Genomic DNA, 72,089 nt, shown 5'->3' on the forward strand with positions numbered 1-72,089 from the left:
CAAGAGCCCCCCTATATCATGTGCCAGTAGCCAGAGCCCCCCCCCCCCCCCTATATCATGTGCCAGTAGCCAGAACCCCCCCTATATCATGTGCCAGTAGCCAAAGCCCCCCTTATAATGTGCCAGTAGCCATAGGCCTCCCCTATATCATGTCCCAGTAGCCATAGGCCCCCCCGGTCATGTGCCAGCCCAGTAGCCACCAGTATTGACAACAACAACAACAAAAAACACTTATACTTACCTCCATGGCAGCGATGTGATGCAGCCTCTTCCGGCCTGTGTCCCGCGCTGTGTGGCTCAGGGCTCAGGTGGCGCGAGAACGTCATTGCGCCGCCTGCGCCGGCCTCTGATAGGCTGCCGGCCTAGTGCTGCAGCCTATCAGAGAAAGGGACACGCCTCTCCCTCCCCTGCCCTGCTGCACAGACATCTGTATCACTGTCCTGAGGACGGCGATACAGATGACTGGAGATGAGCGCTTTCACAATGGAAGCGCTCATCTCCGGGTGACACGTGTCTCCTGCCTATAGTTAGTTGCGGGCCGACGCGGGGGGGCCCCTAACGACTCTACGGAAGCGCCGGCCCTGCTTACTAGAGCGGCTGGTGCAGCATTAGGGGCGCCGCCGGCCACTTAACCAACGTTGTTTTTTTTTAAAACCGCACGGTTTCTTACAGGTGGCGCCGTCCCTGCAACCGGCATAAACTGGGCGTAAAGCACCATTCACACTGAGCTTTCGGTGGAAAAGAAAAATGTCAATCAGAACAAATGTGAACCCAACAAACCTATTCCTCTCTGACCACATAATTCATAAAAATAAAAAAAATACAAATGTTATAAGAAGGGAGGGGCAATGCTTGAGATCTGCTTGTATTTAGAATTTACAGTGCGGAGAATATATATATATTAGAAAAAAAGGATTAACTGGTGCAATCATTATCAATGATCAGATAATTTAGATAGATTCTAATTGAGTGCGCTAATACATACAGAAAAAAGGCAATTTTTAATTGTACAGGTTTCTCCAGTATTTCTGTAACATGCAAAAAATATAATAATAATAATAATAATAATAATAATAATAATACCACTAGATGGCAGTACTAATCTTGTTTCGGGGGGCAGCCATTTGGAATTTGCCATGTAATTAAATAAAGCTACCACTAGAGGGCTCGTGTATAATTTAGAATGGCTCGCAGTTGGACAAAACTACCACTAGATGGCAGCCGTTTCTCATTCACGAAGCACTTATAGATGAGAACCGTTCATTGATGTTACATGCAATTCAGTAAAGCTGCCGCTAGAGGTCTCTAGCTAATCATTTGCGGCGCGCACTTTCCTATGTCATTTTACAAAGCTACCACTAGATGGCCCCCCCCCCCCCCCCCAAAAAAAAAACTCATCACGTTATTGGACAAAGCTACCACTAGATGGCGGCTGTCAATCACTTATAAAGCATGTAACTGCTAGAACTTAGATGGCAACCCGTGTTCAAATATGTGGTAACATGTAGTTGGATAAAGCTACCACTAGATGTCGCCCGCGCATAAGGAATTGGGCACGCCTGTCCGTGACATGTAGTTGTTTAAAGTCACCAGGAGGTGGCGAATTCATAAACCGTTTAGGAACCATGTCTTCCTTTTATGGTATGTGACGTCACATAACTCCACCCCCAGCCTGTGATGAGCTCGCCTTTCTCTCCTCCTCCCCGGGTGACGTCACCTTAAGGTTGTCCGTGCGGTCGGTCGGGGTCATGGCGTCGCCGGGCTCGGTGCTCCGGGCGCTTCTCACCCGCTGGAGGTCGTACAAGTATCGCTTTGTCCCCTGGGTGGCGCTCAACCTGGCTCGTAACCGCAGGTCTGATATACCGTACTGCCCTGTGTATCCGTCACGTGTTGCTGTGGCTGCCCCTTTAAATGACGGGACTGCCCCCCCCCCCCTTCTCCAGGTGGAAAGTGGGGGTGTAAATATATATGTAAATTACGTGACCCCCCCCCCCCCCATCCCTGTTTGCATATTGAGCTTCCATGTCTTGTAGTGCACTAGGACCTGCAACTACTACTCCCACTATGTGCTGAAGGTCCTGTGGATCCTTCTTGGGATATGTATAAAAATCCAGTGCAACATTGTAAGTGCCACAACCGTGTCCGTTTTGCAGTCTGGAAACCGCAGGATCTGCAAAATATGCATGTATTTTTGCGGACCCATTGACTTCGGTGGGTCCGTGGTCCCAGGGGCGGACTGGGAACTTAAAGTGGCCCTGGAAAAAATACTAAAAGTGGCCCTGTTTTGTGGTTGGGTCCAAATTGATGGAAGGCAGGGCCAGCAATACCACAACAGAGCCAAATACCACAGTCCATCACAAAATACATCCCCAAAAACTTCCAGTAGCCGGCTGTGAGGAGGGCATCGGCCCACTGGTCTATGGCCAGTCCACATTGGATCCGTGTGCTTTCTGCAAAAAGACAGAACGTGTCCTGTACTTGGCCGCAAAATGCCGACCACAGACCCATTAAAGCCAATAGGTCCGCAAGAAATGCTGATGCAACAAGGACGGTATCTATTCTGCGGAACCGCAATCTGCGCACCCATACGGTGATGTGCATGAGGCCTTACAATGAGGCGGCGAAATAATAAAAAATCGTAAGAATTGTGGTTGAATTACCTTATTTTTTTTCCAATTAAAAATTAATTGAAATTTAACCAAATACCAACTGAATACAACAATAATAATGTTACGGATGCTGCGGTACAAAGCGGCAATATGGAAACCCTGCCGGTGTCCTCGAGGGGTTAATGAGGTGACGTTATATCATTGGCTCTCTTCTCCCGGCAGGACGCTGCGCCATGTGACCTCCGGCGGCCGGGATAAGGTGGCGGCTGACGCCGAGGTCTGCTCCTCGATGGTCGCCTTCTTCCAGGCGCTGTTCACATCTGATATCGGCCACCAGAGGGAGCTGCTGGACCTGCTACCCGCCAGCACCCGCGCCATGTACCCTGCAGCGCCCGACGCCAGCGAGCAGGCGGTTGACGTCATGTACAAGTGTCTGGGGTTCTCCATCGATCGGCGCCTGAGTTCTCTGGACGCTGCAGGGACCGGGGTGTTTGTCTCCAAAGGGTTGGTGCCTAAAGGAGCCTTAGTGTCAATGTATCCCGGTACTTGTCCTACTTACGCTGCCCTCCAAAATATACCACCCGGACCACTAATGATACGCCTGCCCAGATATCCATTATCACGAGGGCCAGTATAACCAGGGCGGTGGGAGACTGTCTGTATATCATTCACTGTATAAGTGGGCGTGCCAGTATGACCCGAGCCCTGCTGGGTGTGCAAACAGGGCGTCAGTAATGTCCAGTGCTGCCCATCTCGCTGTGACGTCCCCTGCAGCAAATCTTCCAGTATATCTGAGAGAACGTTTTGAGTCATGAGATGGGTGTCTATGATATCAAGGGGTTAATTTAATGCAGGACTATAATCCGGTGTCACATTGATCCGCTCTCTCCGTCTTTTCCCAGGAGCCGTCTACCAGTGTCACGAGCCCATCTTTTTTCAGTCGATTGGGAATCCGTTTATCTTCCGGTGCCTCGATGGAATTCTCATTGATGGCAACGACAGAGGAATCTCCAAATCTGTGTACAGGTCAGTAGAGAGGGCACCAGGACCGAGGTACTGAGCGTGACCCCAGGAGCTGCTCACCTGACACTGCCTAATATACCCACATCCTGTATTATACTCCAGAGCTGCACTCACTGTGTACATACATTACTTATCCTGTACTGATCCTGAGCTACATCCTGTATTATACTCCAGAGCTGCACTCACTATTCTGCTGGTGCAGTCACTGTGTACATACATTACTTATCCTGTACTGATCCTGAGTTACATCCTGTATTATACTCCAGAGCTGCACTCACTATTCTGCTGGTGCAGTCACTGTGTACATACATTACATTACTTATCCTGTACTGATCCTGAGTTACATCTTGTATTATACTCCAGAGCTGAACTCACTATTCTGCTGGTGGAGTCACTGTGTACATACATTACTTATCCTGTACTGATCCTGAGTTACATCTTGTATTATACTCCAGAGCTGAACTCACTATTCTGCTGGTTGTTGGAGATAGAAGCTGGGGGATTTCAGCTCAGAAGCCTGCAGAATTGTGAATGCTGTGTCTGATTTTCGTCTTCCAGTTCTATTAGTATTACGATACATTCTTTCATGGTATCTGGTACTGTGCCTCTGGATTTGTGCTCCGGCTGCAGAAGTGAAGCCATTCTAATGTGTGGAGCAGATTTTCAGTTGCCAAAATGTCTACTTCAAATCACAGCCTTAAAGAGAACCTGTCACATTGGGCATGGTGACTGGTCTGCAGGTGGTGGAGCAAGAGGAGCTGAGCAGACTGATATCTGGTTGTTTTATTCCTAAGCTCTTTCTGTAGTTGGGAGTCCAGTGGGCAGCCCTGTCGTTGGCGGGCGGCCCTATCAATCAGTGGCGGGCGGCCCTTACTGTCTTCAGTTTTATGACTTGAAGCGGTTTGTGTTTCAGGTCGTGCAGCGGAAGAGACCGGCTTGGACCCCTGGAGATGTGTGACTGCACCTGGCTGGACAGCGCACCCCGAAATCCGCTCGCTGTGGGGCAGTACGTTAATAACTGCTCTAACGGTAAGTCACCCTCGTGGCGCCCACTTCGTCCATGTCACGTGCTTCTCAGTATTGTGCACATCAAGAGCACGAGAGCCACCGGTCAGATCTCAGGGCGAGGATCCCCACCCCAGGTGGCCATTACCGTGGATCCTTTGCCTGATAGATATAGTTACAATGTATCCACCGCCCCTGGGGGAGGCCCCACTGATTACACCACACCGTTACAATCATCACTGGCCTAAGGGTGCCTCTTCTTCCCCACAGAGCGTGCAGCCAATGTCTGCTATCAGGAGTTTGACGTCCCGCCGTCTTTCCCCTGTCGAGCTGCGGCAGTACATCCCCAATATCCGCTACTCCTATGATGTGGACGGGTCAGTATGGAAAGAATACATTCTCTTCTCTTGGGGAGAGGAAAGGTAGATGCTGGGGCTTTTATCGTCAACGCTATGAGGGTGCGGCCACCTACCTATTGGAGCGGTGGCAGGAGGAAAGTTGACAGCCGCAGTCACTGACGCTTGCGAGGAGGGGGAAGGGCTCGTCCGGGGCCATTGATTGGAGAGGCTGTATTTCTCCGGTCTCTTCCTGGACCAGTGACGTCACTTCGACCTAGGCGCAGCTCGGTTCCATTCAAGTGATGAATGGGCCTGGACTGCAGTACCAAGTACAGCCACTATACAGTGTGCGGCGCTGTGCTTGGTGAGTTGTGAGGAGGCCTCTGCTGAGGCGTCGGACCCCCACTGATCTCATACTGATGATAGACCATCAATATTGTACGCCATTTAAAATTTGTTCCTGGATGTTTTCCGCAGCATGTGGACGATATCTGATAAAACCAGACTTGGCCCCGTGTGGACGTACCCATCAAAAGTATATAACCTGGTCCTGACCTCACAGGATGTGTCCCAGGCAATGGCTCTAGCGCCTCCAGCATGATTGGGCCGAGCGGGGCTCGGGCAGAAAATGGAGGAGGGAGGGCTGCTTTAGATGCTGCTTTCTCCTGAATGGTAGAAGAAACATGCAACTGATATTGTTTGAAAGCTGACATTCCTGGCCAAAGATACAAGACCAAAATGACGGCTCTAGTCCAAGCAACAGAGGAGAAATCACTGTTAGAAATAATCGAGTCGGGGATAAAACCTACTTTTACCTTCAGCTCTATTCACTGCATCCCGATTTCTATCAGTGATATCTTCCCCTGTAGTGAAGATAATGCTGTCATTCTGGTATTGTCTGAAAGCTTGGAATACCAGCTTTGAAAACAATACAAAGCCCATATGGTACCAGAGATATGAGCAGATAAAGCCGCCCCCCCCCCTCTTCAGTCTGGAGGAGTAGGGGGAGCAGCTGCAGAGCTGACAGGCTGCAGGAGGAGAGAAAACATTGTAAAAATATAGTGTAAAAATTGCATTTTTAAATTTTTATTTTTATTTTCCCTAAAAAATGGATCTAAACAGCTTCGTCCATTTGTGCAGAGCACGTATCTGGTTAACGCAGCGCTGCTCCCATTGAAATGAGTGGTTGTCAGCATCGTCCGCTACACGGAGTCCCGGAGCTGGAATAGTGCTCAGTACTTACGTGTCTTTGGTTTTCCTCCAGGCCGCTGCGCTGTGTGGTTCTCGTCGCGCTTAGAGACATTCGCTGCGGTGAAGAGCTTTTCTCCAACTACTTTACGCTTGTCGAGTAAGAGCGCGTCACAGGGCGGACTGCCGTGGAAAAGCTTCAAAACTGTACAAAAATTCAGTGGTTCCCGGACCCAAAAGGGAAGATTGGAGTTGACTGAAGAGCGCTGGGAACAATTTTTACATGCTAAGAACACGCTGGATAAAATACTATATTATTTTTTTTTTTTTAAGCATTTAAAAAGAACTAAATGCATATATTTATTTTGCAAATCTTGCAATTAAAGGAGTCGGACCGCCAGCCTACAGTATGCAACGGGGAAAGTGGAGGAATTGCTCAGGGCAACCAATAAGACTAATGCCAGCGAGTCACCACGTTTTAAGAAATGTCCGTGGTTAGCGGTGTTATTTTGTCACTCGTGTTACATTTATAATACAACAGCTTTATTTCTCATTCAAGGTTTTTATTGAATTTTCAGAGAAAACAATGGCAGAAATGCGTAGTGAAATATACAATACTAAGCAATGAGTTTAGGACAATCAGAATACAATATCAGCAGTTCAAACCACCAGGGGTGCAACCCCTAAAACAATTGGAACAGTAAAGTAATCAGGAAGTATTACTTTACTGAGAGAGTAGTGGATGCATGGAATAGCCTTCCTGCAGAAGTGGTAGCTGCAAATACAGTGAAGGAGTTTAAGCATGCATGGGATAGGCATAAGGCCATCCTTCATATAAGATAGGGCCAGGGGCTATCCATAGTATTTAGTATATTAGGCAGACTAGATGGGCCAAATGGTTCTTATCTGCCGACACATTCTATGTATAGAAAATGAAGCAAAAAAAAAAAAAGTCAGGAAACATTAGAAACAACAGAAAAGAAACAAGAGGGGAGGCAGGGTACAGACGAATGCGCTTGCTACAGATAGGCATCCCGGAACTCATCAGAAGTGCGGAACGTCTGCCAAGCGCTCCACGCCTTTGTGTAACGGGCAACGTCCAGCGGGGTGATACAGATTAGGTCCTCCATCCTCTGGTGGAGAGCAATTTCCTCGAACCACTCTTTCAGTAAGGGGGGGGGGGAGGTGATTTCCAATGACGGGGGATAACCGTTTTTGCAGCTTGAAGCATATATTTCAGAAGGGAGGCCTTATAAGCTGGGATAGTCAGGTCAAAGATGAACAACAAGAGGGATTCAGGAGTGTTGGGTATAGGAATCCCTGTCACTGTCCGTGTGATTTTGTGTACCGAGTCCCAGAAAGGACGCAGGATGAGGCATTGTCACCAGACGTGGATCATGGTGCCTTCCTCTGACAGACATCTCCAGCATCTATCGGACACAGACGGGAACCATTTATGTAAAAGAGTGGGCACCCTGTACCACCCGGAGAGGACCTTGTAGTTTGTTTCTTGCGCCTTTGTTGAAATCAGCGCCTTGTGGGTCAGGAAAAAGGCTCTCTTCCACTGAGAAGCGGTGAGTTGGACGCCTAAGTCGCATTCCCAGGCGTGGCAAAAGGTGGGAAGAGTGTTGCAGTATGAGCAGGTTATATATAGTGGAGATGTCCCTAAATACCGCCGATGGGGCTAAGCACATTTGTTCATACGCAGTAAGGGCTCTAGACAGAACATGGGTTTTGCGCATGGATGAGTAGAAGTGTTGAAGTTGGAGGTACTCAAAAGTGTTTCTAGGGCGAGTAGCAGAAGGTTCTATTAGCTGATTAAGGGATTTTAAAGATGACCCGCTAAGGACGTGACAAAATCGGAGAGGGCGCGTGCCTGTCAGAAAGGGACGAGAGGAGCTTCCAGGCGGGAAGTCAGGGTGATCTGTGATTGGGGTTAGAGGACCCGTAGCATCAATGGGGGAAAGGCGGCTATGTATGGAGGCGAGTATTGCAAGGGTATGGTTGACCGTGAAAGAGGGGCTTGGGGCAGAGACACTAGACCCGATCAACCAAGGAAGCACCGAGAGCGAGGTAGGGGAGGAATCCCGTGCCATGTGGACCCATTTCTTAGTGGAGTCCACTCTCAGCAAATCTAGAAGTCTAGCATACGCCGTGGAATAATAATAATAATACAATCTACAGTCGTCGTCCCCCCCCCCCCCCCCCGACTCCTTGGACCTAGTCAGTATTTCATATTTCGTCCGTGGCCTGCCTGGGGCCCACACAAACCTCGTAAAGCATAGTTTCAACTGCAACCAATAGGTTGACGGCAATCGGACAGGGATGGTCTGCAGGAGGTAGAGCAGCTTTGGCAGTAAGAAACAGTACAAAACACGTCAGTCCTGTGTCCCAGTGAGGACAAGTACTTGCGCTGCTGCAGGCTCCGTGGTAGTGTGGTAGGTATTCACACTCAATGCGATTAATAGAAGGGGGTTGGAGCCGCGCTGCTCTAGATTAGATTCCCGGTCAGTGATGAATAGTGTCGGGCTCCACACGCCTTTACTCTGACACTCTAACAGGGTCCGGTCTTCCAAGCACAGTAGCCTCTGTGAGGTTCAAAGGACAGGCAAAATAGTGAAGTACCCTTTACTAGATGGTATAAAAAAGGTTTTAATCTACTCACAACAGAGTTGTTCAACAAAGGCATATAATGATTCCACGTTACAACGTCTCGTTCCTGCCCGACCCGGGTTTCGCTGCTTCGCTTCCTCAGGGGCGAACTGCGCATATGCGCAATCAGGCTCCTTAAGTAGCCCAGCTGTATCATTACCTTCAAAATTTCACCGGATCAAATCCGGGAATTACAAATCAAGCTTTTATGCTATACATTTAAAAAGCAACATTCCTTTCATTTTCATTACTTTCATCAGTCTTATCATAAATTATGACCATACTTCTCTTACATTATATTATCATTATAATCAGCTTAGACATAATCTGTTATCATAATCATCTAGAACATCAATTCCCGCTAATCAGCCTAGACATAATCTGTTATTATAATCATCTAAAACATCAATTCCCGCTAATTGCCGCACTTTAAACACATTTTCTCAAGTTCGTTACACACTTTCATTCTCGTAATTTTGTCCGCCGTCTCTCTTCATCTGCCAGTCATTATGACATCGTCACTTCGCCCCACCCTCCCCCAGAGCGTCATTCGGATCTGCCCAATCACGCCCCTCCCGGTTACCTCCGGCCACGTCACTCCATGACGCTACCCTATCAGGACAGTCCAACCTCCTGACGTCACCCGAAGGTCCTCAAGGAGCGAAATAGGGAAGAACCGAATATCGCACCAGGTAAGATGTTTCACAAAAGGCACGGTTTTAGGTCAAATTCGATATTCAACCCCCCTGGCTGCAGGGTCCCCAACTGATAGATCCACTCGACCTCTTTCCTATTTATTTGTGTCAGTGAGTCCCCTCCTCGCCAATGTGGTCTAACTGTCTCAACCCCAGAAAATTTCAAACCCGAAGGATTTTTTCCATGTACAAGTTTGAAATGGGCTGATACACTATGAGTGATGAGACCTTTTTTAATGTTTCGTATGTGCTCTTGTATCCGGACCTTAAGCTTCCTTATCGTCCTACCCACGTACTGGAGCCCACATGGGCACTCCAGTACGTATATGACATTTTCGTTCTCACATGAGCAGTTCCCTCTTATGCGGAATTCCATTCCATTCTTATTAGATATTATGCTGTTACTATTTCTCCTACGTTCCTTCACGTTCCGGTTTCTGCAACCTGTGCAGAAACTGCACCAGGTGAATTTTCCTCCCTCTCTACTCATTTTAATATTCGCAGGTGGAATGGCGCTATGTACAAGCTTGGTTTTAATATTGGCCGCTCTCTTAAAAATGAAGGAAGGGTTTTCGGGTATGATTTTACCTAAACGGGATCATTCTTTAATGTCCCCCAGTTCTTTTTTACCATTTTTTTAATACTATCCGACATAGAACAGTACTTTGTCACAAATGAAAGTTTGTAATCCTTACTCTCTTTTTTCTTCACTATTCTATTTGTATTATCACTTTCTTCTTTTTTCTCCTTTTCCACCATATCTATGCATACGTCCAGATCCGCCTCAGTGTAACCCCTTTCGACAAATCTATTTTTTAGTATATTACTCTGTGCTCTATACTCTTCCGTTTTCGTGCAATTACGGGCCATCCTCTTGAACTGTCCTTTAGGGATGTTCTTGAGCCAAGGTCCGTAATGGCAACTGGTCACATCAATATAGGAGTTAACATCTGTTTCCTTAAAGTATGAACTTGTCAGGAATTGGCCGTCTTCTATTCGTATGCATAGATCGAGGAAATTTATTGAGCTATTACTAATTTCCCCCACAAATTTCAAGTTCCAATGGTTGCTGTTCAATTGATCAATAAAGGACTCAAGGCCTTCTTTCTCTCCTTCCCACACTAGGAGACAATCATCGATATACCTCCTCCAGAAGGTCAATCTTCCTCCTGGGGTATCTGCTCCTAGTGTGGGAAGGATGGTGGCCTCCTCCCATGCTCCCATAAAGATGTTAGCAAAACTTGGGGCGAATTTCGCCCCCATCGCCGTACCAATACACTGTACGTAGTGTGAGTCAATACACCAAAAATAGTTGTGATCAAGGCAGTAGCTAAGGCATTCCATAATAAACGCTCCCTGTAGTTCCCCTATTTTCTCATCTTTGTTAATCCTCTTTTTCACAGCTTCCATCCCTAAATCCTTTGGGATGACAGTGTATAAGGATGCCACATCTATTGTGGCCATCCAGGTATTAGTAGTGGGGGGATTTAGTTCTTTAATCAGTTGCAGTACTGCACCAGTATCTTTCAGGTGCGAAGGATTCTGTACCACATATCCCTGCAGATGGAAATCTATATATTCAGTAACCCTGCATGTCAAAGAATTAAGTCCCGAAATTATGGGTCTTCCCGGGGGGTCGATGAGGCTTTTATGTACTTTTGGCAAGTGATATATCACTGGTACCACCGGGAAAGGAACAGAAAGATATTCATATTCTTTCTTATCTAATATCCCCTTTTTATAGCCCTCGTGTAGAATTTTATCAAGAATCATCTTATAATTTTGAGTGGGGTTATTTTTCAATTTCCTATATGTTGTTACATCCGATACCAGCCTTGCCATTTCTATCTCATATTTTTCTTTATTCATCACGACCACCCCCCCCCTTTATCTGCCGGTTTAATTATTAGGTTGGGATTTTTTTCCAGATCTTTAAGTGCTTTCCTTTCTATATAGCTAAGGTTCTGTTTCACCTTATTTGTATCCATCTCCTCTAATTCTTTTAGTATGTCTAGGCTGATTAGCGGGAATTGATGTTCTAGATGATTATGATAACAGATTATGTCTAAGCTGATTATAATGATAATATAATGTAAGAGAAGTATGGTCATAATTTATGATAAGACTGATGAAAGTAATGAAAATGAAAGGAATGTTGCTTTTTAAATGTATAGCATAAAAGCTTGATTTGTAATTCCCGGATTTGATCCGGTGAAATTTTGAAGGTAATGATACAGCTGGGCTACTTAAGGAGCCTGATTGCGCATATGCGCAGTTCGCCCCTGAGGAAGCGAAGCAGCGAAACCCGGGTCGGGCAGGAACGAGACGTTGTAACGTGGAATCATTATATGCCTTTGTTGAACAACTCTGTTGTGAGTAGATTAAAACCTTTTTTATACCATCTAGTAAAGGGTACTTCACTATTTTGCCTGTCCTTTGAACCTCACAGAGGCTACTGTGCTTGGAAGACCGGACCCTGTTAGAGTGTCAGAGTAAAGGCGTGTGGAGCCCGACACTATTCATCACTGACCGGGAATCTAATCTAGAGCAGCGCGGCTCCAACCCCCTTCTATTAATAGCTTTGGCAGTAAGTTCATCTTCAGGATACTAACCCTGCCGAACCATGAGAAGTCTCGGCGATGCCAGGAGTCCAGATCCGCCTGGAACCGCCAGAGAAGCGGAGAGAAGTCCATCTGAAAGAGTTGGGAGAGGTCCGCCAAGACTTTTATGCCCAGATACTTTATTCCCGCAGGCGGCCAGGTGAAAGGGAACGAGGATTTAAGGGAGGAAACTAATTCCTGAGACAAGGAGACATTCAGGGCCTCGGACTTGGACATATTTATTTTAAAGTTCGTCCATTCGCCGAAACCAGTGAGTTTGCGGAGTAAGGGCAGGAGCGCAATACGTGGGTTGGTTATGTACAATAAAAGGTCATCCGCAAAGGCTGCGCATTTAGGCTCCACGCTACCTATCTTGACTCCAGCAATATCCGGATCTTCACGGATAGAAGCAAGGAGGTGCTCCATCACTAATACATATAGGAGGGGGGATAGCGGGCAGCCTTGACGCGTGCCATTGTGGATGAGAAAGGGAGGGGAATATGTGCCATTGATCTTAACGCGAGCAGAAGGTTGCTGGTATAGACTTTCCCCATGAAGTCCGGGCCTATCCCCAATCCCGAAAGGGCAGTTCGAATCGCTTACCAGGAAACTCGATCGAAGGCTTTTTCCGCGTCAAGGGATAAGATTATAAGGGGGGTGTTGGTAGATTTCGTGTGGAGGACGATGTCTAGTGTTCTGAGGGTGTTATCACGGGCTTCCCTCCGGGGGGTAAAGCCTACCTGTACAGGGTGTATCAAAAAGGGCAGGAACGTATTTAGTCTATTGGCAAGCAGTTTGGCGAATAACTTAAGGTCCACATTCAGCAAAGAGGTGTGGGTCCTTGTCGGGCTTGGGGATGACTGCAATGTGGGCCATGGTAGATTGCGCCGGAAAAGGGCATCCAGCATTGAAGACCTTCAACAGAAAGGGAGTGAGAGGAGCTGAAAAAACTTATATAAACTGGCGGTACCACCGGGTAAGGACTTGATCACGCCCTGTAACTCCGTTTCTGTGAATGGGGCCTCTAAGCTGACGCTTTGTTCAGTAGACAATTTAGGGCCACGAGATAGTGAATTGGGGGTCAGGTCAACCTCCACCTCATGGGGGCAAGGAAGGTTAAACAATCGGGAGTAAAAAGAGTGGAAGGAGGAGGCGATTTCCTCATTAGTGTGCACCATGTGGCCCGTTGGATTTTTGACAGCAGGGACATGGGAAGCAGCAATATGGCCTCTGAGAGCCCTTGAAAGCAGACGTCCGCACTTATTGCCATACTCGTAAAATGTACTGCGACAGGTTTGGATCATCCGTTTGTAGGACGCTTCCAGAAGGCATCGTGCGTCCATGCGTACGTTCTGAAGGTCACAAAGGACAGACTGAGAAAGGGCTCGCTTATGAAGGAGCTCTAAAGATGCAGTCTTCAGAGTACTGGCCTTTTCCTTTTTTAAGACGGGTGCCATGCTTGACGAGAATCCCACAGAGGACACATTTTAGGGCCTCCCATTGCATGGGAAGGGAGGTTGGGTCTGAGGCATGATCAGAGAGAAAGTTGGCTACAGTGGTGTGGAGGTCCGCAGCACATACTGCGTCTAGGAGGAGGGACTCCTTTAACCGCCAGGTCCATTAGTTTCTAGCTGAGGAAGGGAGCATCAGGGAACAGAAAACCGGGGCATGGTCAGACCAAAGGATATTGCCGATGGCCAGGCATCTTAGGGGAAGCCCCGGACGGTAGCTGGTGGGGCCCTTCCCAGGAGGAGCCAGTGGACCAGTGTGGTGAGGCAGCCAGAGAGGGCCCAGGAGAATGGAAGGGAGGACGGAAGGAGTCCAGCACAGCAGGAGCGCCTCCATTGTGGGGGCCTTCCCCAGGAGGGTGATGAGCGCCTGCAGGAGCGACCAAAGGGCCCCTCTGGAGGGTGAAGTCGTCCATGCTGCCAGGTAAGGGCTGACTAGGCCAGAAAGGGCGGGCTAGGGGCTTCAGGGCGCAGCTTTGTGGAGTGATTGGGTCCCCAGCCCCTAGTCCCCCGTTGCTAGAGTCCTGTGGTGAGCCCCCATGACCAGGTCCAGGTCAGGTGCGCACGCCAGGAGGGAGGAAGGCGGCGATGAGCGCGGCTCCAGGAAAGCCGGGGAGGTCCGATCCTGGGCCCGCAGCTCTGCAACTGCAGGTGAGGTAAAGATCAGTGGGGCAAAGAGAGGGATCGGTGCCGGTGGCGCTGTGTAGTGGGGCTCCCCAGTGTGTCCGAGTGAGTCGGAGGCGGGCGCATGGTCCGAGCGCGGGCGCCATCTTGTGAGGCTGCATGGAGGCCTGTCGGTCCGGAACCCGGAGAGGAGACTTGCCGGGCAAAGAGAAGGGGTAAATCACCCTGTGAGGCTGCTAGGGGAGCCGATGGTCGGGCTCTACCCTTTTTGACCGTTTTCCCCATCTGGAGAGGCTGGGTGCAGATGGATTTCGCCAGGGATGCAGAGGAGCTCAGGGAGAGCATGTCTTCACTCTCTCATGGCTGGCTACGCCCCCACAACAGCTTTATTTAAGGGCACCTTTCCCCTTGGTCATGACTTTCAGAGAAGCCCATAGAAGCTTTTTCATGTGTGTATGGTGCTCCTCTACCTGCTGCACGCCAAGGTCAAGGTTTCCCCGTCCACTCCTCGCATCTTGATGGATGTTCTTTTGAGCAGGGAATGTCCTAATAATATTTATATAGCGCCAACATATTCCGCAGCGCTGTACAATCAGCAAACCGGTGAACAATTAAAACAAGAGGAATGAGGGGTGACACCGAAGGTAACAAGTGTATGTTTTGTACAATGGTCCGGCCATCTTACCACAATAGGGGAGTAGATAGAAGGCTGCATGAGCCGCCACCAGCCGATATGTGTAGTGCTTCTGAGTGTATTTGTGGTGAGAATAAGCAGTTTAAATCGATTCCTGTACTGTATGGGCAACCAGTGCAGTGACTGGCACAGGGCGGAGGCATCGGAGTAGGGACTGGCAGAGGGCGGAGGCATCGGAGTAGGGACTGGCAGAGGGCGGAGGCATCGGAGTAGGGACTGGCAGAGGGCGGAGGCATCGGAGTAGGGACTGGCAGAGGGCGGAGGCATCGGAGTAGGGACTGGCAGAGGGCGGAGGCATCGGAGTAGGGACTGGCAGAGGACGGAGGCATCGGAGTAGGGACTGGCAGAGGACGGAGGCATCGGAGTAGTAGGGACTGGCAGAGGGCGGAGGCATCGGAGTAGGGACTGGCAGAGGGCGGAGGCATCGGAGTAGGGACTGGCAGAGGGCGGAGGCATCGGAGTAGGGACTGGCAGAGGGCGGAGGCATCGGAGTAGGGACTGGCAGAGGGCGGAGGCATCGGAGTAGGGACTGGCAGAGGGCGGAGGCATCGGAGTAGGGACTGGCAGAGGACGGAGGCATCGGAGTAGGGACTGGCAGAGGACGGAGGCATCGGAGTAGGGACTGGCAGAGGGCGGAGGCATCGGAGTAGGGACTGGCAGAGGGCGGAGGCATCGGAGTAGGGACTGGCAGAGGGCGGAGGCATCGGAGTAGGGACTGGCAGAGGGCGGAGGCATCGGAGTAGGGACTGGCAGAGGGCGGAGGCATCGGAGTAGGGACTGGCAGAGGGCGGAGGCATCGGAGTAGGGACTGGCAGAGGGCGGAGGCATCGGAGTAGGGACTGGCAGAGGACGGAGGCATCGGAGTAGGGACTGGCAGAGGGCGGAGGCATCGGAGTAGGGACTGGCAGAGGGCGGAGGCATCGGAGTAGGGACTGGCAGAGGGCGGAGGCATTTTAGTAGTGACTGGCACAGGGCGGAGGCATTTTAGTAGTGACTGGCACAGGGCGGAGGCATCGGAGTAGTGACTGGCACAGGGCAGAGGCATCGGAGTAGTGACTGGCAGAGGGAAGATTATTATGACATTCCCTGCTCAAAAGAACATCCATCAAGAGGCATCGGAGTAGTGACTGGCACAGGGCAGAGGCATCAGATTAGTGTCCTGGCACAAGGCACTACATTCAAGATAGATTTGTGAGGGGAGGCCAATTAATAGTGAGTTACAGTAATCCAGATGGGAATGGATCAGGGCGACTGAGTGTTTTTGTTGTTTCCACAGTCAGGCCTCTTACACACGAACGTGTTTTTTTTCCTTTTGCGTTCCGTATACAGAACCATTCGTTTGAATGGTTCCGCAAAAAAAATGCAAGTTGCTCCCTATGCATTCCGTTTCTGTTCTGCTAAAAGAGAGAACTTTTCCTATTATTGCCCGCAAATCACGTTTTGTGGCTCCATTCAAGTCAATGGGGCTGTAAATAAAAAACGGAACCGATACGGAATGCCCAATTTTTCAATGTCATTACTGTATACGATATGCTTCAGTTTCCGATCCGCAAAAAACAGATCACATACAGAAACAGAACGAAAACACTAGTGAAACGGAAATACGGATCAGTTTAAAACGGACTGCAAAACCATACGTTCGTGTGAAAGAGGCGTAAGAAAGGAGAAGATTCTACAGGTGTTTTTGAGGTGCAGGCGATGTGAGCGGGCAATAGATTGAATATACGGGATGAAGGAAAGATCAGTGTCAAATGTAACACCGAGATGGCGGGTGTGCCACGTACTGAGAGGTAGATATGGGGTTTAGGTAGGTTAGTAGATGGAGAGAATACCAGTAGTTTGAGAGTTTCAGATACAGAGAGGACATGATGTCAGACAGCGGACAGACAGTCACTGGTGTTCTGTAGTACAGCAGGGGTGATATCACTTATATAGTTGGGTTTCATCAGCATAGAGATGCTACTGGCAACCAAATCTGCTGATAGTCTGTCCGAGGGGGCTGTGTAGAGAGAAAAGGACCTAGGACTAAACCCTGAGGAACCCCAACAGCAAGAGGGAGAGGAGAAGTGGAGCCAGCGAACGATACACTGAAGGAGCAGCCAGAGAGATAGGAAGAGAACCGTGTACTTAAAGGGGTACTCCGGTGGGTACAAGTTATTCCCCATCCACAGGGTAGTGGATAACAGATCGGTGTTGGTACTACTGCTGGGACCCCCATCGATCACAAGAACAGGGACCCTGTACCTCCCCCCTTGGTGCTCCCATTTCTATGGGAGTTCCAGAGATAGCCGAGTACAGCGCTCGGCTATCTCCGGAACTCCCATAAAAATTAATGGAGCGACTGCGCGCATGTGCAACCCCTTTAAGGCTGATAGATTGGAGCATGGCGAGGAGGATATGGTGATCTACAGTGTCAAACACTGCAGAGAGTAGTCACCGTTGCATTTAGCTGTCAAGAGGTCATTGGTCACTTTGGTGATGGTGCAGAAACCAGATTGGTCTACTCTCGCCTCATCCGCTATCTGTCTCCCTGATCCATTACAAATGCTCCAGGAGATCAGAGACAGAGCTGTAGTTAGCTGTACAGGATGGGTCAAGAGAAGGTGGGGTGTTTTTTTTTTAAAGAATATTTGAAAGATAACAGAAGAGGGGTTGAAAGAGATTTTTTTGTGAAACTCACTTGTAAAATCTTTTTCTTGTTGTTTCCATTGGGGGACACAGACCATGGGTATAGCTTGAGGTATTAGTAGGAGGGACACTATGCAAAAGAAAGAGCTCCTCCTCCTCGGGCTATACCCCCAGGCTCCAGCAGGAGAAAGAATCCAAATAATGGAAACCATCAAACCAAGGCCAAGAGGCCCAACCACAAACAGAACAGAACCCCTCCTGCAACAAGCAGAATAGGCGGGAGCGTTGTCCCCCAATGGAAACAACGAGAAAAAGATTTTACAGGTGAGTTTCACAAAAAATCTCCTTTTCTCGTACATTCCATTGGGGGACACAGACCATGGGACATCCTAAAGCAGTCCATGGGGTGGGAAAAAACATCAACACCGCCAGGAAAAACGTCCAACTGTCAGACAGGAACCACAACCTGCAAAACCTTGCGGCCCAAGACAGCATCAGCTGAGGCCAGCGAATGTAACTGGTAAAACTTAGAAAAGGTAACGACCAGGTAGCCGCCTTACACAACTGAGACGCAGAAGCACGATTGCGTCTTGCCCAGGAAGCTTCCACCGCCCTAGTGGAGTGAGTGGAAATCCGCGATGGGGGAACCTTGCCACGAGCGCGATAAGCCGTGGCGATAGATGAGCGGATCTATCTCGCCACAGTGACCTTGGAGGCCGCCAGGCCCTTACGAGGCCCCTCTGGAATCACAAAGAGGGAGTCTGAACGACGAAAGGAGGAAGTAGCCCTCAGATGCACCTTCAGGGCCCGGACCACATCCAGGGAATGTAAAGCGCGCTCCTTAGGGTTTGCCATCAAGTCCACGTCCGGGCGGCCCCACCGGTGACAGACGTCTTCGAATACGTCTGGATGCAGAGACCACTCGCCTGGATCCACCCTGTTGCGGCTTAGGAAGTCCGCTGTCCAGTTGTCAACTCCCGGGATGTATACCGCCGACAACAGCAGAACATGAGACTCTGCCCACTGCAGGATCCTCCTCACTTCCTGCATCACCGCCCGGCTGCGGGTCCCACCTCGGTGATTGATGTAAGCCACAGCCGTGGCATTGTCTGACTGAATCCGCACCGGACGGGAGAGGGAGTGAAAAAACGCTCTCAGTTCCAGGATGTTGATTGATTCCGCCTCAGACCAAACCCCCTGGACCGTGAGGGTTCGGAGAACGCCGCCCCAACCCAGGAGTCTGGCATCTGTGGTGACAATCGTCCAAGAGACCGGGAGAAAGGACCTCCCTGACCTCAGATTCTGAAGGGACAGTCACCAAGGGAGAGATGCCCGAACCCGCAGAGACAGACGGACGCGAGCGTCCAGACCCCGAGAGGTCTTATCCCAGAGGTAAAGGATCTCCTGTTGAAGCGATCGAGTGTCCTCGGCCTCCAGTAGCGAGGGGGCCTTTATCAGAATGTCTAAATAAGGCAGCACAGTAATGTCCCTGGAGCGAAGAAGCGCCATAAGCGGTGCGAGGATCTTGGTAAAGACCCGCGGGGCGGCTGCTAACCCAAAAGGAAAAGCGACAAACTGATAGTGCCTGTTGCCAATGGCAAAGCGCAGAAAACGTTGGTGACATTCTGCGATAGGGACGTGCAGATAGGCGTTCTGGCTGTCTACAGATGCGAGGAACTCCCCTGGAAGCAGAGAAGCAATAACGGAGCGTAGGGACTCCATCCGAAATCTCCGTACCCGCAGAAGCTTGTTGAGTAGCTTCAGATCCAGGATCGGCCACACCGACCCCTCCTTCTTTGGGACCATGAACAGGTTTGAATAGAATCCTGTTCCTTGTTCCTCTAGGGGAACTGGGGCGATAACCCCCCTGTCTAGCAGGAAAGATACTGCCCTTAAGAGGTCCGAGGCCCGGGCCGGATCCCCCGGAACGCGAGAAGGGGGAAAAACGTTCCGGTGGTCTGGACGCACACTCTATCTTGTAACCCGAAGTTACAACTTCTAGCGCCCAGGCGTCCTGAACATGAGCCCTCCAGACCTGCTGGTAAGAGAGCAGGCGGCCCCCCACCGCAAGGGGTGGGGGCGTCCCTTCATGCGGAGGCCTGCTTGGGAGCAGCAGGACGGGCTGACTGCGTCTTCTGGCGCCAGGAAGACTGGGGCTTAAAGGAGGGCTTCTTGCTGGAGTCCTGAGACCCCCCCCGCGGAGGAAGCCGGAGACGCACTGTTAGGGAAGCGCCGAAATGACTGGTACCGGGGATCCACCTTAGGGGGAGAAGACCACTTCTCCACACTATCCTCCGTTTTCTGCCATACGTTTGGTGGCAGAAAACTTTTGATGAGGACGATTCCAGGCCTTAGCTATGACCGTGGAAAATTCCCCATGGACCGGAAACACTACCGTCCCAGGCTCTTTAGATGGAAAAAGGGAGAACTCCCGACTAGTGGAAGGAGGAGAATCCCCGTGGAGATTAAAGGTGTTACGGACAGCCGCTACCAAGTCAGCCACCAAGGTGGAAAGCTTAGGCGGTGTGTCCCGCTCCGCGACATCATCTGAGCCAGATAATTCCCCTTCAGACTTGTGCTCCCTAGGGGTGGGAGAATAGTCTGCATGCACCACTAGGCTAGGGGGGGGGAAGCGGAGTCATCCGAGGATGGACGCTGCCGCTCACGCTGCCTCTTAACGGTCGAGCGTCCTCTGCAGGAACCACTGAGTGGAGATGGAGTGGTTGGAGCTACAGGATTAGCCATTGCCATGCGGTCCATAAAGGACATGGCTGCCTTAGCAACTAGGGCCAAATCAGCAGCCGCGCCAGACATAACAGAGGCCCAAGCGGGTACCGCAGGCTCCATAGAGACAGGGGAGGAACTGGGCTGGGTGAGAGAATGGGGAGAAGGGCGATCCCGACCGGGGGCAGGGCAGGAGGCACAGGTACCAGAGACAGTTAAAGGCAAAAGACACTCCTTACAGGACCCCATTGGGGTCTAAGAAGCGGTTTTGGCAGACTTAAGGGGGGCCCCAGGCTTAGGCATGATGGCAGCACAAAAGGAAGATCACTTAAATAGCTGAAGAAAGAGAAAACATTAGATTTTTTGTACTCACCGTAAAATCCTTTTTTCGTAGTAGGCATTGGGGGACACAGCACCATGGGTATATGTCCAACTACCACTAGAAGGCACTAGACACAAAAAAGTGTTGGCTCCTCCCAGGTGGGCTATATCCTCTCCACAGGCACAAGGCTATTCAGTTTGTACCAAAAGCAGTAGGAGAGAGAAGAAAAGCAAGGAACCAACAACTCCCGTACCGGGAAGATCAAGAGACCAGCCCGGAGAAGCGGAAGTAAAAACATAGGGTGGGATCTGTGCCTACTACGAGAAAAGGATTTTACGGGGAGTACAAAAAATCCAATTTTCTCGTGCATGGCATTGGGGGACACAGCACCATGGGACGTCCCAAAGCAGTCCCTGAGGGAGGGAAAAGAAGAGACGCGCCACCGGTTGGGCATACAGGTGCAGGAGAACCATGTGACCCAACAGGAAAAAACACTGAATGGGCAAGAGGTTCCATAACAAGGAAGAAACAAGGAAGAAAATCCCAAATGCAAGAAGGTGGCAAAAGGGAACACCGAGCGCAGCCAAGGGCTGGAGAAAAAAAATTAGGACAGCACCGCGTGTTGGAACTACCCAACGCTCTACATTGTCTCAGACCCAAAAAACCTGTGGCCATCCCCTGACAGGCCAGGGGAGAAAGGAAACAGGGAAGCACTGGAAACCAAACGAGTGAGGGAAGCCATAGCAAGGCTCACATGTGAAGGGAGCAGGTCTCCCCTCACCGCAAGGCCAGGAGATGAAGCTAAGCGCCCCATTTAAAGGTGAAAACCCAAGGCTGCTAGAGGAAACCGCCAACCCTTGGAGAAGGAGGGGGTTGTAGGTAAAGGCCAGGAAAAGAGAACGATAACACCTGCGTCCCAAAAACAGGAGACGAGGCACAAGCCTCTGAAAACAAGATATCACTGTGAAGCGTAAGACCAGAGGAAACTCTGGGCATGTGAAGTATCATGGAAAAAAGGAACCAGATACAGGCCCAGGCAATCTCAGCAGGGACACACTGGCCTGAGAGACATGGGAGTAGAAGGAGAGTACTCCAAACAGCCTAAGGAGGAAAGGTTCTACAACAGGAGGAGGTCCCTCCCGAAGGAGACCATACGGTGGAATCGCAAACCGTAGCACTAAACCACTCAATACCAGGTACTTGACGTGGGAGGATGGGAAAAGAGACACGAATCCAAAGAGGACCTCAAATGAACGGGGACAGGGACTCCAGAAAGGAGTACCCAGTATGGGCTCACAAGGAACCAGGAGCTGAACCACCAGAAGACAACGCAAGCCAGAATATCCAGGAAAGGCGAAAAGAAACCACCATAGGGGAAGGGACATTGGCCATGGACAACTAGCCGTACCAAGAATAGTGACTAGCAAACTGTATACATTGTCCCAGAGAGGGCAAGTACAGCAGCTCGGGATGTACCATAAAACGACAGACATCCATATGCATAAGGAATGCAGAAGTCGCCATGAAAAAACCGGGGTAGCCTACATAGAAATGTAGAAACCAGCTGCGACCGGCATACAGAAAACTCCCGGGGGGGAGAAAGTACCTGACAGGTGCAGACGACGGCAAGGTCCAAGGGGAACGCCCCTCTGCATGTAGTACAACCAAGCAGAAAATACATGGGAATACCGAAAACACCTGGACCCAGAAGGAACTACGGGGCCCTGTCCAATGCCAGAGCAATCAGCTGAAAATTCACCTACTAGACAGGTGTGTGGCGCTCAGTGGTCCTGTCCTTGATCCGTCAGGGAGGACGTCCAGCGACGATAAAAGCCGTGGACCCAGAAGGATTCCGTGTGGCGGAGGACATCCAGCGATGACCGAAAACCGCTGCAGCGGCCGATGCTCACCAGCTACGTGTCCAAACAAGGTAGAAGCAGTGGCGTTGCGAGGGGGGTGCGGGCCGCACCGGGTGACACCAGTCTGATGGGGTGTCACCCGCTGGCCGCCGGAGTTCTCCTTAACTAACTAACTTTAGGCAGGGCCGGCGCTTCCATAGAGGCGGGGGGGGGCTCTCTCCCTCCCCCTGTGCTGCTGCCGCTGCCTCCGCCAATGAGAAGAGGGATTGGAGGAGGAGGGGAGGGGCTGTGGCCACTGCGCCACCAATGAAGAAAACTGACCTGTAATACAAATACAGGAGGCGGGTGCCGGAATCAAATAGCCGGCACCCGACCTCTATGACAGGGAGCGGCACCTGAAGAGTTAACTGTCACTGATCGCAGCCCCCTATCATAGAGGTCGGGTGCCGGCTATTTCATTCCGGCACCCGCCTCCTGTATTTGTATTAACATTGAGTGCGCGCCCCCCCCCCCAGTATAATAAACATTTTGTGCACCCCCCCCCCCAGTATAATTAACATTTTGTGCACCCCCCCAGTATAATTAACATTTTGTGCACACCCCCCCCCCCCCCCCCCCCCCCCCAGTATAATAAACATTGGTGGCGCAGTGGGAAGTGCCAATGAGGGTTAAAAAAATAAATAAAAAATGAACTCACCTCCTCCAGTTGATCGCATAGCTGCCGGTCTCCTGTTCTATCTTCAGGACCTGTGGTGACGTCACTGAGCTAATCACATGGTCCATTACCATGGTGATGGATCATATGATGTACCATGTGATGACCACAGTGATGTCACCACAGGTCCTTTCACAGGTCCTGAAAATAGAACAGGAGACCGGCAGCTGCGCGATCAATTGGAGGAGGTGAGTTAATTTTTATTTATTTTTTTAACCCTCATTGGCACTTCCCACTGCGCCACCAATGTTTATCATACTGGGAGGGGGCCGCACTCAATGTATATTATACTGGGGGGGGGGTGGGGGTGGCCGCACTCAATGTATATTATACTGGGGGGGGGTGGCCGCACTCAATGTATATTATACTGGGGGGGGGGTGGCCGCACTCAATGTTTATTATACTGGGGGGGGGGTGCTCTCAATGTATATTATACTGGGGGGGTGGCCGCACTCAATGTTTATTATACTGTTGGGGGGGGCGCTCTCAATGTATATTATACTGGGGGGGGCGCTCTCAATGTATATTATACTGGGGGGAGGCGCTCTCAATGTATATTATACTGGGGGGGTGGCCGCTCTCAATGTATATTATACTGGGGGGGTGGCCGCTCTCAATGTATATTATACTGGGGGGAGGCGCTCTCAATGTATATTATACTGGGGGGGCGCACTCAATGTTTATTATACTGGGGGGCGCACTCAATGTTTATTATACTGGGGGGGCGCTCTCAATGTTTATTATACTGGGGGGGGCGCTCTCAATGTTTATTATACTGGGGGGCGCACTCAATGTTTATTATACTGGGGGGCGCACTCAATGTTTATTATACTGGGGGGGTGCTCTCAATGTTTATTATACTGGGGGGCGCTCTCAATGTTTGATATACTGGGGGGGCGCTCTCAATGTTTATTATACTGGGGGGCGCACTCAATGTTTATTATACTGGGGGGGTGCTCTCAATGTTTATTATACTGGGGGGCGCTCTCAATGTTTATTATACTGGGGGGGCGCTCTCAATGTTTATTATACTGGGGGGGCGCTCTCAATGTTTATTATACTGGGGGGCGCACTTAATGTTTATTATACTGGGGGGGCGCACTCAATGTTTATTATATTGACCTTCTACTTAGCAGTCTGTATTCAGAATGCTATTATTTTCCCTTATAACCATGTTATAAGGGAAAATAACACAGTGAATAGACTTTCATCTTAGCAACCAAGCGTGAAAATCGCACCGCATCCGCACTTGCTTGCGGATACAATGCGATTTTCACGCAGCCCCATTAACTTCTATGGGGTCTGCGTTGCATGAAAACGCACAACATAAAGCATGTTGCGATTTTCACGCAGCGCACAAGTGATGCGTGAAAATCATCGCTCATCTGCACAGCCCCATAGAAGTGAATGGGTCCGGATTCAGTGCGGGTGCAATGCGTTCACCTCACGCATTGCACCCGCGCAGAAATCTCACCCATGTGATAGGGGCCTAAGGGTGAATAGGACAAGGGTTCCAGCCCCTAAGGGGGCTAATAGTAAGTGAAAATAAAACACAAACACTAAGGCTACTTTCACACTTGCGGCAGTGTGATCCGGCAAGCAGTTCCGTTGTCAGAACTGCCTGCCAGATCCGCCGATCTGGATGTGACTGAAAGCATTTATGAGATGCATCCGGATGCGGATCCATCTCACAAATGCATTGCAAGAATGAATCCATCTCTCCGCTTGTCATGCAGACAGACGGATCCGTCTTGTATCTTTTTACACATTTTTACCGGCATGCGCAGACCGAAAGGACGGATCCTGCATTCCGGTATTTTGAATGCCGGATCTGGCACTAATACGTTCCTATGGGAAAAAATGCCAGATCCGGCATTCAGGCAAGTCTTCAGTTTTTTTCGCCGGAGATAAAACCGTAGCATGCTGCGGTTTTATCTTTTGCCTGATCAGTCAAAATGACTGAACTGAAGACATCCTGATGCATCCTGGACGGATTACTCCATTCACAATGCATGGGGATATGACGGATCAGTTCTTTTCCGAAAAGTCCAAACTATTAAATTATTAAAAAATATCTTCTATGCGGTGAGCATTCGCCATTTTTTAGTCGCCTTGCCACCCCAAAAAATAGGATAGGACTGTTCTACTATGGGCCGAACATTTCATAAAATGCGAAATGCACGTGGCTTTTTTGCTTGGTATTGAGTATCGCAATACTTTTTTATGGTGAGAAAGCGAATCTAAATTTTGGTATTGAAACAACCCTACGCCGATCTGATCGGCGTAGCGTTGTCACGATACCAAAATTTTCATTTGGTTTTGATTTGGCGACTAAAAATGTAATTTGGCTCCTACATTTTTCAGTTCAGGAGCCAATGGCTACTAGGTATTTTTTTTTGTCTGGAGCCCTGCTTATAGAGGCCGGCGCAGGCGGCGCGATGACGTCATCGCGCCGCCTAAGCCCTGAGCCGTACACAGCGCGGGACACAGGCCAGAAGAGGCCTGCATCGCATCGCTGCCAAAGAGGTAAGTGTTTTTTTCCTTTTTTTTTTTTCTCTGTACAATACTGATGGCTAGTGGCACATGATAGGAGAGGCCCTATGGCTAGTGGCACATGATAGGGGGGGCCGCCTATGGCTACTGGCACATGATAGGTGGGCCTATGGCTACTGGCACATGATAGGGGGGCCCTATGGCTACTGGCACATGATAGGGGGGCCCTATGGCTACTGGCACATGATAGGGGGGCGCCTATGGCTACTGACACATGTTGATGGGGGGCTTAGGCTACTGGCACATGATTAAGGGGCATCTATGAGGGCACATTTCACTGGCACATTATTGGGGGACATCTATGGGGGCACTTCTTACTGGCACATTATTGATGGCACTATAGGGGCATCTACTGAGGCCACAAAGAACGGTTATTTTATATGGGGGCTCTGTATAGGGGCATTTTATACTGGGACACATTGTGTTGGGTACTATGGGGAAGGGGGGAGAGGACTACTACGGGGCACTGAGAAGGGGTATTTTATGCTTACAAATTATGGGGGACACTGAGGGCATCTACTGGCGCACTATATATCGGGCATTTTATACTGGTACATTATGGGGGCACTAGGGGGGAGAGGAGCACTATGGGGGCATTTACTGGGGTCACTATATAGGGGTATTTTATACTGGCACATTATGGAGGCACTATGGGGACATTAGCTCAACTGGGGACATTACAGGGGGGTATTTTTTGCACTGACACATTATAAGGAGAATTATTTCTACTGGGGGAAGGCATTATGGTGGGCGTTATTACTCCCACATGGTATGAGCCCCCTAGTAGCAGCACCGGCCTCTCCCTGCTCTGCTATCCCTCTGCCCCTTCTCCAAATACTTATTATGAAATCTTTCTCATTAGGATAAAACACATCATCAGCTCCGCCGAGCCCCCGGCCAAAGTGTGGAAGTGGCGTCCGAGATCCCCAAGGGCCAAGCCAAGTAATTGTAAGTTTTCATATGAAATATGTTTGTTATATACATATAGCATACACTGTCAGGTGTCACCCAGGGGGGGGGTGACACCATTTTCTACCGCACCGGGTGACACCAGCCCTAGCAACGCCACTGGGTAGAAGATCCAGTGGAGATCCCTGTACTTCACCAGGAATGGGCCTCTCTGCAATAGGAAACAACACGAGTACTCCTCTATAACATGGGGTAACGCGGAGCACAGCATACCGTAGTACCTTAAAGAGATGGCAAGAGCAACTCTAGCACAAAGGCCAACAACCACCTGCAGTGGCGACTCTAGGAACAATATATAGGGGGGGCACAAAGATACCACAGTCAAAAATGGGGGGGCACAAACAAAATAAGTATATATCAATAAGATTACAAAATACGAGTGAATTGCGATATGCAGGGATACAGTTATAATAAAGCAATTTACTTACAAAAGAAGCTACTCAGTCGTCTGCTGTGCCGTCCTCTGCTTGCATCCACGTATTCTTTCCCCTTCTTTCTGTCTCTCGTCAGTGCACAGGCACACTGTTATGGGGGATCTGTGGAAGACACACTGTTATGGGGGCATCTGTGGATGACACATTATGCCTCTCATTAGCCCTCATTATGCCTCTCATATCAGCCCCCATATCAGCCCTTATGCCTCATTAGCTCCCATATCAGCCCTTATGCCTCATTAGCCCCCATATCAGCCCTTATGCCTCATTAGCCCCCATATCAGCCCTTATGCCTCATTAGCCCCCATTATGCCTCTTATTAGCCCCATTATGCCTCTTATTAGCCCCATTATGCCTCCAATTAGCCCCCATATGCCTCCTATTAGCCCCCATATGCCTCCTATTAGCCCCCATATGCCTCCAATTAGCCCCCATATGCCTCCAATTAGCCCCCATATGCCTCCTATTAGCCCCCATATGCCTCCTATTAGCCCCCATATGCCCCCATATGCCTCCTATTAGCCCCCATATGCCTCCTATTAGCCCCCATATGCCTCCTATTAGCCCCCATATGCCTCCTATTAGCCCCCATATGCCTCCTATTAGCCCCTATATGCCTCCTATTAGCCCCTATATGCCTCCTATTAGCCCCCATATGCCTCCTATTAGCCCCCATATGCCTCCTATTAGCCCCCATATGCCTCCTATTAGCCCCATATGCCTCCAATTAGCCCCCATATGCCTCCTATTAGCCCCATATGCCTCCTATTAGCCCCCATATGCCTCCTATTAGCCCCCATATGCCTCCTATTAGCCCCCATATGCCTCCTATTAGCCCCCATATGCCTCCTATTAGCCCCCATATGCCTCCTATTAGCCCCCATATGCCTCCTATCAGCCCCCATATGCCTCCTATTACCCCATATGCCTCCTATTAGCCCCATATGCCCCCATTTGCCTCCAATTAGCCCCCATATGCCTCCAATTAGCCCCCATATGCCTCCTATTAGCCCCCATATGCCTCCTATTAGCCCCCATATGCCTCCTATTAGCCCCCATATGCCTCCTATCAGCCCCCATATGCCTCCTATTACCCCATATGCCTCCTATTAGCCCCATATGCCCCCATTTGCCTCCAATTAGCCCCCATATGCCTCCAATTAGCCCCCATATGCCTCCAATTAGCCCCATATGCCTCCAATTAGCCCCATATGCCTCCAATTAGCCCCCATATGCCTCCAATTAGCCCCCATATGCCTCCTATTAGCCCCATAGGCCCCCATATGCCTCCAATTAGCCCCCATATGCCTCCAATTAGCCCCCATATGCCTCCTATCAGCCCCATATGCCTCCTATTAGCCCCATATGCCTCCTATTAGCCCCAAATATGCCTCCAATTAGCCCCAAATATGCCTCCAATTAGCCCCAAATATGCCTCCAATTAGCCCCCATATATGCCTCCAATTAGCCCCCATATGCCTCCTATTAGCCCCCAAATATGCCTCCAAATGCCCCATATGGCTCCAATTAGCCCTTATATGCCTCCTATTAGCCCCCATAATGCCCCCAGCAGCCACATTTTTTATAAAATAAAAAATAAAAACACTTACCTCTCCTGCTCCTGGACGGACGCCGCCTGCCATTTTCTCCTCAGTCGACTGTGCTCTAAACTGGCGCGCACAGCGTGAGGTCACAGAGCGCCCTCACGCTGTGCGCAGCCCTGCACAGCCGACAGCCGAGGACCAGGAAGTGGCGAGTACAGAGCGTTCACCACTTCCTGGTCCTTCGGTACTAATGAGCGCTTCCATAATGGAAGCGCTCATTAGTATTCACTCTGGGGAATCAGCGGGGGGGGGGCACCCGGGGGGGCAAGGGACAACATAGGGGGGGCAATTGCCCCCCCTCGCCCCCCTCTAGCGACGCCACTAACCACCTGGCCATGGAGTAGGGAGCGTGGTTGTATGAGGACCACCAGACAGATCAGTCATATACTGGAGCTACCAGAAGTAGCACTAGACCGATAAGGTGGGGGTTGGGCTGGCCCACCCCTGCCAGATATGGTAACCATGCACATGCTGAACGAAGGTGGCCTGGTGCAGACAGTGCCTTGAGAGGTACAAGGAGACCAATGAGCACGACCGTAACGGAGTGACAGATGTATGGAAGAACCAAACGGATGGAACCAACATCCGCAGCACAGATTAGAACCCGGGGGCAGAAAACACCCAGTTATACAGAAACTGTCTGGGCCACAGACTGCACCATAGGGCCCAGCACTTGGGGTACTACAAACACACGCCTAAAACATAGGTAAAGTGGCTGCATGTTGCCGTCTAAGGAGAGTGGAAACATAGCAAGAGCATCTGGGAATGCGACAGCATTTGGAGGGTACAGGTACTCAACCTGTAAAGTAGAAATACGTCTGTGTAGCGCAGAGATACGACCAGACAGGTGTAATGGGTACAGCATCTGGAGATGGTAGAGGTACTACATTTAAGATCGAAGCAATGTGGCCGCACGGTGCACCCTAGAACCAGAGAGGTGCAACAGCAACCGCGTTAACAATGGTACCCATAGGGCCGCACAACACCACAAAGAACAAGACAGGTGCACACTACAATCAGGTAGGTGCAATGGCAACAGAAACAGGGCCGCATAGTACACCATAGAAGGCAGACAGGTGTAACGGCTGCAGCATCAGAGACGGTTCAGGAACTCTACCTATGAAGGGAGTAAGATGGCTGTTTGGTGCACACTATGATGAGGTAGGTGCAATGGCCACGGCAATTGGAGGAGGCCTCAATATCTCGTCCTGTAAGGGAGAGAAAATGCCACATGGTACACCATAAAGCCAGACAGGAGGAACGGCTACAACATCCGGAGATGGTGCAGGTACTCTACCTGTTAAGGGATCAAGGTGGCAGGGAACAGACAGGTGTAATTGAACCGGACAGGGGCAATTCTACGGCAATTGAAAGTGGCCTCTATATCTCGCCCGCAGGGAGAAATGTTGCCGCATGGAACACAATAGAGCCCGCCAGGGGTATCGGCTACAGCATCGGAGATGGCGTAGGTACTCTACCTATGAAGGGAGCAAAATGGCTGGGAACAGACAGGTGCAATTGCAACGGCAATTAAAGGCGGCCTGTATATCTCGCCAGGAAGGGAGAAATAGTGCCGCATGGAACACCATAGCGCCAGCCAGGGGTATTGGCTACAGCATCAGGAGATGGTGTAGGTACTCTATCTATGACAGGTGCAATTGCTACGGCAATTGAAAGCGGCCTGTATATCTCACCCGGAAGGGAGAAATAGTGCTGTATGGAACACCATAGAGCCAGCCAGGAGTATCTGGAGTAGGTGTAGGTACTCTACCTATGAAAAGGGGCAAGGCGGCTGGAACAGAATATATAATTGCTCTTAACTCACCAACCTACAGGAGGCGATTGCCGAGCTAACCGCTTGCCTAGAACAGGAGCCCCCTGTAATGAGGTAGAGTGGCGAATACCAGCACCAGGATGGGGACCCCGTGGAAACAATCTCAAATGTGTAGAGCATAGCCCCTGGTATAGGGGAACCAGGAAGGCTTGTCAGGGACAGCCTATGGCAGTGGTGCAGGTACCCCCCTGTTAAGGAGAAGGTGTACGTACCAGAGACACCGCGTAGGTGACTCAGTATGCTAAACACGGGGACGGCTGCCTTACCTGTGCGGTTGAATACCTGTGCAGTCAGGGGAGCGCCATCCGAAAATCCACTAGAGGGGATACCAACCCTGGGTAGGAGAGGTTCCTCCGTGCACGTTAGTCTTGACCTCCCAGAGGGCTTCTGTATGGAGGAAGACTGCCTGATGCTCTGTTCCGAGGGAATCGGTGCAGAGGTGTCCCCAGAGGAAACGGATGGGGTGACAGGAAGGATTCGTCACCAGCCTCAGGCCTGTCCTGGGGAGGATCCGAGGAGGGGTGGGACCCCGTTGAGACCACCCGAGGGTGTACTGTGAGCTACCCCTTGCCGAACCCGGGAGAAGGTACCCCTAACTGAGCATTCCCCATCTGCAGGGAGGACCCTGGGAGGGCAGAGGTGGCCGCAATTTGGGTAGGTAGCAGTCCAGCGACACCGCCGGGGAGAGTCTGACAAGGTTCCCATGGCATTGACACGGAGGGAGCCCATTCCGAGAAGCGACACCTGGGGATAGGCGGATCAGGGCAAACAGAGCACCTGGGAGCCGGGAACGGGCCATAGAAGATGAGGCCTAGTCCCGGCAGAAGCCGGGGACTAAAGTAGCGGGGAAGGCCAGGGAGAAGACTGTGTGGCCAGGGAGGAGAGAAAAAAAACAGCCAAGGGGGAAGAGAAGGGAGGGAAAACCAGAAAATAACCCCCCCACCAAGAAAAAAAAAGGGGGAGGGGGTGGCTTGGAGGAAGATGGAGGCTTCCCAGGACCCCCAGCTAAGGTGGATCCCATCCCCCTGGCCTCAGGAGGGAACCTAACCCTGGGGCAGGGACACCGGAGTATACTCACCATCCGATATACTCGCCATCCGATGTCTTCGGGCACCGCAGGGTCATCCCTTCGGCAGACTCCGCACAGGAACCGTGGGAATGCCGGCAAGCCACTGCGGATGCAGTCCGTGGGGACTGGGTGACCGGCTATGTTACCGAAGTACGCGCCCGCAGGGGGGGGGGCAACTAAAGTGGAACACGATGGAGCCCCAGCCTGCAGCAGGTATAACGGTGGGAAACACCGAGACCTGCGGGAGAAAAAAAAAAAATAAAAAATAAGAATAAAAAGAAAAAACAGCAGGACCTGAAAAAAAAAAAAAAAAAAAAAAAAAAAAAAGCAGGACAGGTCTGCCTCCTACGGACTCTAGACTAAAACGGAATAGCCTCGTGCCTGTGGAGAGGGTATAGCCCACCTGGGAGGAGCCAACACTTTTTTGTGTCTAGTGCCTCCTAGTGGTAGTTGGACATATACCCATGGTGCTGTGTCCCCCAATGCCATACACGAGAAATACGTCCTACCACCCAGGCAACGCAGAGTTAACAGCAGAGGAGCCGGGAGCTGCAGCGCGATGTGCACAGCTTGTCAGCAGGAAGGAGCCAGAGCGGAGCATGAGGCTCCGCCGCCGCCCCCCCCCCCAAAATGACATCAATGGCGGGAAAAAATCGTGCGCGCTATTTGAATTGTCCCCTTCCCCGGACGCGGGAAAAAAATGCAGCGTGCGGGTGGCAGAGACCCCTTATGAAACGGGGACCCGCTGCTGACAATGCGCTGCCCAGGTAGGAGCGTGGGGCGGAGCCTGCATCGGCACCCCCAATGTAATAAAAAGAAAGTAAGATGCCCGGTCCAGCAGGGAGCAACCCCAAGATTAACCCCTGTGCCTCTAAGCCCATCCCCAACCTAAAACACCCATCTCCCAATTCACCCAGACGGCCCATTGGGGGGAAAGCGGAGGGGGAGATGAGTACTTCTCTGTCCTGAAGTCTTCTCCCTCTGAAAGTGGCCAGCAGAGTTCACCTCTTCAGACGTCTGACTCAGAAGTGCAGTGCTCTGGGTGGAGGGCAGCATAGGTGACCCGAAAGCTGGTGGGATACCGGCGCTAACAGGTCGAGCCCAGATCCACTTTTCTTCTGGGGGGGAAATTGAGGCGGCCAGGCAACGTCCAAACAACGGCGGCGGGCACTCCATGGGGGACCAGGAAAGCACCATGCTGACCTGTGTCCCCATCTAGAAAAGAAAATAACAAACCGGAGTAGAATAGTGAGTGTCAAACTCCTTCATCCAGACACTAAGCAAAGACTTGAGTTTCTCCTGCTGGAGCCGGGGGGTATAGCCCGAGGAGGAGGAGCTCTTCATTTGCATAGTGTCCCTCCTACTGATACCCCAAGCTATACCCATGGTCTGTGTCCCCCAATGGAATGTACGAGAGAATGTTGGTAAGGTGGACAGATCTTAAGGATGGAGGTCTGTAATAGGCGTCTGCAGTTTTGGACTGAGGAGGGAGTGGAAAGTACCAGTTTTTTTTCTTCTGAATTATTGGACAGTGAGGAGATCAGAGCAAAACGAGGTCAGGGAACCCATTGGGTCGTGGAAAGTCCCTTTTAAAGTTATTCCAGGTAAAGATGCTAGCCATCAGGGGTGGCTGACAACTTTGAATGTGTTTTTTTGCTCATTGTATTTAGTTTGATCCTCTATACCAGGCATGCTCAACCTGCGGCCCTCCAGCTGTTGCAAAACTACAACTACCATCATTCCCAGACAGCCTACTGATGGGCATGGTGGGAGTTGTAGTTTTACAACAACTGGAGGGCCACAGGTTGAGCATCCCTGCTCTATACAATGTCCATGAGCTGCCCGCATCGCCCCAGGGTCTGCACATCTGCTACGGGTGGCCTGTAAATGGTTAAAAACTGGTTACAATGTTGCAGCATTCAAACCTAAAAGTAACAAAGTCACAAGAAGCGCAGACACACAGTTTACATTTCCAGACCTTTATTTCTGGAACTGTACACCAGATATTAAAATACAACAAAAATACAAAATAATGTTAAAAAAAAAAAAAAAGTGTTTCTGTACAAATATTAAAACCAATGAACAGTGACCTCCTGGAGCCTCGCTAACAAGGTGGTTCTGATTGTCACCCAATGGTTCCTCAGGGTCGTTACTGGTAATTTTTAGTTTTAAACTGGAAACAAAACAAAAAAAAAAAAAAAAAAAAAAGAACACAGACACTGGTGGTACGACAGGAATATTCATACAGAGCTGAACAAATGGACATGACAAGGATTTCTTTATTAAAAAGTCACCAGTAAATAATCCATCTTAATGTGTACGAGTTTCTGATTATTTTTTATTATTATTTTTTTTAGAAAAAATAGAATATTCAAATTACTTGTTGGAGGCTTTAGCCACGAGCCTCCTGGGCGCAATCCTCTTTGCTTTAAGCAAAAAAATAAATAAAAATACAAATTCTCCCATTCGTGGAGCTCGGCTTTAATGAATAAAGGCAAAAAATAAAAATACTGCACAACCGCGGAGCCAATGGGACACACTAGAGGACTGTCCTACAACACTTCAAGTAAATTCAGCAATAAGAATGGTGAAAAAAAAAAAAAAAAAAGAGAAGATAATGCAGAAGACGCATAAGTGGCTACGGGTGACTAAACATAAAGGCGCAGTCCTTAAGGCATCGAAGCGCTCGTCCCACCACAGGTGTCTGTAGTCAGGAATGGCTGCCGGGGAAAGGGGGACAGAAAGAACACAGACATGAAGTATACCGATGACAAATAAAAATTGCTAACTTAAGCGAATTCACTCAGAACCCCCGGTATCCACAATGTGTCGGTCTCTACAGCGGACGGGTCCAACAGACACGGTATTACAGAATACTGCAATCGTGCGCTCAGATGTTTTTACAATGGTGACTGTTGAGACTTGTAGAAAACTCTTCTTAAATTGATGCATTTTAGGTCAATGTCTAAACCCAACAGCAGCTATTTGAGGCAAATTTCATAAGGCCTGGTGCACCGAAAAAAACAAAAAAAAACAAAAAACCTAATAATTGGTCCGGGGGCTGCAGCTCGATCAGGAATCTCCTGCTTCTATAGTTTGGATTCTGTTGCTCTGCCCCATGTAACAGATCAGACGCTCGCTTAATAAAACTATAGATGTGGACATTATTTGGTTTTTCTGCATGAAACTCGACTGCTGCAAAAACAAAGAATTCATCGGTTTCCTAGAAAAATTGTGCTTTTAACGTTTCGATTCAGAAAGGCAAAAGATGGATTCTTCACGTTTGCAGGTCACTCCTTGACAATGTTGGGGCAATGCACTGGCACCGACCGTGGGGCAGCCGCAGGCGGATTGTGGACCCATTCACTTGAATGGGGTCCGCGATCCGCATCCTACGGCCCGCACCGCCCAAAAAAGTAGTGCATGCACTACTTTTTGGCGGTGTGGAGGCATGTATCAGTAAAACCCACCACTCCAGTAGTGCTTCAGATCCGTGCCTCCGTTCCGGATTGCTGACCCATTGAAGTGAATGGGTCCGCGATCCGTGATGCACACGGCCCGTGTATTGCGGATCTGCCTTATGCGGGCCGCAATACTGGCCACGTGCATGAGCCCTTAAACTGAGCGTGTGGCCTCGCAGACCATCCATCACCACAGGTGAACATTACCGAAGCCACCAGAGCAGTTCTAGGAACCCCCAGAGCGTGCTGCATTGGCCCCCACCCCCCTCCTCAATAACTGTGCTTCTACAGTACAGCCCATGATACATCGCATCTCTATACTACAGGGGTCTGGAACCTGTGTCTGCTCCATAGGCTGTGGTGGTGCGGCGAGCTGGAGGGTCACAGGTTGCAGACTACCGTTTTACAACGTGCAGCAGCCGAGGGGTTAACAACTAGCATGACATCTCAAACAGAAAGCCCAGCTTTTAAAAAGCTTAAAAAAAAAATAAAAAATAAAGTATAATAAATAGCTATTTTACATGGGTAAAGTTAATAGTGGTACACATTCGGTCACATCAGGCATGCACAAAAAGAAAAAGAAAAATAAAATAAAAATATATACACCGCAGGAAATTAAAGCAAAAAAATATTATTTTTTTTTTACAGAAATAGAGATCCAAGATACGAAAATGTACAAGTATTTACAAAAAAGGTCTTGCAATTATTGCCACGTAACGAGAATCAGAGGTAAAGATTTAATGCTCGCTCACAGTTTCCATCACTTCTTTTGCCCACACGATCAGCAACAACAAAAAAAAAAAAAAAATAGAGATATATAGATATATTTATATATATATATTTAACATACAAAAAGAGCTCGCTAGTCACCCCTGGCAACGATAGGAAACCCGTTTACTGTCACTGAGGCCCTGACAGAAGGAATCGGATTCATAGGCTACAATAAAACTGAATCTCAAAAAGCACAAACTTTCTAGCTTTAACACCTCTTCAAAGCCCAATAAAAATACATTTTGGTAAAAAAAAAAAAAAATATATATATATCTCTATTAGGTGAGTAAAGTGTCTGTACAAACTAAACTACTGGCAAGAAAAAAACCGGAAACACGTCTCCTCATTTTTACTGAGAGTCCAGCAATGCATAGATAAACTGAGTATTACTGCTTCGGCCAGGAGGGGAGGGGGGCTCAAAGTGCAACAGCTTGAAGTGATCGGTCATCCGTTCGGAATGGAAGTAATGATCAGCAATTCATAGAGATGGCCGCAATGAGGAAAAAAATTAAAACATAAAATAAAAGTGAAAAGACGACGACTAGAACTGCTTATCGTCCATGGCCTTCCATGGAGAACCTGCAGTGTAAACGTATAATCCTTCAAATAAGTGTGAGAAGCGGCGACGGCGTGTTCACAGTAAGTGAATAATAAATACCCCAACCCAAACCTACCATTCCTAAGTAACCCCCTCCCCGCCCCCAGACAGCGCTTACAGGGAGCAGCAGTGGACAATAACGCTCTTGGGGGGTAGACAGACGACACTGACAGGAAGGACTCTTTGGCAGAGGAAGCGCGTGGAATATGTGCACGGCCACTAGGCAGAGCTCCGGGAGCACTATACACAGACTTTCTAGCACTTTGCCTGGAGGAGGGGGAGGGGGGGGTAGTGGTACTGCACACATAGCTGCGCTCACACTGTGTGTTCGGGAATTACAAGCCGAGCTCAGACTAGATCCTCTTCCTCAGGAAACTTGAGATACACAGATTGTGTAATTTATTTTACAATCTTCAAAAGTCGTAGACAAGTGTTAATCCCTAATAAAAAAAAATAAAATAAAAAATACAACACCACAAAAAAGGGAGGGGGAAAAAAATAAAAAATAAAATCCTACAAAAGAACACAGATCCACGCCAGCAGTAGATAGCCAAAAACATGATCCCTTGAAACAAGGCATATGCGTGGGGCGGGTGCAGACTGTGGTGTAACGGTGTGCACCGCCCACGACATGGCGAGGGAACCATCGTGCCGGGCGCTTTGTGCAGTTCAGAGTAGACTGTGCCAATCTCGCTTCAGAAATAATAATTAAAATAAAAAATGCTACATGAAGCAGGGATCGGCCTTGTACCTGTAAACATTGGTTTCCCCCCCGCGCCCTCTGCCAGACGCGCAACTGTGCTGGTTATGGAGACCCAGTTACCTGCAGATTATTTTTTTTTTTAAACAAAAAAAAAGTTAAGCCTAAAGCTGCTTCCCCAGAACACAAACTGAGTTCCCGTTGTCCGTTTCCACATTAATGGACCAAAATGAAGGTAATTCTTGACAAAATCAAGATATAGTTCTGTACATACAAAGACATCACTGATGTCATAGAAAAAAAACAGTTCAAACTTCCAGTGAAAGACTAGGCAAACCCGAAGTTTATGATCAGATTTCGGCAACTGCCTCCCAGGAGGAACTACTCCGACTGTAGGGCTGTGTGGTGTAGTGTGTGTGAACTTATAAAACGGTTTGTCTCACTGGCAGATAAACTGCTGAAGTCCGCCACAGACACGGCCATTTTGGCACTGGTGATATGGTGTGTATGGTTCTCAAAGTCCACACCCAGGTTATTTACAGAGACGTCACTGATGAAGGAGTCCGGGACCGAGATCCCCATTTTTATCCTCTTGGCCGGCCTCTCCGCCTCCTCGTTACACAAACCCACGGTGTTGAGCTCAGGAGGATAAAATCCAGTCTCAAATAAGTTAAAACAATCGCTCTCCCCGTTGGTGGGCAACGACAGCAAGTCTTCTGTTCCGACAGGCACATGATTTACCGGGCCCCGGGATAACGTGTCCAATGCGGGGAAGCCATCGTTCAAACAGTTCACGTCCGAATTATTGCATGCTACACTGTGAGACAGCGCTGAAAGGAAAAGGCAGGAAAGAGGGGTGAGCCACCTGCGGGTCTGTCAGCTGGACCGGGATATCAACTCCTAGTATGGACTCACCTGTCAGGTCGTTCGCCGTGATGGAGCTCAGCAGGCTGAGCTGCGAGTCAGGGAGGCAATCGGATCGGTTTTGGCAGGTTAAGGCTGATGGATTTTCTGGTCCGCCCAGGTCTTCCGCTTCATCTACTAACCGGTCCATGTAATCCCTGGACAAGAGAAAGGCACATATTGGGTTTTTCCTGAAGTAGAGGCCATACTTTATGTTAACCCTAATCTTTCACACAGGCGAGATTTCCGCGTGGGAGCAATGCGTGAGGTGAACTCATTGCACCTGCACCCATTCATTACTATGGGGCTGTGCACATGAGCGGAGGATTTTCACGCATCACTTGTGAGTTGCGTGAAAAATCGCAGCATGCTCTATATTGTGCGTTTTTCACGCAACACAGGCCCCATAGAAGTGAATGGGGCTGTGTGAAAATCGCAAGCATCCGCAAGCCAGTGCAGATGCGGTGCAATTTTCACGCATGGTTGCTAGGAGACGATTGGGATGGAGACCCGATCATTATTATTTTTCCTTATAACATGGTTATAAGGGAAAATAAATCGCATTCTTAATACAGAATGCATAGTAAAATAGCGATAGAGGGGTTAAAAATAATAATAATAAAACTCACCTTATCCACTTGTTCTTCTCTTCTGTCTTCTTTGCCCAGGAGGAAAAGGAGTGCAGCAACGTCACCACAGGTCCTTTTCCTCCTGGGCAAAGAAGAAGACAGAAGAGAAGCCGCAACAAGTGGATGAGGCGAGTTAAGTTATTATTATTTTTAACCCCTCTATCACTATTTTAGTAAGCATTCTGTATTAAGAATGCTATTATTTTCCCTTATAGAAACATAGAATGTGTCGGCAGATAAGAACCATTCGGCCCATCTAGTCTGCCCAATATACTGAATACTATGGATAGCCCTGGCCCTATCTTATATGAAGGATGGCCTTATGCCTATCCCATGCATGCTTAAACTCCTCCACTGTATTTGCAGCTGCCACTTCTGCAGGAAGGCTATTCCATGCATCCACTACTCTCTCAGTAAAGTAATACTTCCCGATATTACTTTTAAACCTTTGCCCCTCTAATTTAAAACTATGTCCTCTTGTAGCAGTTTTTCTTCTTTTAAACATTCTCTCCTCTTTTATCTTGTTGATTCACTTTATGTATTTAGCAGTTTCTATCATCTCCCCTCTGTCTCGTCTTTCTTCCAAGCTATACATGTTAAGGTCCTTTAATCTTTCCTGGTAAGTTTTATCCTGCAATCCATGTACCAGTTTAGTAGCTCTTCTCTGAACTCTCTCCAAAGTATCAATATCCTTCTGGAGATATGGCCTCCAGTACTGAGCACAATACTCCAAATGAGGTCTCACTAGTGCTCTGTAGAGCGGCATGAGCGCCTCCCTCTGTCTACTGGTAATGCCTCTCCCTATACACCCAAGCATTCTGCTAGCATTTCCTGCTGCTCTATGACATTGTCTGCCTACCTTTAAGTCTTCTGAAATAATGATCCCTAAATCCCTTTCCTCAGATACTGAGGTTAGGACTGTATCACCGATTTTATATTCTGCTCTTGGGTTTTACATCCCAGGTGCATTATCTTGCAAAGCAGCCCTATTCAGATCAGCAGAACTGATTTTTTCAGTCTCAGAAATAAAAATCTGCAGAGTGTGAAGGAAACCTTAGGACCGCTGCACACGAACGTGTGCTTCCCGTTGCCGTATTGCGGACCGCATTTGTGGATCCGCAATACACGGGTGCCGTTCCGTGGGCATTCCGCATCACGGATGCGGACCCATTCACTTGAATGGGTCCGCAAATCTGGAGATGCGGAATGGCCGGATCGCGGACCCATTCAAGTGAATGGGTCAGCGACCCGCTGTGGCTGTCCCACGGACTGTGTTCGTGCATTGCGGCCCGCATTTTGCGGAACACTGGAGACTGAGCAAGCTTTTAAGGCTTCTTTTCCGGACAGAGAAAAATAAGGGTCCTAGAAAACCTCTCTAATGCAGGCTTGGAGAATTTTTTTTAAACCACAAAGAACTGCCATCACTTTGTGAGCAAATATTTTGCGCATGATAACATGCGCAAAATACTGCTTAGAGCAGAAAAGTGTTGGCACTTTCACTCCCAGCCCCATACAGTTGTCAGACCCCCACCCACAGACTAGGGATGTGTCATCATCACAGTCAAAGAACAAACCTTTTTAATATTGCATTTAAAAATAAGGTAAAAAACATAACATGTTTACTCCAAAAAAGGTACCATCCTGGTAAATTTAACTCACGTTACTCCAGGGTGATGGTGATATCTCTTCTTTCCAAACCTTGTTTGCTGGGCAAAGGCATCATACCGCTCCGATTTTTTCCAGATGTAATAGAAGGCAACGCATTCTGCTACCGTCCGGGTTCTCACCTGAAATAAAGAGAACCAGCTTTACACTACAGTCCTCCCTTTATAGAATGCATTTCTACAGTCATCTTCACTTTAATTACCTTGTTTTTCTGTATTAGATGAAAATCCTTCCCATGTATTACAAGTGCATGTTCAAAGTTCCTACATTCATCCTCAGACCAAGGCCGGATATCATCTGAAAGTCACAGACATATGAAGTGAGTTTGGGCTGGAGCTGCTTCTGGTTAATCACATTTGGCTTATAATAAACATTGGTTTATTGCTTTGCTGCAGCTTCATATCTGCCCTTTTTTTTTACCTTCTAGGCTTGTTTGACACACATTGGATATATATATATCTCTCTCTATCTCCTGCACCAAGGAGTTGCTTTCTATGACTGAAAGGAGTCTCCAGTACTCTGTTGCTGCCTCTAGCTTGGATACAAGATGAGATACAGCCTCTACCCTGGATACAAGGAGGCATACAGGTTCTGCAAGGTATCATGCGGCACATTTGCTCACAGATGTTATAGCTGGGCCTGTAGATCCTGCACACTTGTAGGAAGCTGAAGCTGGGGTCCCATAAACGCTGGATTGGTGATAATTCTGGAGCCCGGGAAGCCAAGGAAGTGCTGTAATCTGGAGGAGACATTCCGCTCGTGTGCGGGCGAGCATCATCCTGCTAATAGATGCCAGTTGGAAGCCCTGCATGAGAGGAGCACACGTGGCGGCAGGATGTCCTGCACATATCACTGAGCTGTTAGTGTCCCTCGTATAACTGCTAGGGGTGACCCACTGGCATATACAATGGCTCCCCAGATCAGCAAACCGGCAGTTGGGGCCTTAGTGTCTCTAGAATCTTACCGTGTAACATTCTCCTACTGCAGAATCGTTCCACTGCCTCTCGGATATTATACCGACATTTGAAGAGCTCATGCAAGGCCTATAAAAGAACAAAAATGTTACGCCAAAAGCAAAAAATTAGCAGCGATATTAAGGGGGGGGGGGGGGGGGATTTATCAAACTGGTAAAGCAGAACTGGCTTAGTTGCCCATAGCAACCAATCAGATTCCTCCTTCATTTTTCACAGCTTCTTTGGAAAATGAATAGTGGAATCTGGTTGCTGTGGGCGACTAAGTCAGTTCTACTATACACCATTTTGATAAATCTCCGCCATCATTTTTTTCCCCCTCAACAGAAAATCCTGGGACATTATTAATGACAGGACCTGAAAGCAATTCATTCATTTCTTTTGTCCTTAGCTACTCAGCGGCTACCCCCTTTTTAAAGGGTTGTCCACCTTTTACTCAATGATAGCCTACACCCCACACCCGATCAGCTGTTGTGCAATAGCTGCTCCCATTGACTTTCATGAGCTCCACTAAAGCGAGGGCCTGGTTCTTCACTTTATTTTTGCCAAGTCCAAATGGAATATATTATGGAGGTTGTATTTTTGCAAGTATTTCCTAATGCTCACACACCATTCAAATCATATGGAGGTGGCCATCGGTAGCAGAATCGGGACACACTTACCTGTTCATCATCCTTAATGATCAATCCATCTGAGACCCTGCCCATCGCCCTCTTGTTGTCAATTCTGGTTTCCAAAAGATATTCTTCCACTTTGCTTTCTGGAAGGACACCTGGACTCCAAATCAACTGATCTTCATATTCGTATGCTGCAAAAATTATGAACATGTTACACATATAAATACTGCACATCAGGGCGCAGCGGCTATAGATGGGGCTTCAGAGCACTCACCTGATAAATCTGCCATGTAGTGTCCCTGAAAAGGTGGGATATCGGCTTGATGATATGGGCCAACCATTATTTCCTACAAAGTAAGTTATGGGACAGATTTTAGCACTAATCATGTAAAAAAATACTCCTGAAGTGTTTCAGTCTCCATAAAGTCACTTACCTTCCTTAAGTCCTCTGAAGAGTTCCCAAAGTCCGTTTCAAAATCTTCACTTTCTGACTCCTTGTCGCCATCACATGCAGCGTTTGCTGTGTATAATGGAAAGGCATTACTCTGCGATTCAGTGTCATTAATCAAAGAGGAAAGCGGCAGAGATTTTTTTTCATGCCCAAAAATGTATAGTCTGCATATGCCATGTACACCTTCAGAGGCAATTTTTGTTAATGATTGCATTTTATTCATTTTGGCTAAAAATCTTATTTTCAATTGGCCTTTTATTAAAAATATTGCGCCATTCTGTTACAAAGGGTTACGTTTTTTTTTTTACCTGTGTTATTGTGCTGTCATCTAATAAACCTTATTTCTAAAATACCGAGAGGTCATAAAACACTCATTTAAGCCACATTCTTATCAGTAAGATAATAACTGGGCTATAATGAGAGTTTATAAGGTCAGAGAGCAGAGATAAGGAGCCGTCAGCTCCCCAACTGATGGAAAAGAAAGAAAATCCAAAAGGGTGCTACTAGAGCATTTCAGCTGTGTACAGAAGAAAGGATTCCATATTTTTAATAAAAGACCCAAAGGCGTACATAGCCTTTAAATAGGTTATCAATATTTTATTCCTGGAAAACCTATCATAAATCAACCTCTGAATTCTAACACAACATGACACAAAGCAGCGATATGAAACACTTAGTACGGTCTGTCAGTTTTTACTTACATCTTAAGGGGCGTGGAAAAAAGTCTGTTGCTTCATGTGACGTCACAGATGGAGTCAAGTCATCAGCAGATGATTGCGTTTCTTCATCATCACCGGACAAAAGGTCCTTTGCAATTTCCTCCTGGGGAAAAAAAAAAAAAAAGGATTGGCATTTGGAAGTGTGTTGCGGTTTGCATGCATATGTGTAGTATACACACTTCTAAACACATCCAAAATTTCACACTAATAGTTAAGGCTGCATGCAGCCTGTTGTTGTGGGAGGGGCCAGGTCCCCCTACTTAAACCCCCCTGCACAGCTCACCTTCACCGCGTCCGCCACCGCACTTCATGTGATCGTCACTTCCGGTAAGCACGTCACTTCCGGCAAGCACGCGCCCCGGGTAAGTATCGCCGCGTTCCCATGGTGAGCTCCGGTCTCCCGCCTGCCGGGCCATGTCCGTCCGCCGGCTCACTCCTCCACCCGCATTCGGCCGCCGCGGGCACCCCTCCCTCCCCTCTCCGCCGTCCGGGGCCGCCCGTCCTCTCGCGAGAGGCAGGACGCATGCGCGGCACCACGGCACCCGCTCACGACCGCACGCGGGGGGGGGGGGGGGGGGGGACACACCGCCGGCCACAAGGTGTGTCATTTCGCGGCAATCCGACTGGACACTGCCGCCGCGCATTGGCAAGGCTTCAAAAAGGAGTCGGGTGGATTGTGGAGCTGTCTGGGGGGGAGGCTGGCTGTTGCCCATGGCGACCAGTCTCGGCCCGGCGGTCTTTCCAAATTCTGCTCATGGAGATTGGAGGCTGTGGTGTGGTTGGTTGCCGTGGGCGGAGGCATCTTTCCCCTTAGACGGTGTCACAATTGTGTCCCTTCTCATGCAAAAAAAAAAAAAAAAAAAGGGATCTTGCCCTGGTGGGGGCGGAGGCATGCGGGCACTCAGTCCTCCCGCCCCGGTGGGGCTGCCACTGCTCAGCCGGGGGGCTCAGGCAGCCGCCACCCGCGCTGTCCAGCGGCCACATTCCGGTCTCTCATGTGGCCTGGGCCACGTCCTGCTCCAGGCCCAGCCTGGGATGGCCCCCTGGTCATGACCGACACTGGGTGGTCTGAGCCCTGGCACGCGGTGAATTGCCCGCCACAGGTGGCCAGATGGGCAATTCACGGGCCACATCCCCTCCACATCCCACTGCCCCTTCAGGTCGCCGTGCCGGGCCGGCATGCCCACCCCCAGGCCCGCTCCTGCCAGGCCGGCACACGCCACGGTTCCGTCACACACGTCCAGGTCAGGTCAGGGGCGCTCCAGGTCATTCATGCCCCGGCCTACCCACGGCCTCCCAGCGGGGCCCCTGGGGGCTCCGGCCTTGGTGCTCTCCATGTTCACATGTGTGTTCCTTTCCCAGGTGCCAGTAGCGTTCGTGGTTCCCGTCGTACCTTATTCCGACTTTCCCAACGTCAGGTTAGGTCCTGCAGGAATTCGCTGTCGGCCGCTCGCGGGAAAACTCATACCTGAGGGTTCAGGTAGGTAATCAGGGGCTGCTTCTGGCAGTCCCTCCTCCCGACATCCCGGGTTGCCTCCCAGGAGGCACACGGGGATGTGTTCTCGCTCTCAACCCGAGACGTCCAGGTGTCTCCTCTGTCCTGCTCAGCCTGAGGCGTTCAGGTGTCTTCTCTTTCCAGGTACCCTGAAACGTTCAGGTGTTCTTCCTGTCCATCTTGGCCTGAGGCGTTCAGGTGTCTTCTCTCTCCAGGTTCCCTGAAGCGTTCAGGGGCCTCTCGGTCCATCTTTGCCTGAGGCGTGCCGATGGCTTCTCGGTATAGGTACCCTGAAGCGTTCATGGGTCTTCTCTGTCCATCTTTTCCCAAGGCGTCCAGGTGTCTGCTCCATCCAGGTACCCTGAAGCGTTCTGGTATCTTTTCTGTCCTTCCTTGCCAAGGCACTTAGGTGTCTTCTCTGTCCAGCTACCCTGAAGCGTTCAGGTGTCTTCTCTGTCCATCCTTGCCTGAGGCATTCAGGTGTCTTCTCTGTCCAGATACCCTGAAGCGTTCAGGTGTCTTCTCTGTCCATCCTTGCCTGAGGCGTTCAGGTGTCTTCTCTGTCCAGGTACCCTGAGGCGTTCAGGTGTCTTCTCGGTCCATCCTTGCCTGAGGCATTCAGGTGTCTTCTCTGTCCAGGCACCCTGAAGCGTTCAGGTGTCTTCTCCGTCCAGGTACCCTCAGCGTTCTGGTATCTTCTCTGTCCTTCCTTGCCTGAGGCGTTCAGGTGTCTTCTCTGTCCAGGCGCCCTGAATCGTTCAGGTGTCCTCTCTGTCCTTCCTTGCCTGAGGCGTTCAGGTGTCTTCTCTGTCCAGGCACCCTGAAGCGTTCAGGTGTCTTCTTCGTCCAGGTACCCTGAAGCGGTCAGGTGTCTTCACTGTCCTTCCTTGCCTGAGGCGTTCAGGTGTCTTCTCTGTCACGGTGTCCATGCGCACCCACAATAGTTCCAGTCTCGCGCGGCTTTTTTCTCATGTCACTCCCAACTTTCCAGTTCCCAGGTCCAGCCGTTTCGTTCCCGTCCATCCTCTGACGGTAAGACAAGGGTGTTGACCCAACGCTCCCAGGTACGTCATCTTTTACGTTCATCCACGACCTTTTTTAGTCGGGGTGCACGGCCCCACGACCTCTCCAGCGGCCGTATTGTTGTCTTTAATTCCAGGTGTTGCAAGGTCTCTGCCATCATTGAAGCCATGTCACAGGTCTCTGACGTCGACGACATGTTGTCCCTCCCGGGTACCTCAGTCTCCAGCCAAGGCGGCCCAGTTGCCCTCCGAAGATGGACTGTGCCGAGGCTCATTGCGGAATTGGCCAAGAGAGGCATCAGACACCCAGCGTCAGCCAGGAAGGCCGAGTTATACCGCCTGTTGATGACCCAGTCCAGCGCTCCTGAAGGGGAAGATCCACCTCCAGCCATCCAGCAGTCCCTGGTGCTGTTGCAGGCCTCCTTGGATTCCCTCATCTCGTCCGTTGCTGACATCAGGACCAGGGTGGTGGACTTGGAGTCCAGAACACCGGCATCTTCCCAGGCGGTGGTCCCCGTCTCCGATCCCCCTCTGTTGCAGCTTCCGGCTCCAGGTACGTTCCCGGCTGCTCCGGTGGTGGCTCCTGCGCACTTGGTACCCGACCACATCAGGAAGGACATCTTGGCGGGCAAGGACGTGAATCTCGCGTCCATCCTGATTGCGTCCCACGATGCCGCAGACAGCAAGACTTTTGACTGCGGGGAGGTCTCAGTGGTCCTTCGGGCCAAGGATGGGCGTCTTAACCGCAAGCTCTCTGTCGTCGAGTTTGTGTTGGCCTTCGGCCTGTTTAGAGACGTGCTCTGCTCCGCTTCCCCGGCCCGCCGGGAGGAGCTGGACACGTATCTACACAGGGTCACTGGACTGGGGCACAAGTACGGCGGCACGGCTTTTTATGACTACCACCGCTCCTTCTCAGCCAAGGCCGCCGCCGCGCTTGCCCAGTTCCAGTTCTCTGTCAACTGGGCCACGCTGGACATGGAGTTGTTCTGCCAGCATTTCGCCGGCCTCCGGGCCCCCGCTTGTTCGACCTGCCAGTCGATTTTCCATTCTACTGAGTGGTGTCCTCAAACGGCCACGGCCCAACCAGACAAGGCCATTCCTGGCCCCTCTGGGGTCTCCCGCAGTCCCTCCACCACCGATAAGCTGGGCAGACCCATTGTCTACCTTGGCAACAGCCAAGTTTGCAACAACTTTAACTTTGGTGCATGTGTTTTTAGCGGTTGCAGGGCCCTGCACATCTGCTCCATCTGCTTCAGGGCCCACCCCAGGTCCACATGTCCCAAGAAGGGGTACAAGCGCCTATGACTAGCCGACTGCGACATCGACCTCCTGGCTCTCCTGTTACGGGACCATCCGGCGCCAGGGTTCGTGGACTTCCTGATCACTGGCCTCTGCTCCGGGTTTGACACAGGGTTGGTGGCACTACCCCATTCCACCTGGGAGTGCGACAACCTGCAGTCGGCCAGGTCAGATCCCACCGCTGTACAGGAACTCCTGAATTCGGAGGTGGAGAAAGGGTTCCTCCTGGGCCCCTTCGACCAGGTGCCTTTTTCTCGCTGGCGGATCAGTCCCATAGGCATCGTGGCCAAAAAAGATTCAAATAAAAAACGTTTGATTTATGATCTCTCCGCCCCCCATGATTCTGTCATCCCCAGCATCAATTCGCTCATCCCTTCGGAAGAATTTTCCATGACCTACGCGTCCATAGACGAGGCCATTGCCCTCATCCTTAGCGCCGGGAAAGGCGCCTGGTTGTCTAAAACGGACATTGCGGACGCCTTCAAACTGCTGCCCATTGCCCCTCACCTTTGGCAGTTCTATGGCATCAGGTGGGAAGGCAAGTTCTATTTTGCCAACAGGTTGACCTTCGGCTCAAAAAGCAGCCCGTGGTTATTCGACCAATTGGCGCAGGCCCTGCACTGGATCCTGATCCACCACGGCAGCGCCCCAGCGGTCATCCATTACCTGGATGACTTCCTCCTCATTGAACCTCCGCTAGGTCGACCATCAGGGCTGCTCTCACTCCTGGAGATCTTTGCCGCCCTTTCCATCCCAATTTCGCAGGGGAAGACCGCGGGGCCGGTCACTTCCATCACCTTCCTGGGCATTGTCCTGGACTCAGACAAAATGGAAGCCAGGCTTCCAGAGGCAAAGCTGTCCCAGATACGGGAAGTCGTGGCCAGGGCCATCACCTCGTCCCAGGTGACCAAGGTCGAGCTACAGTCCATCCTGGGTCGGCTGAACTTTGCCTTAAGGGTCATGCCCCAGGGCAGGGCTTTCATTTCCCGGCTGCTCTCGCTCCTTCCCTCAGCCTCCGAACCCAGCAGCATTGTCCACTTGGACAGGGCTGCCATGGCAGACTTACGCATGTGGGACAGCTTTCTGTTATCTTGGAACGGTGTCAGCCTGTTTGTCCCCTCATGGTCCCAGTCATCCACCAGGGTGTTTGCCGATGCCGCAGCATCCCGGGGTTTCGCGGCCATATTCGGGTCCCAGTGGCTGGCTGGCCCATGGCCTCCTCAGGTCAGTTCCGACCCTCAGTCCCTCAGCTCATCACCATTCCTGGAATGTTACCCCATCGTGGCGGCCGCTTCTGTCTGGGGTCACCTCTGGGCAAATTCCAGCGTCATGTTTGTGTCTGACAGCCAGGACCTCGTGGACATCATCTCCAAAGGCCGAGCTAAGTCGGCCAGGGTCATGTCCCTGTTGCGCAAACTGGTCTGGCTGGCCATGACCCATAACTTTCATTTTTCATGTTCCCATATCCCAGGTACCAGCAACACGGCGGCCGATGCCTTATCGAGGTTCAATTTTCACACCTTCTTTCAGGTATGTCCAGAAGCAGACCGGACCGGGGCCCGAATTCCCGGTTTCAGCGACCTGATGTTGGACTAAGGTCTCTGCTGGCAACCGCCGAGGACCTCAGGCACCGATCCCTTTCGGTCAACACGGCTCGCAACTACGGCACTGGTTGGAACCACTTCCAGGCGTTTTCCAGGATCCATCCCCAACAGGGGATGTCCTTCATTGCGTACATCATGGCTTTCATGGCCCATTGCCATGTCAACCTCAAGCTGGCACCCAGCACCATCCGTTTGTACCTGGCCGGGGCGCAGCACTTCTTAGCCCTTCAGAACCCAGAAGTACGCGCAGCGTTCACATCCCAAGCCGTCAAGGCCACGCTCAGAGGCATTGAGAAAAACAGTAAAGACTCCAACCCGTCCCGTCGGCCGGTCTCCGGTGAGCTGTTTAGGCAGCTGTCTGCAGCCCTAGATGGCAATCCTTTTGGCCATTTCCCTAGCCTGGTCATCAAAGCCGCGATGTACCTAAGCTTCTACGGCTTCCTTCGTCCAGGAGAATTTTCAGTTCCTTCCCGGAAAACTGGTCTTCCTGAAAAAGAAACAGCTATCCTGGAGCCAGGATCATCTGGTACTAAGCCTGCCTTCCACCAAGACGTCCCAGACCGGTCCTCCCGTACTGATCCGTTTCTTCAAGTCCGGGAACGCCTGGTGTCCGGTGGTGGTACTCCAACATCTCCTGGGTTACACACCATCTCCAGATCCAGAGTCTCCGTTGCTGCCATTCCAGGGGAAACCCCTTTCCACGCCACAGTTTGTCTCCCACATCAGATCCCTGGTCGCAGGGTTGGGGGTGGACCCCAAAACCATATCAGGACATTCATTCCGCATCGGAGCAGCTTCAGCGGCTTCCAAGCACGGGACGCCTCCGCACGTCATCCGTCACATGGGTAGGTGGAGATCTGCCTGTTTTTCCCGATACATCCCGGATCCGCTGACTGAAACCCGACAGGTATTCCGTTCCTTGGCTTTGTAACCCTGTTCCACACGCATTAAACAGCAGCACTTCTCCTACCTGGTGTCTCTTTGGCCCTCTTTTAGGCAGGCCCACGTCCCGTGGCTCCAGGCACACACCAGCCACTGTCTAGCCCCCTCCCGTCACCTTTTCTGACCGTGGCCGCGGCCACAAATAGTTAAGGCTGCATGCAGCCTGTTGTTGTGGGAGGGGCCAGGTCCCCCTACTTAAACCCCCCTGCACAGCTCACCTTCACCGCGTCCGCCACCGCACTTCACCCACCCTTTCCCCCCCTTTTCTTCCACTCTCCCTAGGGTTGGCCCTCTTTTAGGCAGGCCCACGTCCCGTGGCTCCAGGCACACACCAGCCACTGTCTAGCCCCCTCCCGTCACCTTTTCTGACCGTGGCCGCGGCCACAATTTGGCATATACACAGAATATGTCCGATAGGTGTGTGGGGTGGGGGTCCAGTGACAGAGGTACTGAATGCAAAAAGAAGGCACAGATGGGGAGATCTGGCGAACAAACAATGAGATACCACTATACAGGTTGTCCGGGTTCAGACCCGGACATACCTCCGTTTTCACCCATGCAGCCCCCTGACTTAAGCATCGGAGCAGTTCATGCTCCGATGCTCTCCTTTGCCCTGCGCTAAATCGCGCAGGACAAAGGCATTTTCAGGAATTCCGGTGACGAACTGGGCTCTCCATGCGGCTGCCAGGTAGCCCAGTGACGTCACTGACACTGATGGGCGGGTTTTAGCGCTGCCCTAGCCAGTATAACGGCTAGAGGAGCGCTAAAGCACGCCCATCTGAGCCAGTGAAGTCACTAAACACAGTGCGTTATTGTAAACAAAAGAGCCCGAGATGCTCCGATGCTAACAAAGAGGGCTGCCTGGGTGAAAATATGGGTATGTCCGGGTTCAGCTCTGAACCCGGACAACCCATATATAGGATGCATCCCGCGGCAAACCCGCGCGAGTAGGTACGCAATTGCAGTCAGTTTTGACTGCGATTGCGTTCAGTTTTTATCGCGCGGGTGCGTTTTGCTCGCGCGTGATAAAAAACTAGCCTTCCTGCAGAATAGCCTTCCTGCAGAAGTGGTAGCTGCAAATACAGTGAAGGAGTTTAAGCATGCATGGGATAGGCATAAGGCTATCCTTCATATAAGATAGGGCCAGGGGCTATCCTTAGTATTCAGTATATTGGGCAGACTAGATGGGCCAAATGGTTCTTATCTGCCGACACATTCTATGTTTCTATGTAAAACTGACTGTGGTACCCAGACACGAACTTCTTCACTGAAGTTTAGGTTTGGGTTCGGTGTTGTGTAGCTATAATTATTTTTCCTTATAACATGGTAAAAAGGGAAAATAATAGCATTCTATAATACAGAATGCTTATGTAGAAGGTCAATTGAGGGTTAAAAATTTAAAAAACAATTTAACTCCCCTCCTCCAATTGATCGCGTATCTGCCGGTCTCCTGTTCTTTCTTCAGGGCCTGTCAAAGGACCTGTGGTGATGGACCACATGATGTGACGTCACCACAGGTCCTTTAGCCGACAGCTCATGATTAAAGAAGTAAGAAGAGATCGGCAACTACGCGATCAAGAGGAGGCGGCGAGTTAATATTTTTTTATTTTCTAACCCTCAATTGACCTTCTACTTAGCATTCTGTATTAAGAATGCTATTATTTTCCCTTATAACCATGTTATAAGGGAAAATAATACAGTGAATAGACTTTCATCTTAGCAACCATGCGTGAAAAAAATCGCACCGCATCCGCACTTGCTTGCGATTTTCACGCAGCCCCATCCACCTCTATGGGGCCTGCGTTGAAAAAAAAACGCTAAGTATAGAGCATGCTGCGATTTTCACACAACGCACAAGTGATGCATAAAAATCACCGCTCATCTGCACAGCCCAATGGAAATGAATGGGTCCTGATTCAGTGCAGGTGCAATGCGTTCACCTCACGCATTGCAACCGTGCGGAAATCTTGCCCGTGTGAACCCAGCCTAAGAGGCTGGTCATACACAGAAATACAATGACTTACTTTATCTAACGTCATGTCCGGCAGCTCATCAGCGAGCTCACTTGGGGAGCTCCCTGCGCTGGATCCTGCCAGGAGTGGATCTGCAGGCTCATACACATAAATTGCAAGCAAGTCCTCCAAAGGCATGTTTCCTTCCTGTGGAAATATGAGGCATACAGATATCAGCTCCAACTGAACATGACCATTATATGGGTGAATTCACATGAGGCAGATTAACTGCAGACATTTCTGTGTCTCCGCCATTCATCTGAATGGGGCTTGCAGAAATCCACAAGCTTGATGGCAAAAATCAACCCCATTCAGAAGACTGGTGGGGATTTTTAATGGCAGACATTTCTACACTAAATCTGCCGTCTGTGAACGCATACTGATCTGCTTCAAATACGCAATGCGCCAGCTGCAGCTCCCCACCTTTTCTAAATCTTCAATTTCTGAGCTAAAGTTTTTGCCGTCCTCCTTCATTTCCTCCTCTTCAAGAGTCCGCTCATCATCATAGTCATGTACCAACATTTCAGCCGTGGGGTCAAAGTCATGATCCTCAGATGACAGGGAGCCGACTGAAAGAAAGGAATGAAATGCTGCGTTTAATAAAGATAAAGCAACGAGCGTCTTGTGCAATATAAAAGAAGACAAAAAAAACCTAAAAACATCCCGAGCATAAAACAAGCCACAAAAATAACCTCTGCAAAGAACCAGGTAAACTATTCTAAAGCCTATGTAAGGGCTGTGCTCGGGAGAAGAAAGATATATTGCCCCCCCTCCATTGTACCAGAAAAAGACTGACACGCAGCCTGCACAGACGGTATACTGTATATCTCTACCAGCACAATTCGCTGCGCAACAAGCGTTCATGATGGATTTAGGTGTAAAGAGTCCTTTAAGAGTCCTCCACATGAAGCAGTGCACCCAGCGGAGCTACTCGTCTCCGAATCCTGGCAGCGCACGTGTCTGTGGAGTCAGGATGCAGATGCTTTTTCAACGACGCTTCCAAGTCTCTCTGCGCAAATACTAAAACTAAACTGTTCCAAGTTATAACCTTTCAATGCAAATCATTAGGAGCTGGGTGCAAAACACACAAAGCAAAGGCTGCTCGTCTACGAGACTACAAAGAGTCACCTGGAGCCCAAATAAATCTTGATGGAGAATTGCTTGGCTGCTCCGGTCTGTGCAGACTCTACAGATGGGAGCAATGTTCTCCAGGACAAAATAAATTATATATATTATCTTTCCCAAAAAGCCTGGGTCTCCTCAGATTGCCGCCTGGTTTTTCATACAGTTCCCACCTACATAAATCACTTGGACAGCTGCCTTATCCGCTGCTCTTAAAGGGCACCAATCATTTGAATAAACCTCTGACATGTCAGAAGTTTCGATCAGTGGAGGTCCAGGTGCTGAGAGCCCCACCGACTGCTAAAATGAGGGGCGGAAGCCCTTATCTGACCACTTGTTCCCAATCTCGTCTGGTTCGCCCCAGAGCGAGGGGTGTCCTGAAGTTCTATGGGATCTGTATACCAATCGTTCCGCCCTGGAGCTTAGAAATACCAAAGGTGCACCCACCAAATCATAAGTAGGCTAGCAAAGTCCAACATAGCCAAGTGATGTAAATTACACTACAACTCTCCTTTTCTGCAGGGCTTAGACCTGGGGGTCAGCGAACTGCGGCACTGCAGCCACTGTGAAACTACAACTCCCAGAATGCTGAAAGTTGTAGATTCACAAAGGCTGGAGTTCCGCAGGCTGCTGAACCCTCGGCTTACATGCTGGAGTTTGCACAGCAGAATAGAAGCCCCTTTAATATCTCCATCAGCTCTATGTTCGGGAAGCACCAAACTCACTTAAGCATTTAGAAAATTAATTAGAAAAAAAAAAAAAAAAAAAGTGGTTTCACAAATTACCTTTACTTTCGCTTTGTCATTCTGATTGAATATTTCATTGTGATATGCTTCAGTTATCTATTTCAGAGAAAAATTGAAATAAAAACAAATATTTTCGAGACTCACATTAAGTTCCTAAGATCTGATGAGACTCCCCTACGACTCCTGGCTGCTGCTTCACCCCCATCATGCACCGAAGACCTAATGGCAACATCTATGTTGTGGGACAGTCTGCCTGCGCTGGTGTCATTATGGTCGCTTAGTTAGGTTTAGTTTAGATGCCTTTTTATTGTCCTCACCGTTTAGACGTGTGTGTGTGTGTGTGTATATATTTATATATACACACACACACAAGACTAAATTCGCTGACTGGGGACCCCATTTTAAAATAAAGATGGACTTCCTGGCCCTTCAGGACAATGGCCACCCCAATTCAGCCGACCATGCCATACACATGTCACTTACGCAGACCAAAACTTTCCAGCTTGTCTGATGCTGGCACACAGAAGCCATTTCTTCAATGGTCGGCCATCCTTGTCGTATGGCCAGCTTTAGAATTAAGTAGCAGTGGTACTACCATGTCAAGTGTTTCTGTACAAAGTATAGCTGGAAAGAGACACTTCCGATATATCGGAGATGTTTTCCAGGTGACAAGGAGGATTTTTGTGTTCATTTTTTTCTGGATTATCTCTACCGGTTGAAACTCTAAAGGGTCACTGAGATTTCACCAAAGTCATAGTGACATATCAGAGGTTTTGATCAGTGGGGGGGCGGTAAGCAGAGACCCCCGCCCATCAGTAATCACATATTCCGATCTACAGCGAGGACACCTTGTACAAGCTCCTCTCTCTCCCCGTTCTGGAGATCAGAGTGGGTTTCAGCGCTCGGAAGCTCACTGATCAAAACCTTTGCCATGTCGTACAGCAGATCAAAAGTTTTTTGTTGTTTTTTTCTTTATGGATGACACTTGTGTGGGTTTATGCACAGATGCAATAATTTACAACCACTGGAAGCATGATCCCCTGAACGTATGTAGTTGTCAGATGTTCCAAACCCTGAATACATATCGGCTCCGCTGTCTGATCTGCAGTATAATAACCCACTGACACGCTGCCATCGAGTCAGGAGGAATTAAAAGGAACACTCCATGTAAGGCCTATTGCACACGACCGTATGGCTTTATCGGCATTTTGCAGTCCGCCCAAAAAAAAACAAAAAACGGCCGTGTGCATGAGGCCTAAAAGGTGAAACAACGTGTTACGGCTACTGCAAAGCCTGAGGGGGTGGGGCATGACACAGGGATTCTTATATCCTGCCCCACCCATCAGGCCCTGCATTAGGTATACCTTCCCGTTAAAGGGAACCATGAAAATGCAGTGTAACCTGCAGGCACAAGAAGCTGAGCAGATTTATATATAGTTTTGTGGGAATAGATTCAGTAAAACTTGTATTTCATTTATCTAAATTCCTCCTCATTCTGGGCCTTGAAGTCCAGGAGGCGGCCCTTTCGGAAATTCAAGCGTCACTCTACGATGAGGCGGTCCTATAAGTGATTGACAGGCTCCCCTCTACAAGGAAGCGGCCCTATCGGTAATTCGAGCGTCACTCTACGAGGAGGCGGCCCTATCGGTAATTCAAACGTCACTCTACGAGGAGGCGGCCCTATCGGTAATTCAAGCGTCACTCTACGAGGAGGCGGCCCTATCGGTAATTCAAGCGCCACTCTACGAGGAGGCGGCCCCATCGGTAATTCAAGCGTCACTCTACGAGGAGGCGGCCCTATCGGTAATTCAAGCGTCACTCTACGAGGAGGCGGCCCCATCGGTAATTCAAGCGTCACTCTACGAGGAGGCGGCCCCATCGGTAATTCAAGCGTCACTCTACGAGGAGGCGGCCCTATCGGTGATTGACAGGCTTCCCTCTAGGAGGAGGCAGTCCTACATTCAAACAGAAGAGATAAGCTGCTGAGTGACAGCAAACAAACATTGCGCAGCCATTTTTAGAACCAATATAAGTCTATGGGGTTATTCACGTAACGGCCGTTAAAACAGGTAAAAGTGCCTTTCAGGGGTTAAACACATCCTCAACACTGGAGGGAACAGAGCCCGACTCTCCCACTCATGACATCACCATTCTGGGAGCGCCAGGTCCTTCTCTCTCCAGTGCAGAGCGAGTGTTCCCTCACGGTCAAGAGGTTGAAGCGAGTTTTTTTGGGGACTCAGCAGTATGTAAGGGACTATTGGGGACAATACTTATACTGAAGGGCACTATAGGGGGAGGGGTATATAATGAGGGCACTGCAAGGATTCCATCTCTCCATGGCCAAAGTTACAATCCCTTAAACCAGGGATGCCCAACCTACAACTCCTAGCATGCCCAGACGGCCTACAGAAAGGCGTGGTGGGAGTTATAGTTTTACTACAGCTGGAAGGTCACAGGTTGGACATCCCTGCCTTAAACGAAAGGGAAAAAGAAGAACCTGAGTCAGGCTGTTATTCATTAAAGGGCTCATCTAGTAATATATACCGATGACCTATTCTATGGATAGGTCCTCAATATCAGATGGGCGGTGGTCTGACACCCGGGACCCCAGCCGATCAGCTGTTAGAAGAGGATGCCTCTTGCTAAGCCATGTGACTGATAAACGGTGACATTACAGCTCAGCCCCATAGAAGTGAATGGGGCCGAGCTGCAATACCACGCACGGCCACTATATTATGTGCAGCACTGTGCTTGGAAAGCTGCTAGGAGCGGCTGCAATCCCCAGAGCTCAGGGGAGTTTAGCGGCTCCCTGAATACTGGGACTCTGACCCCTGCTGATGTGATAATGATGACCCATCACTGGAAACCCCCTTTACATCGTATGTTTCATCAAGATTTCATTATTGCCTTTTGATCTCTATTTAGACGAGTTAATTAACTATTTAAATGCACGTTTAAAAGGGACAGAAAACCATTACTGTTCTATTTTAGGCTACAATAAAATGTCTGACAGAAGTCCAGATTCCAGACGCATTTAGTGCTAAGAACCTCCAGGAACATTTACGTTGGGTTCACATCTGTGTTCAGAAATCCTGCATTGACTAATAGGATCCGACCACTTTTCGGCAGAAATGCCAGCTTTCGATCACATAGAAAATTGTTCATTTTTATCCGGCCGCAAGCTGGCATCGATGCCAGAAAGCAGCAGGATCCCCCGTCGGATCCCATTATATATGGTGTACTCCAGCAGGCTGGATTTCTGCATGCAGATGTGAACACGGCCTTACTTATATGAGCACCATCCTGGCAGCTCTATTAGCATTCTTTATAAGCTTTTTTTTACTTTAGGTTTAAGTCTCCTTTATGCAGTTTACAGTGTCGGTATGCATTAAGACTGTGGCATTTCCTCATAACATAAGCAGTCCCAAAAACTGAATGAACATATATTCCCAGAAAGACATGAAAAATATTCTGGTATCTACCTGAATATCTGCTACAAGTTCGACTGTCCCAAAATCACAACGATCACCGTTCCCCTGCCCCTCAATCACGCATGTGCAGTGCTACTCCATTCAAAGTCTATGCGACTGACAGACAGCCGTGTATTGTGCTACTTCTGTCAGCCCCATACAGACAGACTGGAGCAGTACGGCATACACGCTGTTCCATACAAAAGGGAGTCATTCAGTGGTGCCCCCCAATAATCAGAGACCCTATCACCTATCCTGTTGTAATTCTGAGTATAGGGCACCTGTCAAATTCTATTCAATGGGGCCCCACATGGTACTTGCTGGGCCTCAGACGGTTGCTGATGTGCAGTTCTGTCTCTCCGTGCTTACAGTCTGACTGATCAGAGAGAGGGGCTGGACTACCCCTTTAACCTCCTGTGTTGGGCTGCATAGTCTCAGACACAGGTGTCTCCGTGACACTAACCAGAAGTGAAAGCAATAACCAAAGGCAGGTCCACACAAGTGCGTTACCGCCACATTATGTGTCCCTATTTCGGACCTGAACTTACAGGATCACAGGGATCTAATACACTTCTGTGGACCTGCCCTAAGACAGAGTGTGTACCGAAGGGGCCGCCCAATACAATACAGAGGGCCATGCCGCTTGTAAATGTTCTGTGAAATGGGAAGTTGATTTAAAGGGGTTGTCACAAGATTTAAACCTATCACCTATCCCACATCCAAGACAGTCTGACCACTGGTACCCCCAGCAATCACAAGAACAGGGGTCAGGTGTCGCCCCATATGAAGGGAGTGGTTCAGCATGCAGACTGGCACTCAGCGGAGCACTATGGGAGAGCCATAGAGATGAATGGAGCAGCAGCAAATATGCTCGACCGTCACCCGAATCATAAAGGAAAAGGGACTGCTGGACACAGGATCCCTGCTTTCAAGATTGCTGGGGCCTCAGCAGTCAGACCTACACACCCAGACACATCTCTATCCTTAGGATAGGTGAAACATTTTAAGCGGTTGTCAGATACATTTTATTTTTATTTATTTTTTAAAGGCAAAGGCGGCGTGCGCCACCACTCTGATGCTCTAGTAAGCTGGAGCCATGACATCATGGTTTTCACTTCCCCGATGAGGGTATTAACACCTTGAATGCCATTTACAAAAAAATAAATAGATGACAATCCCTTTAAAGGGGTTCTCCAGTCTACAGAAATTGATGATATATGCTCAAGATAGGTTATCAATATCAGATAAGTGGGGTCCAGCAAAAACACTTCCGTTACTGATAATACAACCGTCTGCATCCGTTATGAACGGATCCGGTTGTATTATCTTTAACATTACCAAGACGGATCCGTCATGAACTCCATTGAAAGTCAACAGGGGAAGTATCCGTTTTTTATTGTGGCAGAAAAAACAAATCCGTCCCTATTGACTTGCATTGGGGGTCTTGCTCCGCATCCCAGGACGGAAAGCAAAATACAACATGTTGCAGTTTTCTCTCCGGTCTGAGAATGCAACTAAACAGAACTAAATACATTTTGGAGCACTCCATTCTGTTCAGTTAAGTTTTGACCCCAATGACAGTAAACAGGGACAAAACTGAAGCGTTTTTTTGACCCCCTCCATGACGATCTCAATACTGGAAAACTTAAACGCTAGTGTGAAAGTGCACTAACACTAAGGGGGTCACTTATGACTAAATAAAAGCTACTTTTTGGCATACATTTGGTGCAGATTTTGTCGCAAAGGTGGCGCAGCGTGGGCAGGGAAGAGGGGGAGCCGGACGACCCGTTTCATTATATGATTTTCTATGCCCGTTTATGCCGTAGCAAGTCATCAAAATCTATGCTAGCAAGGATGATGGCATAGATTTAAGGCCGTTGTACGCCGGCGCCTCTACATAACTTAGGTGCATCCACCTCCAGCACAGGGGGATTTAGACCGGAATCTAAAACGCCGGTCTTAATAAATGACCCCATTAGTTTCCAGTGCCATGGTAGCCCGAAACAGCTGATCGATGGGGGTGCAGAGTGTCAGCCCCTCAACAATATGATATGGTCATCAGTATCTGTAGCCTGGACGACCCCTTTAAATCTTGGGACAAGACTAGTGTTGAGCGAACTTGTGTTTTAAGTTCGGCGTCTAAAGTCCGGGTTATCAAAGTATCCTGTTATGGATTCCGCTACCACGGACCATAACGGAATTTAGAATCAATAACGGGATACTTCGATAACCTGAACTCGAACTTTAGACGCCGAACTTAAAACACAAGTTCGCTCAACACTAGACAAGACAAAGCATTTGAAGTATCTTATTAGGAATAATGTATACATGATAACTGTATGTTACATTCTGGAAGATATAGAGAATATATATCTATCCACTTATTGAATACATAACAAACTGACGACTTGTCAGTAAAACCTCCACTTCCTCATAATCACATGAAGACTAGGGTCGGACGACAGCCCAAAACATGTCATCCTCCCTGACTGCGACGCTCAGAAGGTAATAAAATGGGACCAACCTGGGCTCGAACTGTCAAACGAAGCCTGAAAAACAGAAAAGAAAGAAGGACAGGTCAGCAGGATCCTCACAGCCCATATACACCATGTATACCTCCCAGAGGGATTGTTCTGATTTCCTGGGTGGTGACGGTCAATCTGCTCAGTTACAATGGTGCTTGACAGTTTGTGAACCCTTTAGAAGTTTCTATACTTTTGCATAAATTTGACCTAAATCTACATCAGATTTCCTCACAAGTGCTAAAGCAGATAAAGATATCCAAATCAATGAGTCAAATATTAGACTTGATCATTTGAGGAAAAATGATCCAATATAACATCTGTGAGTAGTAGAAGTATGTGAACCCTTAGGATTAGCGATAATGTGAAGGAGACATTACAGTCAGGTCTTTTCAATCTATGGGATGACAATCAGGTGCGAGTGGGCAACCCGATTTATTTAAAGAACAAGGATCTAAAGTCTGATCTTCACAATGTGTTTGTGGAAGTGTATCATGGCATGAACAAAAGAGATTTATGAGGGCCTCAAAACAAGGGTTGTTGATGCTCATCAGAATTGAGAAAGGTTAAAAATAAAAAATAAAGAATCATCTCTAAAGAGTTTGGACTTCACCAATCCACAGTGGCGGAAACTTAAGACCATTATTGCACAACCCAGGAGTGGGTGACCAACAAAGATCACACCAAGAGCAAGACGTGTAATAGTCCGCATTAGCCAACGTTAATATTCATGAGTCCACCATCAGGAGGACACTGAACAACAATGGTGTGCATGGAACGATTGCAAGGAGAAAGCCACAGCTCTCCAAATATAACATTGCTGCCCGTCTGCAATTTGCTAAAGTTCCCCTGGATAAGCCAGAAGGCTATTGAAAACAATATTTTGTGGACAAATGAGACCAAAATAGAACTTTTTGGTTTGAAAGAGAAGCGTTAGGCTTGTAGGAAAAAAAATAAAAATAAAAAATTTCCGGCATAAAAATCTCACTCCATCTGTGAGGCACAGTGGTGGTACTATCATGGTTTGGGCTTGTTTTGCTGAATCTGGCCGAGGACAACTCACCATCACTGATGGAATTCTACCAGCAAGAGAACACAGGTTGTGCAGCAAGACAACTACCCTAAGCACACAAGTTGTTCTACCAAATAATGGTTAAAGAAGGATAACGTTTAAGTTTCAGAATGGCCAAGATAAAGAACACGGCCGTAGTTTTGATCCGCATTTTTAGGCGGATTGGATATGGACCCATTCATTTCAATAGGGCCGCAAAAGATGCGGAAATCTCACCGTTTGTTGTCTGCATCCGTATGTCCATTCCATAGCCCCAAGAAAAAGAAAAATGTCCTATTCTTGTCCGTATTGCAGGGCCTACGATAGGGGAAAATGTGGGATGCACACGGCCAGGATCCGCAATTTGCATACTGGAAAAAACGTATACACAGTCTTGTATATGAGCCCTAATCCTATAGAAATGCTGAAGAACAGGCATGCCCAACCTGCGGCCTTCCAGATGTTGCAAAACTACAACTCCCAGCATGCCTTGACAACCTACAGCAGGGCATGGTGGGAGTTGTCGTTTTACAACAGGTGGAGGGCTACAGGTTGAGCATCCCTTCTGTAGAAGGACCTGAAACTAGCCAATCATGGAAGGAAACCACCAATATAGCAGAGCTGAAGCTGTTCTGTATGGAGGAACGGCCTAACATTCCTCCAAGCCGATGTGCAGGACTAAAACAATTTCCAAAAATATTTGTTGCAGTTCTTGCTGCACAAGGCGGTCACGCCAGACACAGACAACAAGGGTTCACATACTTTTACCACTCACATGTGATTCTGGATCAGTTTCTTCAAATAAATGACCAAGTCTAAGATTTTAGACTCATTTATTTGATTTTGTTATCTTCAGCTATAAGTTTTACGTCAAAATAATGCAGAAATATAGAAACTTCTGAAGGGTTCACAAACTTTCAAGCACCACTGTATGTAGAAACACTCCGCGGGACTGAGCAGATCGGCCATTGAGGGTCCAAGGCAATGGCAGTCGGATGGGTGGCGCCTACCTGTCTGGAGATTGACATTAATATACTGTCAGGGATCATGCACAGGCCTACTTTACTTTCATATAGAAATATGTGACTTGGCATGGCAGATAACCTTCACAATCCTCTGCTTGCAATTCAGTGTCTGTTCGGCTGGGAGTTGTGGTCCTGAGCAACCGAAGACAGGCTGGTTGCTATGAACATGCCACCTGACAACAACATATTGTAACCAGGCTGTCACATGATGGATGGACGGGGGCCGATAAGGTATAAACCACACACCGCGCTGTTATATAACATATCTGTGTAGATATGTCAGTGATACGCCAGCAGCCGTGTCCTCACAGAGGGGCACACACCAGCACCAGGGGGTAGGCACCAGCAGGGCACACCTGCGGCTGGGGTAGGCGCCCTGGCACTGGGGGCACACCTGCGGCTGGGGTAGGCGCCCTGGCACTGGGGGCACACCTGCGGCTGGGGTAGGCACCCTGGCACTGGGGGCACACCTGCGGCTGGGGTAGGCGCCCTGGCCCTGTGGCTGGGGTAGGCGCCCTGGCAGTGGGGGCACACCTGTGGCTGCGGTAGGCGCCCTGGCAGTGGGGGCACACCTGTGGCTGCGGTAGGCGCCCTGGCAGTGGGGGCACACCTGTGGCTGCGGTAGGCGCCCTGGCAGTGGGGGCACACCTGTGGCTGCGGTAGGCGCCCTGGCAGTGGGGGCACACCTGTGGCTGCGGTAGGCGCCCTGGCAGTGGGGGCACACCTGTGGCTGCGGTAGGCGCCCTGGCAGTGGGGGCACACCTGTGGCTGCGGTAGGCGCCCTGGCAGTGGGGGCACACCTGTGGCTGCGGTAGGCGCCCTGGCAGTGGGGGCACACCTGTGGCTGCGGTAGGCGCCCTGGCAGTGGGGGCACACCTGTGGCTGCGGTAGGCGCCCTGGCAGTGGGGGCACACCTGTGGCTGCGGTAGGCGCCCTGGCAGTGGGGGCACACCTGTGGCTGCGGTAGGCGCCCTGGCAGTGGGGGCACACCTGTGGCTGGGTAGGCGCCCTGGCAGTGGGGGCACACCTGTGGCTGGGGTAGGCGCCCTGGCAGTGGGGGCACACCTGTGGCTGGGGTAGGCGCCCTGGCAGTGGGGGCACACCTGTGGCTGGGGTAGGCGCCCTGGCAGTGGGGGCACACCTGTGGCTGGGGTAGGCGCCCTGGCAGTGGGGGCACACCTGTGGCTGGGGTAGGCGCCCTGGCAGTGGGGGCACACCTGTGGCTGGGGTAGGCGCCCTGGCAGTGGGGGCACACCTGTGGCTGGGGTAGGCGCCCTGGCAGTGGGGGCACACCTGTGGCTGGGGTAGGCGCCCTGGCAGTGGGGGCACACCTGTGGCTGGGGTAGGCGCCCTGGCAGTGGGGGCACACCTGTGGCTGGGGCCGGCCGGGGTATGGGTATACACGGGCCGGCTCGCTGTCCATCACACAACCCCCCAGGGACTGCTCGGAGGATGACGGCAGCGGAGAAGCAGCCATTACACCCGGGTACACCGAGCTCCGTCATCAGCCACTTTACACCAGAAACCACTGGTCCCGGCCGCCGCCTCTCCGTCCCGGGTCCCTCCCCCCACCCCGGACAGTCCGCTCCCACCCACGGCCTAAAGACGATTTTCTCGCCTCAGAGCGCCGCTTTCGCCCCCTGCCTCCCTTCAGCGACGGATGGGGTTCTAATAAAGCGATTGCGGGGAAATTAGTCCGGCTTCTGGGGCCGTAGAGCCCGGGATTTCCGTCTGTATCGTCCCTCCCCCCGCTCCGGCCCGATTTTCCTCCTTACCTCCGCCATATTGGTACCTCTTGGCGAACGAGCTGCAACTGCGCAAAGTACCCGGATGGAGAGCGACAGCCAATCAGAGAGCGCCCAGCCAGAGGTGTCCGGCGGCCGAGAGAAGGGGGCGGGGCTTGGGGCTGTGGACCAGGTGGGGGAGGAGTGACACGGCCATAGCCATCTCCTGTACCTCATATGTTATTATAGAGAGCGAGGAGCGGGCTGCCCCTGTGCACAGTGTCTATGCACCATATATCACCTCATATACTGATATATACCACTACATCACCTCATATAATATCATATATCACCTCATATACTGATATATACAACTACATCACCTCATATAATATCATATATCACCTCATATACTGATATATACCACTACATCACCTCATATAATATCATATATCACCTCATGTACTGATATACACCACTATATTGCCTCATATAATGTTATATATCACCTTTACGGATATATATACCACTACATCATCTCATATAATATTATATATCACCTTTACAGATATATATACCACTACATCATCTCATATAATATTATATATCACTTCATATACTGATATATACAACTACATCACCTCATATACTGATATATGGCACTACATCACCTCATATAATATCATATATCACCTCATATACTGATATATACAACTACATCACCTCATATACTGATATATGCCACTACATCACCTCATATAATATCATATATCACCTCATGTACTGATATACACCACTATATTGCCTCATATAATGTTATATATCACCTTTACGGATATATATACCACTACATCATCTCATATAATATTATATATCACCTTTACAGATATATATACCACTACATCATCTCATATAATATTATATATCACTTCATGTACTGATATATACCACTAAATCACCTCAAAAACTGAAATATATCACCTCATCTACTGATATATACCACTACATCACCTCATATACTGATATATGCCATTTCATCACCTCATATAATATCATATATCACCTCATGTACTGATATATACCACTATATTGCCTCGTATAATGTTATATATCACCTTTACAGATATATATACCACTACATCATCTCATATAATATTATATATCACTTCATGTACTGATATATGCCACTACATCACCTTATATAATATGATATATCACCTTTTGTACTGATATATACATTATATCACCTCATATAATATCATATATTACTTCAGGTACTGATATATACCACTACATCATCTCATATAATATCCTATATCACCTCTTGTACTGATATATTCCACTATATTATATCATATACTGTTATGTACCACTATATCACCTATATAATATTATATATCACCTCATCTACTGATATATACCACTAAATCACCTCAAATACTGAAATATATCACCTCATCTACTGATATATACCACTAAATCACCTCAAATACTGAAATATATCACCTCATCTACTGATATATACCTCTACATCACCTCATATAATATCATATATCACCTCATGTACTGATATATTCCACTATATCGCCTTATATAATATCACTATATCACCTCATGTACTGATATATACTACTGTAGCTGTCCAGCTAAGACCTGTCCTAGGTTGCTATTATAGATTATATGTGTATACAGACCTGCCAATAGCCTTAATACAGTTCCTATGTTTGTGTGTTACAGACAAAAGCAGAGTTATTTACAGTGACTTCATGTTTGGATGTCATATAACTGTTATATATTGTGTTCACAGAAGCAGAAAAGATAATATGCCTTTAAGATTCATTATATAATGTAAGGTAAGCTCAATGACACAGCAGAAACAATAGAAAGCAGAGAGTTAGGGTCTATTCACACGTCCATATGTGTTTTGCGGATCTGCAAAACACGGACACCGCAATGTGCGTTCCGCATTTTGTGGACCGCACATCGCCAGCAATTGCGGACAAGAATAGGACATGTTCTGTGTTTTTGCGGAACGTAAGTGCGGATCCGCAAATGCGGATGCGGACAGCATATTCCGGCCCCATTGAAAATGAATAGGTCCGCATCTGTTCCGCAAAATTGCGGAACAGATGCGGACCCATTTTGCGGACGTGTGAATAGACCCTTAAACTGTTGTTGCTGGGCAGGAGTCTTGACCAATCACAGCCAGCCTCACACAACCAAGGAGTTTTTACCAATCACAGCCAGCCTCACACACAGCTTGTGTGGGAAATTCCCTAGCAGGTGCTGCTGGAATCATTATACCAGAGGAGAGGAGCTCAACAGACATTCACTTCACTAAGAGCTGTGTTTTATGGAAGCAGAGAGGCCAAAATAGGTTTTTTAAACAGTTATATAACGTTCCTACTGTTAATATAGTGATTAGAACTGTATACTGAACCAGATATACAGTACAGACCAAAAGTTTGGACACACCTTCTCATTCAAAGAATTTTCTTTATTTTCATGACTATGAAGGTATCAAAACTATGAATTAACACGTGGAATTATATACATAACAAACAAGTGTGAAACAACTGAAAATATGTCATATTCTAGGTTCTTCAAAGTAGCCACCTTTTGCTTTGATTACTGCTTTGCACACTCTTGGCATTCTCTTGATGAGCTTCAAGAGGTAGTCCCCTGAAATGGTCTTCCAACAGTCTTGAAGGAGTTCCCAGAGATGCTTAGCACTTGTTGGCCCTTTTGCCTTCACTCTGCGGTCCAGCTCACCCCAAACCATCTCGATTGGGTTCAGGTCCGGTGACTGAGGAGGCCAGGTCATCTGGCGCAGCACCCCCACCACTCTCCTTCATGGTCAAATAGCCCTTACTTTCAAAGTTTTCCCAATTTTTCGGCTGACTGACCTTCATTTCTTAAAGTAATGATGGCCACTCGTTTTTCTTTACTTAGCTGCTTTTTTCTTGCCATAATACAAATTCTAACAGTCTATTCAGTAGGACTATCAGCTGTGTATACACCTGACTTCTCCTCAACGCAACTGATGGTCCCAACCCCATTTATAAGGCAAGAAATTCCACTTATTAAACCTGACAGGGCACACCTGTGAAGTGAAAACCATTTCAGGGGACTACCTCTTGAAGCTCATCAAGAGAATGCCAAGAGTGTGCAAAGCAGTAATCAAAGCAAAAGGTGGCTACTTTAAAGAACCTAGAATATGACATATTTTCAGTTGTTTCACACTTGTTTGTTATGTATATATTTCCACATGTGTTAATTCATAGTTTTGATGCCTTCAGTGTGAATCTACAATTTTCATAGTCATGAAAATAAAGAAAACTCTTTGAATGAGAAGGTGTGTCCAAACTTTTGGTCTGTACTGTACGTGTGTTTACTTACAGTTCCACAAATTGCAAACTACAAAGTTCACAATTCAAATTCCAATTACCATACAATTACAAATTCCATATTGCAATCCAAATTGCATACAACCATACAAGATCATACTCAACCAATCTGCAAATAGTTACTGCTGAATGTAAACCAAGTTGAACAAGTAGAACTATTAGTTGGACCTCAGATATACCTCTCAGAGAGATCATAAAGTGCTTAAATAACTTAAAGTGACAGTACAGATACTCAAGAGAGAAATATATCCACCATTTCATGTTGAATGACAAGATTGTGCAGTCTCCTTTAAGACTGACATTTGTTCCTGCTCTTCATAATAGGACCAGAGCTTTCCTTTCATTACTTATCATTGCAAATAGGCTTTGGCATAAAGAGACATTTTTTTGTATTCAGAAATAAGAAACTTTAAAGTAAAAACAAAGGACAGTATGGACTCTAAAGTATTTAAAGTGAAAGTCATTTATTTCTGCATTTGTCAGTATTGCATTTAAAGTGAAAGTCATTTATTTCTGCATTTGTCAGTATTGCATTTAAAGTGAAAGGCATCTTATTATTTGTATTGATTGTGATAGCATTGAAAGTAAAATGTCTGAGCCTATTATTACCATGCCACTGTTAGAGGATGCAAAGATAGAGTAGAAGTTGAAGAGCAAGGGAACCTGTCTGAGGCAGAAGAGTCTAATGCAGCATTAGTCTTGCCTCAAACAAATATAGCCCAAACAGATGAACTAAGACGTTTATCACATGCCAGAAAACCAAACTCAAAGATGCTGGAAAATTTGGAGCAAGAAGCAGCATTAAAAGAGAAAAAGTTCACCTGGATGTATGATAGGTGGAAATCATACATTAAAGACATTCGTAGAAAGCTAAAGCAAGAAAGTATAAAAAGAAACTTGAGTGACATGGTATAGACAGTAGAAGAATCTGAATCAGAGCTTATGGCAGCATATGTCAACCTGCAGTCGTTTACAACACATTCCCAGGATATTATAAGGAACATGGACACATGTACTGCAGTCACTAAAGATCTTGTAAAAGCCCATAAGAGAACTTTCATCTGCAGCTAATTATGATTAAGTTAAAGCAAGAAGTAGAATGAATGAGCTTAGGTCCTTAGGGGGAACCACAATCTCAAGTGTAACTTTCTTCGCTAACAGAAGTGCCACCCACATATCAGAGTCCTCAAATACTTCAGCCAAAAGAAAGGAATTAACTGAAAAACTTGCTGTCAAGAAAGCAGAAATTGAAATGGAAACTGCCATCAAGGCACAGGGCTGTCAAATGGAAGCACGGCACCATTAAATGGAAGCTGAAATGGATGCACAACACCATCAGATAGAAGCTGAAATGGAGGCACTGCGCCATCAAATGGAAGCACAGCACCAACAGATGTAAAGTCTGGAAAGGCAGAAAAAAGTTAAGATCATAGAAGCCAGACTCAGAGTACATGAGGAGGATATGAGTCAGAGTAGTCATAGGTTCAAATCAGTACCAAGTGAAGAAACAGACTACTTTCCTTGATACGCTCAAGAGAATGAAAGGAAATCTCTAGCATGTAATGAAGAAATAAGCCATTATCCTTCCATCCCTGCTCAGAAAGACAAAGAGAGGCCTAGTCCAGTGTTAGGAAAAAGGGTGTGTGTGGATTTACCCTCTATCTCTACTGGAAAAAAGAAGAAAGGGACTCACCTTAGGCTACTCTCACACTTGCGGCAAAGTGATCTGGCAATCTGCATGCAAACGGACAGCATTTGTAGACGGATCCGGATGTGGATCCGTCTCACAAATGCATTGCAAGAACAGATCCGTCTGTCCGTTTGTCATACGGACAAATGCAGTGGCCAGGATACGAGTGGATAATATTCTGTATTTGTGATGCCAATTGCAGTGTGTGCAGGGTACTATCCCAGGGCCTTTACAAGGTGTTATAATGCACGTCCAAGATTAGGAGTGCCAGAGTGGTGTAATGGCCTATAATGTCTCTATAGTTTGATGTTAGTTGTGTCACGGTGTCTCCTACCTGGGTACGGCCTGGCTTTTGGCTCACTTGCAATATATTTGAGTGTAGTGATAGGAGTAATAGAGGTATTTTGCAGAGTAAATGATGTCCAAACCTTTAGCTGAAGTTCAAACGTTGCTTTACTTGAAATAACTTGCATCCAAGCTGTACACAGCTTTAGTCTCTTGGTCCCAGCAGGTTTTGGCAATGTTTGGCAGGAATTAATACTTATGCTTTAAATGTAACTTCTGCTATGTGGGGACAGACTAGCTGAGGAGGAATAGGCTTCTCCTAGGCACTGGACTTAACTCACAGATGGATTCTCAGGGGATGCTTTCTTCCTGGAATTCTGGAGGTTGTCTCTGGTTTTCTGCTTTGTTCATCCAGCTGAGCTGAAGGTGCTCAGACCGGGAATATGGTCAAGTCTCAGCTGAGACTAGGCCCTTGCTGTCTTCCCTATACAGGGGTTTCTCCTGAACGCTATCACACAGCCTTCCCCTAGCAGGGGGGAGCCTACACTGACTCTAACTTCCTTCTCCACCTATGCTGCAGGATGTGGAAACTGCCCACTTTTCCACAGAGGGGGAGCCAAGCTGGAATAATCCATTCCAGCCTAGATTCACTAAACACTAAGCTGTACTTGCCAATGAGTTGCTGCCACCTACTGGCAAATTACTGGAACAATAGTATTTAAAGGGTTTCTCCTACCAGATTTTGACCTATTTAGCTGTCTGACACTAACGATCTGCTAGTGTCTGCTGTACCTAACCGTGTTCTCGTATTACCTTTGTCTGGAGCGGTTAAGCTTAAAAATGTAGTTTTATTGATATGAAAATGAGCTTCTAGGTGCTATGGGGGCGTCTTTTCAGCACCTAGAGGCTCCGTCTATTCACTATTTCTGCCGCCCAGCGCGCAGGGAGCAGTCCGACAGTCACTGCGCCTGCACCGAATACAAAAGCACACGGCGCAAGTGCGAGAATTCGGCCGAGATGGGGAGAAGTAGGCTGTCAATCTAGAGGAGAGGGGCGGGCTGGAGTGCGCTGGGCGGCAGAAATAGTGAGTAGACGGAGCCTATAGGTGCTGAAAAGATGCCCCCATAGCACCTAGAGGCTCATTTGCATATCAATAAAACTACGTTTTTAGGCTTAACCGCTCCAGACAAAGGTAATACATGAACATGGTTAGGTACAGCGGATACTAGCAGATCGCTAGGGTCAGAAAGCTAAATAGGTAAAAATTTGGTGGTAGAAACCCTTTAATATGGTTTATATGCACATTTCTGGTGGACATGAGAAAAAATCATATCTGATGAGAGTGTAAAAGCGCTTAGAAGATAGTAGCGGGGTAGAGGCGTGTAGTAACACAACTCTGGGGTGTTACATTCCCCCTTACTTTGAGTTAAGCCTCCCTCAGCTTATGCTTAGGATAAGAGGAACAAGCTTCAGGGTACCCAAATAAATACAAAGTGCTGCATGAAGTACACATAAAGACATACAAAGACAAACATATAACGGCTACCCTAAAGTTCCTGCAGGCCTAACTTAAATATTTCTTTGCCCAAAATCGCTGTATTTCAAATGGCTGTATTTCAAATGCCTGAATCAAACCCCTGTATGTAGATGGTGTATCTCACAGGGCCTAAACCAGTGTAGTCCTAAATTAAAAATTTCTTTGCACAAAATGGCTGTATTTCAAATGGCTGTATTTCAAATGCCTGAATCAAACCCCTGTATGTAGAGAGTGTATCTCACAGGGCCTGAACCAGTGTAGGCCTAAATTAAATATTTATTTGCACAAAATGGCTGTATTTCAAATGCCTGAATCAAACCCCTGTGTGTAGAGGGTGTATCTCACAGGGCCTGAACCAGTGTAGGCCTAAATTAAATATTTCTTTGCACAAAATGGCTGTATTTCAAATGCCTGAATCAAACCCCTGTATATAGAGGGTGTATCTCTCAGGGCCTGAACCAGTGTAGGCCTAAATTAAATATTTCTTTGCACAAAATGGCTGTATTTCAAATGCCTGAATCAAACCCCTGTATGTAGAGAGTGTATCTCACTGTCACCACCAGACATCTGAGAAGCTCTGACAGATGCCTTTCAGAACCTCCTCCTTGAGCTTCCTTTGTTTTGCTTTCAGTTCCTCATCTCATTAGCCTCTCTCAGCTGTCATGTAGTTGGACTGATTGCATCCCTTTAAATTCCTCCCCATAGTGCATCAGTGTGCGGTTTATACTACTTCCTGGAGTGTGTGTGCATGCTGATCCTACTTCCCAGTCTTCTACAAGATAAGTGTTATGCATTCATTTGTGTTTTTCTGTTTGCTGGATCCCAGGTGACCCTGACTCCCTCCGTCTCTAGTGTAGGGAGCCGGTGGTCGTGTCCCCTCACTATTGTAGGGTGTTCAGGTGTTATACAGTCGAGGTACGAGGATATGCGATCATCTACCATTGGGATTTTCGCATAGGCTGAGCAGTAAGGGAGAGAGCCAGGTCTTATGCAGGGGTCTCCCTTTTTGTTCCTTAGTTTTGGATCCAGTGAGTCATATATTCATTTTGTGTTGTCTTGTTTCCTGTACACATTCCGTGACACTCACAGGGCCTGAACCAGTGTAGGCCTGAATTAAATATTTCTTTGCACAAAATGGCTGTATTTCAAATGGCTGTATTTCAAATGCCTGAATCAAACCCCTGTATGTAAAGGGTGTATCTCACAGGGCCTGAACCAGTGTAGGCCTAAATTAAATATTTCTTTGCACACAATGGCTGCATTTCAAATGCCTGAATCAAACCCCTGTATGTAGAGAGTGTATCTCACAGGGCCTGAACCAGTGTAGGCCTGAATTAAATATTTCTTTGCACAAAATGGCTGTATTTCAAATGGCAGTATTTTAAATGCCTGAATCAAACCCCTGTATGTAGAGGGTGTATCTCACAGGGCCTGAACCAGTGTAGGCCTAAATTAAATATTTCTTTGCACAAAATGGCTGTATTTCAAATGCCTGAATCAAACCCCTGTATGTAGAGAGTGTATCTCACAGGGCCTGAACCAGTGTAGGCCTAAATTAAATATTTCTTTGCACAAAATGGCTGTATTTTAAATGTCTGAATCAAACCCCTGTATGTAGAGGGTGTATCTCACAGGGCCTGAACCAGTGTAGGCCTACATTAAATATTTCTTTGCACAAAATGGCTGTATTTCAAATGTCTGAATCAAACCCCTGTATGTAGAGAGTGTATCTCACAGGGCCTGAACCAGTGTAGGCCTACATTAAATATTTATTTGCACAAAATGGCTGTATTTCAAATGCCTGAATCAAACCCCTGTGTGTAGAGGGTGTATCTCACAGGGCCTGAACCAGTGTAGGCCTAAATTAAATATTTCTTTGCACAAAATGGCTGTATTTCAAATGGCTGTATTTCAAATGCCTGAATCAAACCCCTGTATGTAGAGGGTGTATCTCACAGGGCCTGAACCAGTGTAGGCCTGAATAAAATATTTCTTTGCCCAAAA

The 72,089-nt window shown here is 48.6% G+C and overlaps 2 protein-coding genes across 4 annotated transcripts; one reads left to right on the plus strand and one right to left on the minus strand.

The window, feature by feature from the left end:
* Positions 1–1,709: 1,709 nt before the first annotated feature.
* On the plus strand, positions 1,710–6,716 carry SETD9 (SET domain containing 9). The gene is given in 7 exon segments (XM_044293599.1): positions 1,710–1,852; positions 2,832–3,151; positions 3,512–3,635; positions 4,546–4,661; positions 4,908–4,957; positions 4,959–5,014; positions 6,240–6,716. Coding segments are annotated over 7 exon segments (858 nt in total). The 5' UTR covers positions 1,710–1,748; the 3' UTR covers positions 6,328–6,716.
* A 26,937-nt stretch (positions 6,717–33,653) lies between these two features.
* MIER3 (MIER family member 3) lies at positions 33,654–59,428 on the minus strand. 3 transcript variants are annotated; one of them, XM_044276694.1, is made up of 13 exons: positions 59,369–59,428; positions 53,414–53,470; positions 51,930–52,075; positions 51,519–51,653; positions 43,115–43,235; positions 42,397–42,482; positions 42,237–42,309; positions 42,008–42,153; positions 41,339–41,417; positions 40,577–40,671; positions 40,369–40,496; positions 38,093–38,238; positions 33,654–38,007 (listed from the first exon to the last, which is right to left on the minus strand). In XM_044276694.1, exons 3-13 carry the CDS (start codon positions 52,026–52,028, stop codon positions 37,559–37,561), a joined length of 1,557 nt encoding a protein of 518 aa, XP_044132629.1. In that variant the 5' UTR covers positions 52,029–52,075; positions 53,414–53,470; positions 59,369–59,428; the 3' UTR covers positions 33,654–37,558. The 3 variants fall into 3 exon arrangements, with proteins under 3 accessions (XP_044132629.1, XP_044132628.1, XP_044132630.1); XM_044276693.1 differs by having other exon boundaries at positions 53,414–55,329; positions 59,369–59,392; XM_044276695.1 differs by lacking the exon at positions 53,414–53,470 and having other exon boundaries at positions 59,369–59,396.
* Positions 59,429–72,089: the final 12,661 nt, after the last annotated feature.

The sequence above is a fragment of the Bufo gargarizans genome, chromosome 1, assembly GCF_014858855.1.
Source record: "Bufo gargarizans isolate SCDJY-AF-19 chromosome 1, ASM1485885v1, whole genome shotgun sequence".
NCBI lineage: Eukaryota > Metazoa > Chordata > Amphibia > Anura > Bufonidae > Bufo > Bufo gargarizans.

Coding starts and splice junctions, on each gene's coding strand:
- MIER3 (XM_044276694.1), bottom strand. CDS start 52,028: ATGTTGGTACATGACTATGATGATGAGCGGACTCTTGAAGAGGAGGAA. Junction 51,654..51,929: donor AAATTGAAGATTTAGAAAAG/GTGGGGAGCTGC, acceptor ATATTTCCACAG/GAAGGAAACATGCCTTTGGA. Junction 43,236..51,518: donor CGGACATGACGTTAGATAAA/GTAAGTCATTGT, acceptor TTTTTTCCCCAG/GAGGAAATTGCAAAGGACCT.